This window comes from Crinia signifera, chromosome 3 (assembly GCF_055691185.1).
Source record: "Crinia signifera chromosome 3, ASM5569118v1, whole genome shotgun sequence".
Lineage (NCBI taxonomy): Eukaryota > Metazoa > Chordata > Amphibia > Anura > Myobatrachidae > Crinia > Crinia signifera.
In genome coordinates, this window is record NC_139219.1 from 103,404,444 (window position 1) to 103,476,532 (window position 72,089).

Sequence of the window (72,089 nt, forward strand, 5' to 3'; positions counted from 1 at the left end):
ATTTTACTGTTAAATGGCTCAATGGACCCGATTTGGCCATAGAAATCAATGTTAAATGGGCCACAGAGCCCATTAACCCTTAAATGTCCCCCCCAATTTTTAACGCCACCCCACGATCCACGCGAACCCGAAGCGTGGCGAGCGTAGCGAGCCCGCGAGGGGCGGCGGTACGCGTCCTCCGACCTTTTCATGCCCTACTATCCACTAGGGCGTGGAGTGAGAATATAATAGTGTGGCGAGCGCAGCGAGCTACCGAGCCCGAAGCGTGGCGAGCGCAGCGAGCCCCGCGAGGGAACGCGGATACCTTCACAGGTAGACGCGTCCCCTCGCGGGCTTCACAGGTGTCGGCGTCGCCACGGACACCTGTGAAGCCCGCGAGGGGACGCGTATAACTGTGAAGGTATCCGCGTCCCCTCGCGGGGCTCGCTGCGCTCGCCACGCTTCGGGCTCGGTGGCTCGCTGCGCTCGCCACACTATTATATTCTCACTCCACGCCCTAGTGGATAGTAGGGCATGAAAAGGTCGGAGGACGCGTACCGCCGCCCCACGCGGGCTCGCTGCGCTCGCCACGCTTCGGGTTCGCGTGGATCGTGGGGTGGCGTTAGAAATTGGGGGGGACATTTAAGGGTTAATTGTGCTTATTTGGGCTCTGTGGCCCATTTAACATTGATTCCTAGGGCCAAATCGGGTCCATTGAGGCATTTAACAGTCAAATCGCGGTCAATCAGACTTTTTAACATTGTTCCCTATGGGAAAATCGCGGTCATCGCGGTCATCGCGGGCATCGCGGCCATCCCGATTTATCCGCGATGACCGCGATGACCGCGATGACCGCGATTTTTACCCCCGACGACCGCGATTTCAATCGCTGGCGCCCTTCTAGGTAAAGAGTACCGAAGTTGTTTGATTTCCTACCAAGCCCATGTTAAGCCCATGAATTTATTTATATAACGAAGTGGGTTCTATCATATTCTATATCACAGGTCTCCTGACAAATAGAAATTGAGGACCCTTGAGGACATTATTGATCTTACTTACTCCCGTGAGAAACCAACCAGAATTATATTATTTAGCACCCTCTAGAAGATAGTAGACAGAATCTGATTGGTTGCCCATAGCAACATCACATGTGAAGTAGAATACACATCTTAGTAATTACCCCCAAAATGCGTTGGGTTCTTCTGTTTACTAACTTTGAAATCACATATGTACAAGCATTAAAGTGAAAGACCATATTGTTTGGATCATCTCAACAACTATTTCATCTGAAAAAAGACTTTTAATAAACATATATATTTTTTATGGATTTATTGGTCTCTTGGAATAAGTGTTTAAGGGCCAGATGTACTAAGCTTGAAAAATGATAAAACCACCAGCCAATCAACTCCTACCTGCCATGTCACAGACTGTGTTTGAAATATGACAGGTAGGAGCTGATTGGTAGGAGCTGATTGGATGGTTGTTTATCAGTCTCCATCTTATCACGTTCCAAGGCTTAGTACATCTGGCCATAAGGGTCTAATTGGGTACTTGTGTAATAGCACGGCGCCTGTTACGTAGTTAGCGTAGCGTCCCTGTCAGAATCAGCGTAGTGTTCGCGTGGCCAGTGTAGTCAGTCAGAAGTAGCGTAGTGTTTCCACGGCCAGTGTAGTCAGGGTCACTGTCAGATTCAGCGTAGTGTTCCCGTGGCCAGCGTAGTCAGTCAGCGTTACGCAGTTACCCTAGTCAGTCAGAGGTGAAGTGAATGCAATATTTCTGACGCTGTTAATTAGGAATTGCTGCAGAACCTCTCAGCATGTTTAACCTGCCGCAGACAGATTATTCTACTTTGTTAAGTTGCTTTATTATTATTATTATTATTATTATTATTATTATTAATAACTAAAATCCAGTTACCAGTTAACACATGTCGTCATTACTGTCTCAGATGTATGATATGGCAGGTGTGAATGTGTTCCTGAAACACCGCCACTATCCATGCCAGCCCGAAGCGTGGCAAGCAGATGCGTTATGCGTCCTCCTGACCTTTTCATACCAGTATGTAACATGGAACACAGGCAAATGCCTCCTTTATTGTGCATCAGACGCTCCTGTATCCGCATAACCCCCTTTGTGCAGGAGACGCACGTGCTACCGAAACCCCCTAACCCCGTCTCCCTGAAGCGGACATGGGCAGGGTTGCCGTTCCCTGCCACATTAATTGCTGAGAAGCAGGAGCGTCTGAGATGCACCTCAGACAGCTTGAGCGCCTCTCTGCCGGCGCCCGCATGATCCCCTCTCCGCCCGCATCCGCCAGCGTATGGGATCTGGCGGTTACCGGCGCTGTGTGAGAGGCACTCACTAGGCTTGTCATGGACAACGGGGACATAGCCATGGACGCCGGGGACAGAGCCATGGATGCCAGGGACAGAGCCGGACTGCCACGGAGTCACTATGCTAAGTACGCTAACTACGCTAGGCAGCCGGGTGCCGAGGGAGGGCTAGGGAAGCCTTTTTACTGCCGCAGTTAAGGGGGTAAGGTAGGGAGAAGTTGCGGCAGTGGTGCGGCAGTGGTGCGTTGCCTCGGATTGCCACTGTCAGTCTGTTGTAAAAAAAAAAAAAATTATTACAGTATCTACAGCAGCCCATCACTGCACAAATGCTGTGGGCGCCATGGGCCTATATTTTATGGTGGGCATGGGCTGCAGCTCCATCAATCCCATTATTAAGCCTGCCCTGCACGGCATGATTGTACAAAAACTCTCCTCTGATGATGCTGCTCACATCCTGCACAGAACAAAATGCAGCCAGGACATGGAGGAGTTGTTAGTGTCTTCAGAGGGACTGAGTTGACAACATCAGGCAGTCCTGACCGTTGATTGTTTTATATAGCACACACACTGAATTATATGGTAGACATAGTTAATGACATCCTCAGATTGAGCAGCATTTGGGCAAAGCAAAAGATATGAAATAGAACTCAAAGGAGCACGCAATAGCATGCACGAACACTGAATGATGTAGACAGATTATTATTACGGTTCAAGGCTTAATGAGAAATCATCCCAAAAAAGTCTACTGTGTAACCAGCTTTTGTAAATGCAAAATACGAGGATTACTTTGCTTTCCATATACTGTACTTTTTCATAATATACATACCACATGAGAGAGGTATTTCTGAACAATGATGTACTGTAAGCACAGCTGCATCTTAGAGCCAGGTTTAAAATGCTATGTTTAAACTACTCTCCTGATGTCAATAATCATAGCTTTTTCCATAACTGAAAGGATGAGGTTTTAGTACAATGTTTCATCTTCTTTACTAGAATGACTAATATTAAAGTCACATATATCGCCATCTAGTGTTGCATTTGGAAAAGTACATTTTCAAGTCAGTATTACGAATCGACAGAAAGGGTGAAATGTAATAGGATGAGAGATTCAGAAAGTGAGAGATTTGGTAATAAATCTCCAGTTTTTTTTAAAGCGGCAATCATTTACACTACAAACCAGTTTCATTTTGAAGTGTAAATGATTGCCGTTTCAAAAAAGTGGAGATTTCTTACCAAAGAAAATTGTGCATAATTAAGTAATTCATCCTGAAAATAAAATTACATTTTTTATTATTTTATAGAGAATAAAAAGATTTTCTTTACTGTTTATATTATCTATAGCTTGTATTTGGCACTGGAACGTAACTGCACGCGGATCGCATTGTATGCAAATCGCATACAATTTGCATGTGATGCAATTTAGCACACCCCCACTATCCACGTCAGCCCGAAGCGCGTCGAGCGCAGCTAGGCCCACGAGGGGAAGCGTTAGGCATCCTCCCGACCAGTTCATACCCCCACTATCCACGTCGGCGTGGAGTTGATTTTATAAAATGTGGCTAGCGCAATGAGCCGCCGTGCCCCGAAGTGTGGGGAGCACAGGGAGCCTCCCAAGGGGACCCCAGAAAACGAGGCTGAATCATGGCGAGTGCAGCGAGCCCCGCAAGGGGATGCAGATTACTTGACGTGTATTACATGTATTACTGGACGTGTATTCTGTGTCTGCTTGCCACACTTGTTTTCTGCGTCAGCTCACCATGCTTCGTGCTCGCCACACTTTATAAAATGAACTCCACGCCGACGTGAATAATCGGGGTATGAAAAGGTCAGGAGGACGCGTACCGCTGCACTCACCACGCTTCGGGTTCACGTGGATAGTGGGGGTGTGCTAAATCGCATTGCATGCAAATCATATGCAAATCATGATATAGTGCCGCTGTGAAACTACACAAGTACCTTGTATTTTTCTGAATCATAAAGGTTCACAATAAAAATTATTTTATTACAGATGTGCGACAACCCCCATGTTTTGGTTTTAGTTTCAATTTGTATGGTTTTGGTTGTGACAAAACCTACCTTACATGTTTGTTTGTTTGTTTGTTTATTTATTTAATTCTAAAAATCAGCTAAATTAACATATTGTGGACCTTTTTTGTTCATATGGTATTATTATCCTCAATTAAATTACATATATAATATATTTTTACCAATATTGGCCAAAGTCTTCAGCAAGATGGCTGATTGCTAAGCAACAGAACAGTGGCACAAAAACATGGCAATTTGTAGCATATTTATGAAACATTGCCACACAGCAGTGCCAGAAGAGAAAAGTGGTGCAAGATTGATTTGTCATTTGGATTACCCACTCACTGTTATGTTGGAAATTAAAAAGGACATGCACAGTTTAAGAAACCCATTACTTAAGCAACAAGGATTGCCACTTTGGGGAAGATTTACTAAGATGGGAGTTCTATTTCATTTGGGATGTTGCTATGGGCAACTCATGAGATACTGGGCCAGATGTAATAAGCTATCAAAAGTGATAAAATGGAGAGTCAGCTATTGCCTGACATTTTTCAAATGCAGTATGTGACATGGCAGGTAGGAGCTAATTGGTTGGTTGGGTATCACTCTCCATTGAAACACTTTCAAAGCTTAGTGCATCTGGCCCACAATAAATTATCTTCCAGAACAAGGGTGGCCAACCCGTGGCTCTTGAGTTGCATGCAGCTCTTTTCTAAGAAGAGATGTGGTCCCACACCCACAGCACTGCCGCTTGACTCCTCTAACTATGGCACAGTCAGAAGAAGCAAGTGGCAATGGTGTGTGAGCCGGCTCACACAATCATTGTGGTCTCTGTTAACAGTGGCTGTCAGCTCTTCCATTTGCCCACTGCAGCGCTGACACATCGCTGAGTTCTATAGTGACATTGCATGAAATTATAAAAGGAGATGCCAGAGTGGTGTGTTTATGCTGCTCTCTCCAGTACTTCATCCTAGTGGTCCAGCTTCGTTCCTAGGCTTGTAAGTTATTTTAGTCACTAAAAGTGGGGACTGGGGGCGTGGCTTGGCAAGGCTGGTGAGCGGACGCATGGTGAGTGAGCTCCGCTACTATCCGCTTGAATATCCTGCATGTGGGGCTCTGGGCACCTTAACTTCTACTCAGTGCTCTCCCTGACGCTGCCCGATACCTGATTGGGGCACCTGGCGTATATGAGGTCACTCTTCTGCATGCTGATCCTATCTCTGCTCGTGCGAGTGCCATCTTGAAATTCCTGTCTGGTGGAGCATCTGCACACCCACCAACCCACTGTACCAATTGTCCGCCAGAAGTCTGGGACCTCTCTGCGGCTCTTCGCAGACTACAGCTCTGCCTCAACTGCTGACAGCCTGCTGCTGGGGATCTGTGTGAGTACTCCAGGGAGGGGCTATCGGGTGCCGGATGGGGTCCCGACAATCATTTACCTAATGTCGGGATCCCAACTGTTAAAACACAGAGAGATGGATTCCCAAAGGCCTCTGGCTATACTCCCTCTTGGGGGTCCACGACCACCGTGCCCGCAGCATGGCGACCGGAGCAAGCCCACAAGGGGCTTTGTTGCGCTCGCCATGCTGTCTCAGTCCAGCCAGTGGGGATCCCGACGTTGGGCTAATGACTGTCGGGATCCCGACTGTCGGAAACCTATACCACAACTGCGCTATCTGCCCGGGCTGTATTATTCAGACTGCTGCACTGGTCGCCATCTTGGGGCTCTGATATGAATGATGACATTGCTGGGTGAAATACAACCTGCTACACCTTACATACTCCCCCCCGCTATACCTATATTGTTGGACTGTTTACTGGAGGGTGTAGACCTCTGGCTGCCCTGATTATTGGATAGGAGATCAGAAATCACATTCTACCCTTCTCTGTGAGGAGCACCCCAGGAGTGAGCAGGGACAGCACACCTAACTCTGCATAATTTGTATTTACCCAGAGGATTGTCGCCAAATTTGGATCTGTGGCCGCTGATAGATCGCATCCTCTCAATATGTCTTGTGCCGCATTGCCTGAATCCACAGATATCATCAACATACCCAGCTGGGATGAGATGTCATCTAGTGTCTCCGATGTTGGGTATACAATTCTTCTGATTTCACCTTACCGTGGAGAGTTGTCCCCTACTGTCATTACTGATGTTTTTTTTCACTATCCGAAGGTCCTACTTGGCTATTTGCTATGTACTTATACCGAAACATTCTACACTTTGGAACTACTTTACTGCCTGTATACGGAATTTACAATTTACTGTTAACCTAAATAATTACCTTATAAAGTTGTAGCATATTTCCAAGTATTATTATTCTATAACTGTGCTCCTTCTCCTGTTGTTTTAAATGTCTGGATGGTGCCTTCGGCTCCTATGTTTAACCTATATTGATAAAGGGAGTCAGTACTTTTACATTTACTATATATAACTTTATTACTTCATGTACATTCAAATTGTTGCTTGCCTCTACATGCTATGTGCTCATCTAGGGCCTTATTTTGGTTCATTCTTTCTGACAAAATCCTTCTTAGATGGACAAAACCATGTGCACTGCAGGGGGGGCAGATGTAACATGTGCAGAGAGAATTAGATTTGGGTGAGTAATTTTGTTTCTGTGCAGGGAAAATACTGACTGCTTTATTTTTACACTGCAATATAGATCTCACATTGAAGTAAAACCCCACCCAAATCTAATTCTCTCTGCACATGTTACATCTGCCCCACCTACAGTGCACATGGTTTTGCCCATCTAAGAAGGATTTTGTCAGAAAGAATGAACCAAAATAAGGCCCCTAGTCTCTGTCGGACCATAATGTTTGTTTTGAATTTATTTTCTTGAATGTCTGAAAATTTCAATAAAAAAATACTCAATTAAAAGTGGAGACTGATTCATCTTATCCTGCCATTGAGTGCTGCAAGAAAAATAAAGTAATATCTCATTTGATGTTTGGTAGTGTTTATATGGGATGCTAAGATGAAAACAAATGTGTCATAAGGGGTGAAATTTAATAGGATGAGAGATTCAGAAAGTGAGAGAATTGGTAAGAAATCTGCAGTTTTTATAAAGCGGCAATAATTTACACTGCAAAACCAGTTTGATTTTTGCAGTGTAAATGATTGCCGCTTTAAAAAACCTGGAGATTTCTTACCAAATCTCTCACTTAAGGTGTTATAAATACATTAAATGAATAAATGTACTGCTAGTTTGACGCATCACAAGATGGTTTTATAAACCATAAATGTGCTGCTTGTAGCTAGACCGTGGCCTTTCGGAAGCTAGGCCACACCCATTTTGTACATGATATCATCTCTTTGTTTTACCATAACACATTTGTCTTATCACTTTCATTTTACACCAATGTGATGCTGTGGGGTGGTTCTGCTGAGCTGGCGTCGAGGCTCCCATGCCCTGGTCTTGTCCCATAGTAGTGTTAGGGACATGCCTGATAGAGGTCACCTTAATAATGGCTATCATTATGCTAAAAAGCTAAGAAATGCAATATAGTAATATTATTAATAGGTTTAGCATTTGTATTTGGAGTGTGCACCTGCACTCTTCTCCTTCTGAGTGGGAAAGCATTGTCATCATTTTTATCCTCCCTGTAAACAGTGATTACATCATTTTCACACAATATGAATTCATCCCTGCTGGATTCCACTATTACATACGTCTCTGTCACTGTACTTTAACATAATTGCCAGTAAAGGTCTATTTTTGGTGGAATATGTCATTCATTTTGATGAACATTATCTTTTTAACATTTTTAGGAAGTAGTCTCCTACGCCAATGACTGATAAGCATTTTTAGCCGATCGCCGATCTGCTGAAAACGGTTTCTGAGTACACACTGGAGAGTGAGCAATTTACGTAATGTAAAACGAGTTTGTTTCCTTCCTAGTAATCCAAGGGCGGCGGGCCTGCTTGACATGCCTAGTTGAATATTGGTATTAAAATAATCCACCATTCTATGGAAGGTTACGGTAGAAGTGTCACAAATGTTAGGCACTTCGTTTAGACCTAGCTAGATATCAAAATGTTGTGTTAACTCTTGCATCACCAGTGAGACTTTTGGGAAAGCTCAGTTTTTTTTCCTAGCAACAACAGTTGCCTGAGAAACTAAAGGAGGAGATGATATTGTGTCAAGTGCCACTTAAGATGACAATTTACTCACCAGGAGCATCCCCTGCATGCAGAGACTTGGAGAACCACAAATGCCAGCATGCAGGGCATTGAAAGGCTACTGGGACTAGTAGTCCCACAGCATGACCAATGTGAAATAAAACACACACACCCAGAGTAGTAGAAATTTAATAACATACTTGCATACACACATTCACACATACTTACCTTTCCACTTGCTCCCCCACAGGTCGGTCCTTTTGTCCAGTAGTGCCCCAATGGGTTTAAAAAAAATGCTAACTGATCTGCGTATGGTTCTGTCAATCTCTCCTGCCAGAAGCAGGTCTATTTTGGTCATGTTTAGGGTGCAATTTGAAAAATTACATTTGCGATTTTGAGGTTTTCAATGTTTCCTATAGATTGTAAGCTTGCGAGCAGGGCCCTCAAACCTTTGACTTTCTGTAAATACGCAGTTTGTTTTATCATTGTCTCCTATTGTAAAGCGCAACGGAATATGCTGCGCTATATAATAAACTGTTTATAAATAAATGAGAAAACGTCTGGATGCCATTTTTTAAGTGATTTACCACAAATTGCAGCCTGATTTTCGATATGTGCGATTTTGGCCATTTTTTCCCTGCTCCAGCCTCCTGCCCGTCTACCCTGCAGCAAACGGCCCAGCGAGTGTGAAACTTGCCAAAGCCGTTTGCTTCAGGGGTTTGCGCAAAAGGGTGGATTCCACCTTCTCAGTAACTTTTGCTTTAATTGGTTGCAATACAAGTTTAATGTTTATTCCAGGTGCTTCAATCTTCTGCATGCAGCTGCTTAGTGCCAAAAAGCCAAGCCACAGACAACATCTTCTGCACACCCATTTTATAAAAAGACGCTGTATCATCAAGTTGATTGTGTGAGCAAAACATGGCGTGTTTGAATTCACATGTAATAATATTATATGCAAAATAGTTTTGGCATCATCAGAAATTACAAATCCTAAGGAGATCTAAACGGGTAAGCCATTTTGCTATGACTATCTCTTTTTGTCAATAGCATGCCTCTTATTGAAGCCGATGACATAGAGAGTAGCATGCCTATGAATGAGCTGGCATTTGATAGATACTGCTGATTTTACTTCTGCTCAATGTGGTTCACCCACCCAGTTTGCTGTCATTATCATGCAAACTATAGAATGCCCAGTTCTGCTTGTTCACATTTCTGTAGTTAATTGGACAGTGCTTACAATGACAATTTGTAGGCAAATAATTACAGTTTTTTTAACCTCCAGGTACAGATGAGGAATTGCTTTTTTGGGTAAAGTGGAACCAGGATGGAATTTGGTAGAGAGGACACAGGCCCTAAATTAACTAATGCAATCTAAAACCTATTGCATTATTAGCCGATATTGGACACAGATTAAATACTAGCATGGCAGTGATCTGTTGTGAGACTGGGTGACAGCTGGCATACTTCCTTTCTCCTGCACAGGATTATTTCACAGTCTATTGTTTTTAAATAACTAGTAATAGTCTTCTTAGTCCTAGAGACTAATTTACTATTGGCAACCTAGGCATCCACTTAGGGCCCAACAGATCCCAAGGTGCCCATGGTCAGGCCCCTGGAAATCTTGTCCTGATTGGTGGTCCCTGGGTTACTGTATGCAGTGGGGGATCTGTGATTCCCCTGCATACAGTCAGTGCATTTAACGCAGAGCATCTATGACAACTCACCACAAGCACTACACTCGATTAATTCAGACAGTTTCAGACTTTACAATCAATTTCAAATCTTTACAGCAGAATACAACACATGAACCGGCATACCTGTTACTACCCCCCGGACACCAGCAGTATATCCCTCCTACTGCCTGCCATTAAATGCTAGATCATCTATGCTGGCTGCTGCACATCAGGTCAGTCATAAGTATCTGCTTTACTCCCCATGATCCAGGGACATTACTGTGTGGTGCATAATGTGTAGTGGCTATTATGGTGTGTAGCATATTATGTAAGGGGCATTAGAGTGTGTGGTGTAATGTGTAAGGGGAATTATTATTATAAGGAAAAATTATGTAATAATGTAAGGGGCATGAGTCAGCAAGAACAATATATTGCCATGTGTCATCATGATCCGGGTATTAAAGCAGGCATATTTGTGTTCCAAGTGCCTAAGTGTTAGGTTTCGGGTGTGACCCCACCGCCGGGACTGCTGTTTAGGACAGCCACGGCCAAACCCTATACTACCTCTGTTGTACCACCCAGGCTGGGTGACCGACTCCTGCAGGTGTTACTAGGCTTCGCCTGTAGCCGCCACGTTTGAATGGGTAGGTTAAGCCCACCCAAGCTCCGGTGCAGCCAGGTGTTATGAGAGGACAAGGAGCCGGGGACCCCCCTAGGGTATGGTCAAGAGGAAAGCTGACTGAGGGGCCTAACTGAAATTAACAAACGGCGACTTGCCGGGCCCTGGCTAACGCAACTAAGCGCCCGCGACCTGGTCGCCACAACCCGCGACAACCGTCGCCCAGGGAACCATACAAAATATAAGACACAATACCAAAGTATACAAAGAGCAGGAGGGACTGGAAAACCCCAGAAAAACTGGGAGACAAGGGGAGAGAATGAGTGGGAAGCAATGGACCTTCCCAACATAAATGACCTGCCAATGCGGCAGACAGAGAACACAGGTAATGAGTGAGGTAATGACAATAAAGAAGGTGTGAATGAAACTACCCCAAAGGGGCAACTCACGACACAGGAGGAACCAATGGAAGAGGAGACCACGAAGGAGCCGCTGGGAACAGCAGGGAAACGGACCGGAGAGCAGCAGACAGATAGGTCCAAACAGGAGCTATCACCGGCGAGGACTGCAGGGCTGGCTTCCTAGATAAGAAGGCTAGGAGCCAATGAGAATGGAGGCATGAGTCCCGCCTGTCATAACGAGTCCTTTCCGACACCTGCGGCCTGTTGAATTTCGCGGCTTTTCCTCTCTGCCTAGCAGCGTCTGCCGTTGCTAAGCAACGGAGCTGCCGCGTCTCAGGCGCTGAGAGACGTGAGGAGGGAGGACGCTGCGTCCTCCGGCGTCCCTGGTTGCTAGGCAACCGGACGTCAGAGCCGGAAGGACAGGCGGCTAAGCGTACATGCCGCTCTGTCCTTCCAGAAGCGCACCCACGGCGCCTAACACTAAGAAGGTTCCAGATTATACTTCTATCAGCGTTGTGTGCACTCAGCCTGCAGTGCACAGATCTAGCAGTCTGCCAGCACCACTGTCCCTGTGGCTGTACATCACCATCTGTCTGTCATGTCTGATTACTTGGCTCCTGTCTTCCATGCTGCCACCATTGCCATATGCCTCAGACCATGTGCAATACAAACAAGCCTTCCTGCCTTTCCTAAACATGGGAGCAGCCATGTCTTCCTTGTCATCTGTCCATTTCCAGCCAATTCTGTGTGCTTCCAAGTCTGGCTAATAACCCAGCCAATCAGCTCCGACCCTATAAGGATGCTGGGTAAGTAAGGCCAGTTTCCAGTGCTACAGATCTGAATGTGTTACCTGTATGGTGCTCTCTGTTTGTAAGCTGCCTCCAGGTTCCCTGTTCCAGAGGACTCCACTCCTTCCAGGTCCTGTGACATCTACAGTGTGCAGCTTGCCTGGCTCCATTGGTGTTCCACCATCGATACTCACCTCCATCAGTATTCTTCCATCAATACTCAGCTCCATCGGTGTTTCACCATCAATACTCAACTCCATCGATATTCTGCCATTAATACTCCTGCTCCATCTGTGTTCCATCATCAATACCCTGCTCCATTGGTGTTCTGCAATTGATACTCATCACCATCAGTGTTTCACCAGCGATACTCCTCACAATCAGTGAATCCACCATCGATGTTCCTCGCCATTGGTGCTCCAACATTGTGACCCAGCTTCCTCGATTTCAGCCTGGTCCACAGGGGTCAGTATTCCATTACTGTCACCATCTAAGTCTGCATTACTGTGTACTTTTTCTGGACTCCATCTCTGATGGACTTATACTAGTAATGCCTGTGACTTACTCTGTGATAGCCTGCTATACCGATACATTTATCAAGTCTTCAGTTATCCATACCTGTCATTCTGTGGTCTCAATAAAGACTTGTTATATTTACTGCTGTGGTCAAGTTTCAAGCTAACTATCCGGGGTTCTCCCTGGTATGCACAATAACCTCAGCCCCTACGCCTGTGGTTACCACCAGCCAGGATTTGACCACAAGCATGATACCATGGATTGTGTGATGGAGGGGGCCCCCAAACCAGTATCTTGTCTAGGGCACATGAGGTCTAAATCTGACTTTGCTTGGTCCATTTCTGGATTGCGGATCCACCTCCAGCAGCAGGCCTAGGGCTAAGGATTCTTCTGAGGAAACATTAAATTCTGGGATCTAGCTGAGAGTAGGAAGCTAGCTAATGCTGGACTGCTTGTTCTTATTTTTTCAGATTTTCAAAAAACTTGTTCATGATCTTACTGCAAATAACATAACAGGGAGAAGGTTCCTAGATGGATTATGCCCCTGATATGATTACCGAACGTCGCATTTGTTTGCACGGGGGTTTAATGTCAAACCTCTGCACATGAGCCTATTCACTTATGGATATGTGCAGTGCTTCTGTGTGGGCGCCTTCGGAGACTTGCATAGTCTCTGGTGCCCGCAAAAGGGGGATGCAAGAAGGAGGTGGAAAGGGGGCATTCACATGTGAACACCCTATATTTCCTGGGTGTACCCACCAAAACGTTGGGTGTGACCAGGAAAACGCTGGGCATCCCCATGCAAACACGGGCGGCAACCTTTCTGCCTGGGGTGGGTGGCTGACTTAACAGGATGTCAGCCGCCCATCCAGTTCTTGGAGCAGGACAAGGCAAGTCCAAGTCAGCAGAGACTGACTTAGATTTTTGAGCACTAGAGAAATTATTCAATGGTTGGCAACTTAACGAGCCAAACAGAATCAGGCCCTATGGGGGTTATTCAGGTTGATTTGCAAGGCTGTGAATTCGCAGCCTTGCGAGTCCACCAAACCCCGCCCGGCGAACGCCCCCCCCCCCCCCCCCCCCCGCCGCCCCAGCAAAGTGCAGCTTCGCCCGCACAGAAGCGAATGGATGATTTGCATAAACATCCATTCGATTTGCTGGGGTGTCCGCCCACATCATTCGATGGTCACCGACCATCGAATGTTGTTTAGCATGCACGCATATATAAGTGACTTTTCAGTTGCGTATATATGCGTGCACGCTGGCATGATATGGGCGGGCAGCTGACATCCGGTGATGTCAGCCACCCGGCCCACACACCCGCGTCACTGCCTCATTACCATGAGAACGCCCAGCGTTCTCATGGAAACGCCCATGGAACGCTGGGCGTTCCCATATGGTAATGGGGCAGCCCGGCGCTCCCCGCCCATCTCCGCCCCCCCCTCGCTGCCATGGGTGCGTGCATCCGGCGACCCGAAAGGTCGCCGTGGGTGCACGCACCATGCGCCTGCACATGCGCAGAAACACGCCTGCGCATGCGCAGACGCACAACATCGGTACTGCGTGCAAATGCGCGCAGTACCTATGCAATCTGAATAAGGCCCTATGTCCCCAATTACTGCTTTTTGTGGCTTTGCAAACACTACAGAGAACCTAACAAATGTGGTCAAGATTTGAGAAAATTTTTCAAAACAGATTTTTTGGGTTTTATGCCCAGGCATGACAATGGCCTTCTTATAATTAGAGATGTGCAGGCTCTGATTTACTCTGATTTCAAAGCAGGATCTTATTGGCTATCAACTGTCAACAACTGTCATGTGATTTGGGATAGCCAATAAGATCCTGCTTTTAAATCAGAGTAAATCAGAGTATCAGAGCCTGCATATCTCTACTTATAATAGGAAATAAATGCTTCCACTAGGTCTTGTCTTACACAAAAACCTCCTCATCATCCACCTTCTCATTAGCACCAGCATTAGCTCCACAATTATCACCCGCACCTTGTTGCACTCCCATGATAGCAATTTCTATGTCAGCACATTGAGTTTTGCTGCTCATACTCACATTTGCAGAGGGTGCAGGCTCACACATAGCTGTCGTGGACACACTTTTACTATCCAAAAGAATTTGTGATTTATGAACACACAGTTTGTACTGACTTAGGCCCTTATTCTGGTTGGTGCGGTAATATCCGCGTGGGTACGTGCCGCCGATGTTTTGTGTCTGCGCATGTGCAGAGGCGTCTCTGCGCATGTGCGAGCGGGGCGTACGGCCATATCCCGCATGAAATGTGAACACTCCGAACAGGGGGTGGAGAGGGGCGTGAAGGGCTATTTGGGCTCATTACCATATGCGTACGCCCCGCGTTTCATGGGCGTTCCCATGCAAACGCTGGGCGTACGTATGGTAATGCGGCCGTGACGCACGTGTAGGGGGCGGACATATGACATCGCCGGATGTCAGCTGCCTGCCCAGATCCCTGCTTTTGCACGGAAAAATGTCTGTGTGGTCTGAGGTTGCGGGAGCTGGTGGACCACTCGGTCCTGCATTCGATGGTCTGCGACCATCGAATGATGGGGGAGGTTCCCTGAGATGGAGGGGGTGTATTCATGAAAAATACACGTGCGGTCCGTTCGGCCAGCTTCTTACCGCGTACGGACGGAGTTGACGATCCGTATGGAAGGCGGGGTTTCGCACGCACGGTCCTGGCCGCATATTCGGAACCGGCCGCACCGATCAGAATAAGGGCCTTAGTGGTTTATGTTAGGTGCATATTCTTAAATGCTCTATGCCCTTGAGCACTGGCTTTAGTACTGTAGATGTTGAACTACTTATCCCAAGATCATCATGACTACAGTAGGAGTACTTGGTTAATGTTCCTGCTTTACCATTGATTTGTCATGATCCATACTGCATCACAGCGCTTTGATTATTAAAGTGGTGGCATGACTTGACCATGAGCAGTGCACACAAGTCTTAGCATTTTTTTACTATTTTTGTTCTTTCTATTTACTGTATTTCTTTTAATAAATGAGAACAACTTCACATTGTGATTCACAGCACTTATATTATTAACACGGTGGCATAGCCTGGCTCTGAAAACAAGTATATCAAATGTTTACATGATTTTTGATGGTTTCCATTTATTGAGTTGATAATCTTTTGTTAATACTTTCTGACCAACATCAACGGTTTATCAAAGTGTTTGAAACTTTCTTTTTTTTTAATGTTAGTTATGGATTTATTTATGTAAATTAGTTTGCTTCAGTAAGCCAGAAAACAAATTAGGCTTCTGCTAAGAAATATCATTGCTGGAGTTTGCGCTATAGGTGTATGTTTAGCATTTCCAAAACTTAACAAATTGTTCATTTTTGGTTGTACATTTATTTGCTCCCAGATCATGGCCTTGAAAGCCTTCTTGAATGTTTAAAAGCATCTTCTAGCTAAATCATTATTAGCTGGAGGTTATAATTCTAAGTGTTTTATGGAATTACTTTTCAATAAGCACTGTAATTTTTTGGATGACCATTATTATGTTATGTTTGCTTGAGCTACTCATTTCTGGAGAATATAATTATCAAAACAGCAACATTTTTCTAACAAAGTAGTCTTTAAATTGTGTATTTCAGGCCACTCTCATGTGCGGCCACCACCAGCCCCCCCCCCCCCCCCCCCCCCCCTCAAACCACCGCAGGCATGTGAATGGATGATTTGTAGAGCGGGGCCCTGCTACCTCCATGTCGGTTTGTATCTACCCAGTTTATTTAATCACTGTTGTTTCCAATTGTAAAGCGCAATGGAATATGCTGCGCTATATAAGAAACTGTAAATAAATAAATAAATGATTTGCATAATCATTCATTCGCTGCCTTGGGTGTGGGGGAGAAATCGTTTGATAAAATTATTTATTCAGCGCTCGCAGATCTGTGACACCTCTATGGTGTCTCTGATCTGCTTGCGCCCGGTGCGAGGACAGGGTGGACAGCTGACATCCGTTGATGTCAGCTGCCTGCCCATCGCACCAACGTCATCAGGGAATTACCATGGGAGCACCCAGTATTCTCAAGGGAATGACGATGAACCGCTGGGTGTTCCTAAAGGCAAATTCCCCAGCCTGCCTCCCCATGCCCCTCCGCGCCCCCATATGGACTTCTGTGTGCGAGCGCACACAGCATCTGCACATGCTCATAAAAACCCATGCGCATGAGCAGTCGCGAACAATCAGTCCCCGGTGCAAATGCGCGGGGCACGATTGAATCGGAATAACCCCATAGTCCATGAAAGGTCCTGCGGATGAAGGCCATTTGTAATAATATTATAGAGCTGCTCTGAGGTTCATTTTGAGTTACTGATTCAATCTTATCTGAAAATTCAGTTAACTTTATTTTCATTGTGTGAAGGCGGCCTTCATGCATTATATCTAATATCCTCGTGCGTAGCTTGCTAGCCACTATTACCATAGAACCACACATTAACATATCATGACATACAGACTGCTGATAGTATTTCTAAAAATCTGCAGAATGACATAAATAACTATTTTTACTATGTTTTCAAACTGAAATAAATTATGAATGGAAAATATTATTAATCAGCAAATGAAAAGACAATTGATAGTAAATAATAATAATAATAATAATAATAATAATAACAATAATAATAATAAAAAATCTGGTTCACATCTCTACCTCACTATGGGGGTTATTCTAGTCCATTCTTTCTGACAAAATCCTTCTTAGATGGACAAAACCATGTGCACTGCGGGTGGGGCAGATGTAACTTGTGCAGAGAGAATTAGATTTGGGTGGGGTTTTTCTTCAAAGTGAGATCTATATTGAAGTGTAAAATCATGCAGTCAGTATTTTCCCTGCACAGAAACAAAATAACTCACCCAAATCTAATTCTCTCTGCACATGTTACATCTGCCCCCCTGCAGTGCACATGGTTTTGTCCATCTAAGAAGGATTTTGTCAGAAAGAATAAACTAGAATAAACCCCTATATTATCTCCTTCAGCTAAGGGCGTTTTAAGGTGCCATAGACACTGCAAATGCACAAGTCTCTGAAAACATGGTGCCTGCTGTGTTCCCAGAGACTATTTTCAAGTGCGCTTGTGCACAGATGAAAACATGGCACCTCTCATAATCCTGGAGCCAAATCTGTACTGCACATGTGTGAACCCGGGAAAATGGCCAAACACCATTAGCCAAGTGATTTCTCCTGCAGCAGCAGCACTGACATGGAGAGATACATTAAGTGATTAAACATGGGTGCAGGGTGTGCTGTGTGGACCCTCCTAGATGAAGGGACCTGTGTGCATCGCACACAGTGCACCTATTGTAGAAATACCTACTGTATGCATTTGGTGTGCAGTGCGGCCCCCCCTGGACTGCATGGCCTATTTCCACTGCACACCTTGCACCTATTATACATATGCTGTGACAAGGAATCACATACACTGGTTAGAAATAAAGTCTGGTTCTTTATTTGTAGCAGGTAAAGAGCATACAAGGTAACCGCTTGGCAAATCTTGAGTTACAGCATGGCAGGTCTTCCAGGGTAATCAATTTGACTGTCTTGAACATATGGAGATAGGACACTGTCCATTATGTGAGCAAGTTCCACTGAAAAGTCCTACAATGGCAGTATCCATACAGAAGAGCCTCGAAAAAAGCTACCCTCTTCCCCAAGAGGTTAAAACATAGGTGAACCAAAACCCTGTGAGGTAAAAATACCTGTCTCGTCAAGGCCTGTAAGGAAAGAATCTTGACCATGGGTAGAACAATATTCGGTTCTACCATTTCTAGAATTGATGCAGTTAACTGCAGTCTCTGAGACGGTAACAGTTGAAACTTTAGAAAATTTATGATCCAGCCATGCTGGATGAGATAGTGGTAAGTTTGTAATGCATTGATGAGAAGTTTTTCCTTTGATGGTGCTTTCAGGAGTAAATTGTCCAGATATGGGACAATGGTAATTCCTCTTAGTCTGAGGGAAGAAACCATTGTGGCCATAATCTTTGTAAAGACCCGAGGAGCCAAGGATATGCCGAAGGGTAGGGCCCTGAATTGGAATTGTGTTTCCTGAACTGCAAAACGAAAACAATGCTGATAATTCTTTCAGATGGGAAAGTGTAAATATGTGTCTTTTATATCTAAGGAGGTTACAAACTCTGCTAGCTCCAATTTGGCAATAACTGATCATATGGTTCCTATTTAATTAATTAATTGGTTCAGAGACTTGAAATATAGGGTGGTATCCACTAACGGCCATGAATTGTCGTGATCACGGCCGAATCTCGACAATCAATGGCCATTTAAGCGGACGTGCCCCCTTTTCGCAGACGGGACATTGAATCCTGCCTGGCGATATGCTGTCAAGCAAAATTAAATCGGGCCAGGGTCATGCTTTTGGGACAGATCAACAGCCCTGACCCAGGATTGAATACTCCCCTTAGAATTGGGCGAACCGAGCAGTCCGGCTTTGGTACTGCAAATTTGTTTTAATTAAATCTGTGATCTCCTGGTCTTCCGGAACCAGAACAATCACCCCAGACTGTAGAAGTATTTGAATTAACCCTAACAATGGCTCTCGTTTGGAGTCCAAAGCAGGAAGCCTCATTGTAAAGAAATGACTGTGAGAATGGAATGCAAATTCCAGCCTGTATCTGTGAGATACTATTTGCATAACCCAGTTGTCCCTGCAATCCAATCACCATTTGTCTCAGAAGTCAAGCAATCATGCTCCCACTTTGGAGTCCCCCATGTGGGCCGGAAGGCATTCCATGGGTTTGACCATTGGTTTGGTATCTTGGTGATGGGAAACTGCAATTGCTGAGAAGGAGGAGGAGGAGGAAGCTGTGCCTTTACCTCTACAGAATCTAGCTGTTGCAAAGGAGCATCTGGGCTTTCCCCTGAACAAGAAGGCACCCCGCCTCTTTGTAGTGGGTGCAGACAAAGGCAAAAAAAGGTGGCTTTACCCCTGTTGCCTGAGAATTAGTTGATCTAGCTCAGACTCAAAAAAGCATGTGACCTGTATAAGGAAGGGCTTTCAATGCCTTCTTTATTTCAGCTTCCACCTAGCATGAGCAGTGCCACAGTGTTTGTCTCACTGTAATAGCCGACACTGACATTTTTTAACCTAGTTCAGCAATATTACTTAAAGCTTCACCTAAATAAATCGCATATTTCCTAATATATTCTGGCTAAGGTAAGTAATTCAGACCTATGGAATTTTTCCTGTAACCCCCTGGAAAGCTTGTCTGCCCACTTTTCCATGGCCTTATTAACACAGAAGCCTACTAAGGCTGGGCAAAGAAGAACTCCCGCTGTAGTACAAATTGCATTTAAAGAAGTCTTAATCCTATGATTCGGGGCTTTGTGACCACCCCAGGACCGGGAGAGTGGTTCTTTTTGGACAGTTGGGACACCGAGGTGTCCGACAGAGGTGGCATCTCTCATTTAACTCTGGATTCCGGAGGAATGGGGTATAGCTGTTTAAATCACCTGGATATCTGAAACTTTTTATCAGGATTCTTCCAAGCCAATAATAAGGGTTCTTCCAATTCTGGAGAACTTGAGGGTTTATGTGATTTTCCAAAAATGGGCATCTGTGTAGGAGGGTCCAAATCTGTTACATTAAGGGATATATTGACTGCCCTAAAATGAGCCTCTATGCCCTGGGGACTATCCTCCTGTTCAACCTCCTGAGTGTGTTCTGTGTAACAAGCCACTAAGAACTCACTCTCCCCAGGGATAGACCCTTCATATTCAGAGATATCTGATTGAATTAAAGAGGGAACAGCCTTCCTCTTAGAAGGGAGTGGAGCTGTAGGACCAACCTGTGAGGGCATACTTATTGATCTGGCGAAAGTGTCTACAGACTTAATCAGGACTTTGGCTCATGCAGGCTCTGTTGTACCAGTTGTGGCAATATAAGCATGTAATGTCTCCCTGTCTCTGTGGGATGCAGCTAGCTCTGCAGCCAGAATCGTCCAAATGGTGCCTGTAGTCAGTGAGGACACCCGCAGTATAGGGAAATGGCAGGGAGCTGGCTCCACCCCTTCTAGGTTATGGCCAGCCTGCTCTCACTGTATACAGCAGCATCAAAAGGGATTACAGACTGTCGAGTTGTCTGCTTACAAGCTATGTGCAGTTGTGGCAGGTCCTCTGTGAGTGCACAGGTGGCTGGGAAAGCAAAGCATGCCGTATGTGGTGACATCTCTTCCTTCCAGGGGCATCCCATGTAGCAGGTAGACAGTGGCCTCCCCATCTGCCTGTCCTTTTGTAGTAATAAATAAAATATTAATTTATATTAAAATACTTAGTGCCCAAGGAGACCAAACCCAGGGATCCAACTCCTCAGGGCACTTTTATAAGACTGAAGGTCTGGGAGGGGATAGAGGTGTGAGGAGCCTGTCACACATTTTTTAAGTGCCTGCTCCTTATAACCACTGGCTATCTATCCCCATAGGAGGACTGTAGTGTCCACTGGTAAATGAAGGAGAAAAATTGAATGAGAGAGTGTGTCAGTGACACGGAGTGAGAGAAGGTGTCATGGAGATAAAGGGTGAGAGACAGAAAGTGAGAATGGATATAAGGGAGAAAAAGGGGGAGATACAGGGGAAAAGAGTGAAAGTGAGAGATAGAGGTAGAGACAACGTGTGAAAGAGGGTATCAGAGAAACAAAGGAGGAGAGTCAGGGAGTGAGAGAGTGTCAGAGAGATAAAGGGGTAAAGACAGGGAGTAAAAGAGGATGTAAGGGAGAGAAAGGGGGAGATACAGGGAGAGAGGGTGTCAGGGAGAGACAGGAAGTAAGGGGTGAACAAATTGGAAAGAAATTACCAGTTGTCCCCTTAGCGCTGGTTTGGAAATAGAATTCTTGTTTTCTTATTGGTTTACCCAAAAAGCAAAAACAGAAAAGAGGCACAATAGTGTAATACAGTTTTTTACAGTATTATTGACATATATGACACCGGTGATTAAACTGACTCGTACCCTTTTCTTATGTCTACTAACTTGTAGACATTAGCATTTTTGATAGGGGAGCGGTCACGTCACCGATGGCTCAAATAGAATCTGTATCTCTTGCTCGTAGAAAAGAGAAAGTACTGGATAGTGTATTACAGTTTTATTTTCTAAGACATGGATACATTGATAAAAAGGTAGCAAGGTGGACTCTCACCAAAACGTGTGGTCCACACACGTAGATGCAGACAATTGCACAGATGTTACAAGTGTTTGTGGGGGGTCCCAGGCGTCCCTGACAGTCTCCCAGCAATGCAGTCCCACCAAGCTTCCTCACTCCAGCCGCCAACGTGTTTCGAAACACACCGGTTTCTTTGTCAGGGACGCCTGGGACCCCCCACAAACACTTGTAACATCTGTGCAATTGTCTGCATCTACGTGTGTGGACCACACGTTTTGGTGAGAGTCCACCTTGCTACCTTTTTATCAATGTATCCATGTCTTAGAAAATAAAACTGTAATACACTATCCAGTACTTTCTCTTTTCTACGAGCAAGAGATACAGATTCTATTTGAGCCATCGGTGACGTGACCGCTCCCCTATCAAAAATGCTAATGTCTACAAGTTAGTAGACATAAGAAAAGGGTACGAGTCAGTTTAATCACCGGTGTCATATATGTCAATAATACTGTAAAAAACTGTATTACACTATTGTGCCTCTTTTCTGTTTTTGCTTTTTGGGTAAACCAATAAGAAAACAAGAATTCTATTTCCAAACCAGCGCTAAGGGGACAACTGGTAATTTCTTTCCAATTTGTTCACTTTTTTGGTGTGAGTAGGTGACCCACACTTTCCAGTATATCCCCCAGCGAAGGTTTAGCGCAATATTTCCTTCCCACTACCCCTATTTCCAGGAAGAAAGGGGTGTCAGGGAGATAAAGGGGATGATAGAGGATGTCAGGGAGATAAATGAGTGAGACAGGGAGTGAGAGTGGAGTTAAGGAAAATAAAGGGGGAGATACAGGGTGAGAGGGTTTCAGGGAGAAAGGAGGACAGAAGGATTGAGAGGGGGTGTCAGGGAGAAAAAGGGGGAGAGAAAGAGGAGAGTGAGGGTGGGATGTACTAAAGGGAAAATGCGGTAAAGGGGGGGTTTTACCGCATTTTCCTATGTACTGTACCATTACCCATCCGACCCGTCTCCGCCGGGCAGGGTATCGTCACCTCTGGGTGGCGATAATGTATAGAAGCCTATGTGCTTCTATTGCCACCCACTGCCCGCCGTCCGCGCGACCCCCCCCTCCCGTCCTCCATCGATCTCCTCCTCCCCCATCAGGTGTCACAGCCGGGAGGACATCTGGCTGCAGGAAGGAGGAGGAGACGCCGGGGACACTGACAGCCGCCGAGATGTGACGGAGACCCCCGCACACCACATTACAGGTATCACGGGGGTCTCTGTCACCAAACCCTGATGCTAGCCGCATATGTTAGCACATATGTGGTAGCATCGCGGTGGATGGGCGGCGATGCATATTAATACATCCCGCCCTGAGTGAGAGAGAGAGAGAGAGGTGGTGTCAGGAACAGTCAGGGAGTGAGATAAGATGTCAAGGAGGAAAAGGGGAGAGAGTAAGATAGGGGGTGTCAGGGAGACAGAGTGGGGAGCATCATGTAGAAACTGTTAGAGGAGGAAAGTGTGGGGACATTGGTGGGAAGAAGAAAGATGGTGGAGAAAGAGGGGAGACAGGGGAAAGAGAGCAGAGGAGACAAGAAGTGGAAAGGCAGAAGGTAAGAGGGGGGAGAGTTAGAAAGGGAGAGAGTAGGGGGAGAGATTGGTAGGGAGAGAGATTGGTAGGGAGAGAGGAGGGGTAGAAAGAGAGGAGGGAGAGCAGGGGCTTGAAAGCGTTTGTGACAGCAGGCATTAGTACTGGAGGAGGGAGATAAAGAGAGAGGAGAGAGGAGGCAACAGACATCAGTGTCAGTCTTCAGCCCCCTGTCAATGAGACAGACAGCGCCCAATCTACCTGCTCCCTGGTGCCGGGTCACCTCTTTCTGCTGCCTGGCGCAGGCACTTCTGCCACTGACTGGCGGAATTATTTTTTGGTTACAAAAATGGAGCAGGGGATTGCCTGCAGTGCTTTTGGTCCCCCAAGCCCCATAGCAGTGGCATACCCTGCACCCTCTATTGTTATGCCACTGCCTGTCTGTATGCTCCTCCTCATCAGAATGCTCACACAAGTACAGACCTTGCTCCGGTCCCGGTTTTTATCTAGTCCCCTATTTATATGTCCAGTCCCCTGTTGCAGCAATGCTTATATACAATGTACTTGTCCTACATTGTCTTATACTAAAAACCATTGGTTTCTTGTCTTCCTCATCTGTTAATGTACTTTGATAGGCACCATGGAGCCCTTGTGGCGCCATACAAAATGAAAGATAATTTTTCTAATGTTTGCTGTATTTACAGCACTGCGAACCACTTGTGGCACTTTATAAATAAAATGTAATAATAATATTGTCAGTAAAACTTACTGCAAACTTGTCATTTATTTATAAACGTTGTACATATCTTAACTGCTAAATAAGTGTATGTTTTGTAGCCTGAAACATACAGCATGCTAATGGACTGCAGATTACATCTCACTCATGTTGAAACCAAAACAAAATAGCTTTGCCAATCCTTTTGTGGTTCCTGTTTTTTGCTTTCTTGTGTAGGGTGTGTAATGATTGTGAATACAGCACATTTTATGAGGGTTCTGTCTCCTCTGAAAATCTGTGTTTTTCTCCCAGGCTTTCCTATGCAGTCTCCTAGTTTCACATTGATTTTTTTCTCTGCTATTCAAATGCTTCCTCTGCCCCCTCTACTGATCGAATTTCAGATCAGCCAGAATTTGCAACTAACCTTCAGGGCAGCTACAACTGAACCTCACTGACTCACAGAGATCAAAAGGCTCTCATGCATTCATTAAAAGCCTCTTTTTTGTTTTCCAAACTGTAGCAGGATCTCACAGATATAGTCACCCCTCTACCATTTCCTTATTTTCTTTTCTATTTGTTGTGTCAGATAGATAGATAGATAGATAGATAGATAGATAGATAGATAGATAGATAGATAGATACACACACGCATACATACATACATACATACATACATACATACATACATACATACATACATACTGCATATGCCCTTCTGTGTGTTTTTTTTCTACACTACACTACAATCCTATGAAACATCCTGTTTTCACGACCAGAATGGAGGACAAGAGGGTTTTTTTTTAAGCAGTGACGTCAAGCTCATTAACCCCATCCTCTGCTGCATATGTCCATTTAAAAGCAGGGAAAAAAACTTTTTTTTTTGTTTTAAATAAACTCTAAACTTTAAACCACTTTAGTAAGAAGTCTATGTATATGGTGCGCAATACTAAAGGACAAAGGGAAAACTTGTGCTTATTATATCCTTTTTCTTGGTCTCTTTTTTTATTATCAGTGTGGGAAGAAAAAACAAGCAGGGGGGTTGGATGGCGCCTAGAACAGCTCCTCGTCAGAGCAGGGAGAGGACATGCTCAAAGCACAAGAATGCTGAGGCATTACCAGAGAAGGTCACATTCACTGCATATAGTCCCTCACATTGCCTGTTGTGTCTAACTACATCTGTGTATGAAAACAGTTTGCTTTAACGACTCACGTATCTAATAAGTTTTCTGTGTAAGTGAGAGAAATCATTACGTTTTTTATCTGCATTTGTAAATCTCACATTGCAGTAAACTGATGGGCGGAAGGATATTTTTAGTTTGCTTTATAAATCATTGCGCTACTGCTCTATGAAAAGAAGCGAGCAGAATGTAAAACCCGGAGTGGATCTTTATCAATGTGACAGGGTATGGTGAGTTTACGGCCACATGTAACAACAACCAGCAGCCTCTGGCTGTTGTTACCAATCTCTCATGAAATGCCGATCCATGTCCTACGTTTCCTGATTAACTTGGCTCCCCAGCACTGATACGGAAGTCACTTAGTTTTGTTTTTAAAATCCAGAATGTTGCCTCTGATTTTCACTTCCTTGCAAAATGTTTTAATTAAAATATAAACATTAATTTAAAATAATTGTTCTCTGTTTGCTCCATAATATGGTGTTTAATGTTTATATTTAAGTATGAATATGATTTTGGTAACATTATTTTGCATGAAAGAAAAATTGTAAAAATGAACTACTGCAGAATTTTGCTCAACTGATTTCAAATTGACAACTGAAAAATCAAAAGTGTAAAATACCTAGTTAGTATTTTTACACAAACGATATACACGTAATACTTAGGGGCCTCATTATTAACCAGTTAGTGGGAGTATATTTTTTCCAAGAACGCTCAGAAATTGGGTATGGGTAAAAACCGGACCAGGAGAAAACCCCCGGACTGGGGGGTGTCCTGTTCGGGGGGGGGGGGGGGGGGGGCTGACTGTGAGGAGGAGTAAAATAAAGTCTCCCTGTATTGTCCGGGCATGTAGCAAAAACCGTATGGGTGGATCATGACTAGGGTTACCACCTAGTCCCTTTAATTCCAGACACATGTTAATTACACAGGTTCTGTGGCAGTTTAAAATCAGGTGAAGTGGAGTCTTGAAGTCAGCCAGCCACAGAACCTGTGTAATTAATATGTGTCCGGAATTAAAGGGACTAGGTGGTAACCCTAAGCATGACACCCCCCCAAAATGGGGCGCTGTGTAAAATTCTGCTACCAACTATAGTCTCCCTGAAACCAGTTTTCAAAAGTAGGCAAGTAGGCAGTATCGGAGCCTGCCTGCTGCATTCTACAGCCTCTTTGGGTCCAAAAGAAAGGTAAAGGGCTGCTTTTTGAAAGTTTCCCAGCAGCTGTCTGCGCGCATCTCCTGGCGGGGTGGGCCACAGTGACATGGATGGAATGAGACTGAGAGACATGATGATGGAGACTGGCAGGCTGTGTCAGCTGGGCTCATCAGACTGACATCAAGTTCAACACCATCAGCAAGACGGCGGCGGTGAGCCAAGTAGGGATGGCAATCCTGGGGCATTTTTTCAATCCTGGAATTTGGGATTGAAAAATGCCCAATCCCGGGATTCACAGGATTGGCTTCCCTAATAAAAAAAAAACAGCATACAGTATTTACTTACATGTGCTGTGTGGCTGGGAGGGTGGGTGGTGAAGCCGGGCGGGCTGATGAGGATGGGAGGGTGGGCTGATGAAACGGAAGGGCAGTTTGCCCAGGACAGGACTGTGTGGCCTGCACAGTGTGGCCTCTGACCTCATCACGCTGTACAGAGCCACAGTTCCAGGAACTGGAGAAGCCGGGCAGCGTCTGAGCACCCACTCAGATGCTGCCCGGCATTAGAATGCGCATGCACAGTCTAATACCAAAATCCCGGGTTTGGAATCTCCAATCCTGGGATTGAGATCCCGGTGTTTCAGGGGCCAAAACCCGGGATCCCGATCCCAGAATTGGCCACCCTAAAGCCAAGGTTGGAGAGACAGACGGGGAGGGGGGCAGGGTCCGGGCGTGTAGTTTTATGGATACAGCGATGCACGTGGTGAGCAATGCACACACCCCGATACCGTAGGCTGCCTGCCACAGCGTTGGCCAAAGCTGCAAAATACACACAGTGAGTAAACTACATCATTTATTACTGCATATATAAGAGATTGACGCAGTGCAGTGGTAGGCAGCAGAGACGGGACACGGGTACTGGCAGGGGTGTCCATCGATGGCAGAAAACTATTCGAACTTCCCCTATTAATGCCCAAAACTTCAAACACGATGGGGGTTATTTTGGTTCACTCCTTCTGGCAAATTCCTTCTTAGGTGGACAAAACCCTGTGCACTGCAGGGGGGCAGATGTAAAATGTGCAGAGAGAATTAGATTTGGGTGAGTTATTTTGTATCTGTGCAGGGAAAATACTGACTGCTTTATTTTTACACTGCAATATAGATCTCACTTTGAAGTAAAACCCCACCCAAATCTAACTCTCTCTGCACAAGTAACAACTACCCCACCTGCAGTGCACATGGTTTTGGGAGCATTGATAGTCAATGGCCATCCCTAGCAATCGTCAGCAAGTCATTTAGTAATACCCATATGTTGCATGTGAAATCGATGGGTAAAGCCAGAATGATAACCACTGTCTATGCTAGTTTATTCTTCTGAATTTTGGAGGAGTTTTTCACATTTGTGGACCCGATACACGTTCCCGTGCGCATTGGGTTTAACCAAGAGACTGTTCCTCCTAAACAAATGATAAATCTCAAGTAAGTCAGGTCCAGACAAGTTGGACAAGTGTAAGGGGGCTTAGGGCCAGATAAACAATGGGGCAGATGGAGCTGCAGCTCCAGGTCTCCACATAAAAATAGGCCCAATCATGGCATTATGATGCTCACCAGCATAGGCGTGCACAGCACATTTTCTTAGGGGTGCACTATTGGAGGGGCGTGTCCATCACCACCTGCTGGTAGTCAATGCAAACTAAATAGGTGACACACACACACACACACACACACACACACACACACACACTAGAAACAGGGACAGTGCAAAACATTTACACAGTAATGCCCATTACATATAATGTCACACACTGTAATACCCACTACACATAATGCCACACACTATAATGCCCTTTAAACATAATGCCACATATCGTAATGCCCATTAAACATAATGCCATCCACCGTAATGCCCATGTAACATAATGCCACACACCATAATGCCCATGTAACATAATGCCACACACCATAATGCCCATTACAAATAATGCCACCCACCTTAATGCCCATTACAAATTATACCACACAATATAGTGCCTATTACACATTATACTACACATCATAATGCCTATTACATATTATGCCACACAATACAATGCCTATTACACAATATATTGCACATCATAATGCCTATTACATATTATGCCACATAACTGAATCTTACCTACATTAATTTTATTGTTTATTTATATGGCACTACAAGGGTTCCACAGCGCCTGACAATACATAGATGAGCAACCCCCCCGAAAAAAAAGATGGAGATCCTAACAGAATGCCGTGCTCCTCTGACCACCACATCTGGCCTCCAACCCACAGTGGCCTCCACCATGGAAGAGACAGACACTAGAGGTTCATCAGCACCTCTAGTGTCTGTCTTCTCCAAGGCGGCAGTCATTTTTGGTGCTGCTGACAGAATGTGCATGTGGCCCGGTGTGGGTTGGAGGCCAGATGCAACTGTCAGTAAAATGCAACTGTCAGTAAAACGCAACGGCAGCGAGGGTGTGTGGGTGTGTTGGGCATTAGGGGATGCCTGGGCACCCCCGGCACACCCCCTGCGCATGCCTATGATCACCAGACAGACAACAGTTGGCCACACGGTTGGCCAAAAATTTGAATTATTAATATTTAATTCCTATTTTACAAATGCATGCAATTTTTGTACTTTTATATAACTAGGGAGATACTGGGCCATATAGTGTATGGATACATGCCTACATGGCATTAGCTTCACCTCCTCCACTTTTCATAATTTCCAATTTTCAGCTCCAGTCCCGATAACCCTTAATCCATCCCTACTGCTGATGCCTAATTCCCCACTCAGCAACTGCAGATGCCCCCTCACCACCCTACTGTGTAGCTGGTGGCTGCTCACATAAATGATGGTCATGATGCTACCAATGTCACTGATGGTCTGATTGTGGTTTTCCGATGTTTTGCCAAATAATATTTTACATACGTTAATGAGTTTGTTGTTTTTTAAGAAAATTATTTGGAATAAGTTTCTTGAACTAATTCAATCATAAAAAAACACTATTTCTGAAAAAAAAAGATAGTTAAGTAAATTTATACATTTTTAATAAAAAATGTTTTAACTTTTTTTTATTTTTATGTTTCTAATTGTATATGGCCAAGTAACATAAATGAGCCACTGTCAAGGATAGTAGAGACTTGAAGAGACACCTAATAAATCGGTTAGCTCCTCCCAATGCAGAGTCCACCTATGTTTGCATACACACACCATCACGTTTCTACAAGCAAACAAATGCAAATAAGTGTAATAGATGCTATAGGACCCACCCTCCTGCATCCCTTACAAGAATGTCTCATCATGCTCCTATGCAGTCCACAAGCATGGTCAGGCAGCTTATGCAACAGTTGTGATTGATCCCAATGCTCCTCTTGTGATTGATCCCAATTACCCTGTCCAACAGAGGAATCTCCAACTCCAGTGCCCTGCACTATGGTGGTATCTATTCATGATGAGAATCCAGGATCAATCTAATTGGGCACTCCTGAGCCATGTAGCCACATTTCAGTATGAAGGCACTTGATATCCTTGTGACACATGCCATAAAGACTATACAGCACTTCAAAGTAATTGCTAGCTTCAGTGAGAGAACTGAGGACAATGCCAAGGCACCCATAATCCAAAGGTATAAGTTAAAAAATGGTAAGACTTGCTAAAAATACATATTCTTTGCAGAAATGTCTGTTGATAGATTATTTCACCAGGCTGCCCCATCCCCAGCCAGGCACCAAGAAAACCAAGGCGGCAGTATATACTCATCCATCAAAGTATGCTCTGTGAAAATCCTTTTTTCATATCCTCTTAGGTTTTTGTTTATTTATTCTATTTTAAATAATACATTTGTTATGTTAATAACTTATATATTTGTTTTTTAACAACTCTTGGCTATATCTTACTTGCCGTCATGTCCAATGCATGCCCACTTTCCACCTTACAATGCTGTATTGTGTGCAAGCTTCAAAGGGCGCTGAGTTTTGTGTGGTGAGCAGCAAGGATATTTTGTGCATGTGCATTTCATTTAGTTTCTAAATGGCGCATACACACTAGGGGTTATTCTGATTCACTCGGAAAGGCACAATCACTCTCTAATGGACAAAACCCTATGCACTGCAGGTGGGGCTGATGTAACATGTGCAGAGAGAATTAGATTTGGGTACTTGATGACCTCCCGACAGTCAGGATTCCGACAGTCAGTACACTGACATCAGAATCTCAACTATTAAAAGTCTGGCTTTCGGGATCCTGACTTACAGGGGCTATTCTTTCGTGTGGGGGTCCACGACCCACATAGAGGGAGAATAGAACCTGTGTGAAAGTGCAGTGAGCCACCGAGCCCATAGCTTGGTGAGCGCAGTGAGTCCGCAAGGGGATTCTAGGCACTCACCACGCTGTTGGAGAACTGGCAGTCGGGATGTCGACATCAGTCTAATGACTCAGACCACCCATACCACACAGGCCAAAATGGGTTTACATTGCCCCCCTTCCCCCTCAAAAAGCGGTGTAATCTATTAATTAATTAATTTGATGTAATCTATTCCTGTCCTGAGCAGATGTCGAGCCAAACCAGACTATTATGGATGAACAGATTACAGATTGGATGATTGCGGGATAGAAGAGCAACAGTAGTTCCTGCGGCAGTTTGAACTTCCTAAATTGGTGTGGGAAGAACAGTCTCTACTGGAATTTTCCCACGATTCCGTCAATGTTGGCCTTCCATTTCAGGTCCTTCATGATCATGGTGCCTAGGAATCTGTAGGATTCCACTACCGCCACCGCACTGCCATAGATTCTAGATGGGGGAGAGTAGGGCGGTTCTTCCTGAAGTCAGTGATCATTTCCACTGTCTTTGACACATTCAGCTGCAGGTTATTAGTTTTGCAATAGTTCTGCACCACGTGCACCACGTGACCTGCCTCTCACCCTCCCCCCTCTAAGCAGACTCAGTACCCTCCGGGATGAGGCCAATTAGAGTGGTGTCATCTGCCATTTTAAGGAGTATCACCGACATGTCCTTGGAGACACAGGGAGAAGAGGAAAGGGGAGAGGACACACTCTTGTGGTGCTCCTGTGCTTGTGAGCCTTGCTCCCAAGGTGAATTTCCATTACCTGACTCTCTGCTCCCGTTCAGTGAGAAAATTCAGTACCCAGGTGCAAAGACCTTCCAGGACACCTAGCTGTAGCATCTTCAGTTCTAGCTGGCCAGGTAAGATGGTCTTAAATGCCGAACTGAAGTCTACAAACAGGATCCTTGCATTACAGCCCGGTGTATCCACATGCCTCAAGACGTGGTGCAGACTCAGGTTCACTACATCCTCTACCGATCTATTGGCCTTGTATGCAAACTGTAGAGGCAAAAAAGTATTTGGACAGCCAACGATTGTGTAAGTTGACCCACTTAAAAAGTTGAGAGAGTTCTGTCATTCCATCATAGGTACACTTCAACTGTGGGAGACAGGATGTGGGATAAAAACTGTAAATCACATTGTATGATCTTTAAACAATTTATATGTATATTCTTGAGGAAATTAAAGATTTGGACAAACAAAAGTTAAACTCACAACTTTGTAATATAACCTCGGTTGGCAATTACAGAGGTCAAATGTTTCCTGTAGTTCTTGACCAGGTTTGCACACACTGTAGTAGATATTTTGGCCTACTCCATGCAAATCTTCTCTAGATGTTTTGGGGCTGTTGTCGGGCAACATGAACTTTCAAATCCCTCCACAGATTTTCGATTGGGTTGAGGTCTGGAGACTGGCTAGGCCACTCAAGGACCATGAAATGCTTCTTATGGAGCCACTCCTTAGTTGCCAGGGCAGTGTGTTTGTGGTCATTGTCATGCTGGAAGACCCAGCCATGTTCCATCTTCAATGCTCTTACTGAGGGAAGGTGGTTTTTGGACAAAATCTCCCAATATATGGCCCCATTCCTCCTCTCCTTTATACGGATCAGTCGTCCTGTTCCCTTTGCAGGAAAGTAGCCCCAAAGCATGATGTTGCCACCCCCATGCTTCACAGTGGGTATAGTGTTTTTGGGATGTTACTCATCATTCTTCTCCCTCCAAACATGGTGAGTGTAGTTTATACCAAAAAGTCCAATTTTGCTCTCATCTGACCAAATAACATTCTCCCAATCCTCCTCCGGATCATCCAGATGGTCTGTGGCAAACGTTAGATGGGCCTGGCCATGTGCTGGCTTAAGCAGAGGGACCTTTCAGGTACTGCACATCGATGTAGTGTGTTAGTAATGGCAACCTTTGTGACTTTGGTCCCAGCTCTTTTGAGCTGGGGCCAAATATTTATTTTCCGCAAGAATATACAAATAAATTGTTTCAAAATCATACACTATGATTTCCTGCCCCCCCCCCCCACACACACACACACACACACATTCTGTCTCTCACAGTTGAAGTGTAGTTACTGTATGACGGAATTTAAAGACCTCTCTCATCTTTGTAAGTGGGTCAACTTGCACAGTCGGTGGCTGTCCAAATACTTTTTGCCCCACTGTATATAATATTGTGACAAGCAATCACATATACAGGATAATATGAAGTTTTGATCTTTATTTTGTAGCAGGTAAACAGCATACAAGGTAAACAGCATACTCAAGGATATTTACAGCATTGCAGCATACAGATGTCACAGCATAGTACAAACTCCTCAGTATGTTCTAGTGGTCCCTACTGTAGCCAACACACCTGGCCTATCACCTGGGTAGCTGTTCCACCATCAGAGCCTGACCCTCTTCCCTGGAAACACAGTTTTCCTGCTGCTGCTCTAAAACCTGTACCAGATCCCCCATAATTCATATAGAAGTATACATATCCTGCCACCCCCCCCCCCCCTAATATGCTTTAAACACCCCGATGAAGCTCTCCACCTCGCCCACCTCTAGTTGTGTCATGGATTTGGATCAGTGTGTGTTTTATATTGCAGGCATATTGTATATTTTTGAAAACTGAATATGCAGATGGAGCAGGCCTCATGTTTGCGTGGGATGGCGATGAAAATGCCAGCCCCCACCAGCCACCAGGGCCCTCCATTCGTCGGAAGGGGGCGCGTGCGCACCAGATGCTCAAGCGCCCCATTCTGATGGACTGCCCGCCGGTCACTGCCGTCGGTCTCCATTGGTCGACGCTTCCCCCCACACCACCCCCTAACCCTGCCCATCTCCCTGAAGCGGAGACAGGCAGTGTCCCACCGCAGCGACATTCTGGTGATTGCTGGCATTGAATGAGAGGGGCTCCATCTGTACATTCATTTTAGCTTCACAGATGTCTTTATTGGGTGTCTTGAATGAATAATCCTCGCAAATTCTGAGCTGTTCCGCCTAGTAGAGGACAAGCAAGGTAGCTGGCAGTTTCCAAGAGAGGTAAGAAAATGTACTCATTTATCATATTGTGGGGGGAGGTGCACAAACATCAACTCCCCATTGCTAAAAAATATACACACAGCACTCCCTGGACCCCTTGCCACCCCCCCCCCCCCCCCCCCATTGCTAAAAAATACACACACAGCACTCCCTGGTCTCTCCCCCCCCACCCCCACTCGATGTATAGTATGATTGCTATTTTTGTTACTTTCTTTATCAGACCGGGTCGGCTGTGCTGCATGTCACTGAGCCTGTCAATGTGCAGCAGCTCCTCTCTCCAGTGAGCTTAGGTAGGCTCGTGATTGTATGACACAGGCCAGCCGCACCGCCAGCTCCTCGTCTGTCTCACTGGAAGCCCCTGCCGCCCCCCCCCCCCCCACCATGCGGCATGACATAATGATGTCATGTCGCACAGTGGTGGGCGGGGGCTTCCTGTGTGGAGGGCTCCTACAGGAGTCTGTGCTGCAAAAATAAGAAACTCTGAGCTGCCACGCTCTGGCTACCTCTGAGACTAATTGAGAGGAGTTGGTGTGGAGCACACAGATGATTTTATTGTTAGCAGTTGGGATAGTGATATGGCAGCCAGCCAAGCACTTTATAATGCATTGGAATTAAAGCAGGTGGATTTCAGAGATACCTTGAGCTTCAGCAAAGTGGAAGCTGATTCCATTTTATTAAAACAGAGGTTGGAAGATGATTTACCCTGCTCCCCACCTGAAATTTTATATAAACAATAAGCCTTAAATAGAAGGAATGTGATTATATGTAACATAATGTCATGTTATCAGACTTTTATCGCCTCAAACAGGTACCTCAAATATTCCTACAATAGGCAGGTACCACATTAACTTCTGCCATCGTTGCCATATTGAAAACAATGTTCTATGGATCTTCTACTATTGGTTATAGAGGAAGTAACCTAACAACAGTCAGAATATCAAGAAAAAATATTGGAGTTTAAAAAATTACATAAGACTGTGTTTCTCCAAGATACAGAGAGAAACTGGCATGAGTAAATATAAACCCAAATTAACAAATATATGCGTGAATGAATCACATTTAAAAAGTGGAAAGTCTAACAAGACTATGACCATAGGCAAGTATACAGTTGGCTCTCTAAGAGCAAGCAGCAGGATGTGCCAAATACTTTTTTCAAAACTTAAACCATGCAAGTTTCATCATTTAAACCAAGGCTGTAGTACATCACAGACCAAAAGTGACTCAGTTCAATAAGACAGTAACTCTGTGACTGGCCCTTTAGGGTAACATGGGATATGACTGCATTCACAGCTAAAGGAGCACGCGGAGGACAGGGCAAAACAGGAGGCAGAGTAAATCACTGTCTGCCCCGCAAAGTAAAGAATACTTTTCAACCTACTACACCTCTAAAACAGTGTGAAAAGGAAATACTCGCCAAGGGTCTTTTATTCATTCCCCACATGTAAATTGAAATATTTTCAATGAAAGTTATGTGGGGTACACACCAGGAAGACCCACTCACGATGCACATTGTGAGCGGGTCGTCAGCGTTTCTTCTGACCCGCTCACGATGATGCGGGGGGCACGACCCGCTCATGATGTGCATCATGAGTGGGTCCGATCCGATGGCGACCCGCACCCGGGAGTATGGTCGTTTCCAGATCCTACCTGCTGCAGGTAGGATCTGAATAACGAAAGACCGACCTGCGGGACCGTGAGTCTGATCGGTATCGATCACACCAGGATAGAAAAGGGCCCAATCACCACACAATCTATATTCAATCGGTCGGAATTGGATCTAGATTGATGGGATCAGACCCATGTCGTCCTGGTGTGTACCCACCATTAGTCACCTTCAAATTCCATCGAGCATTGCGCCTTAAGGGATCACTTTTGGGAAATTGGGATTGGGAAATTGTTGACAACAGAGAGAAGTAATGCAGATGCAGCACCTAATAACATGCCCTACCAACTTAATAAGTTTGACCCTGTATCATCCAGCTCATCTATGAAAACATTTGTGCGCCTTTTGGACCAAATTGACGAAAATTCCAATCAGCCTAAAATGTGGCATAATAATCTTTCAGTTGAACTACGATTGGCTTTAAAAAATGTATCCAAAAGGAGAGATATTGTCATGAGGGGCGCTGACAAGGGTGGTGCGGTAATTTTTTAAAGGTACAACGGATTATATAAAAGAATGTCATCGACAATTGAGTGATGGATTTACATATGCTTTATTAACCAGAGATCTACAGCTGAATATAAACATGAATTGGACAATTTGTTACAGGAGACAGTGTTTGAGGGTAGCTTGAGTCATGATAAGGCACTGCTTGTGGAGAATCCAGTTATACCATTGTACTACAAAATTACTAAGATCCATAAAGATGCAACATTCCCGCCAGGCCACCTTATAATCTCAGTGCGTGGGTCTTTGTTCCATCCTTTATCGGTCTATATAGATAGTGTGCTAAATCCGTGTGTACAGCAGATGTCATTTTACTTGAAAGACACGACTGCAATTGTTGGTTATGTTACAGCATCTTCAAATTGGGGATGCAATGCATGACTTTCAGTGCATCTGCACAGCAGATGTTACTAGCCTCTATACCTGCATCCCACATGGTAGTAAGAGAATTTATTATTGACAACCCATGTTACAAAGATTCTCCAATATATTTATTTTTTAGATATCTTACCATTCATTTTGACTAAAAACTATTTTTTGTTTGAAAGTAATTTTTTTTACAGGTGGCAGGTTGTGCCATTAGGTTGACAGTGGCCTCGGCATATGCAAATATTTTTATGCATCACATATAACAACAACTATTTTTCATCAATGGCTAATTTAGGTCAGAGAACCTAGGTTATCATAGGTTTATCAATGATCTATTATTAATATGGAGAGAAGTAGAATGCCTTGGTGACCTTTTGGAAATGCATAATCTTTCCACGAATGTAGTGACATTTACCTATGTGGTTGATCCCGGGAAGGTTCAGTTTCTTGATGTTAATATTGAGGTACAGGATAGTGCTTTTTTTTTTCCAAAATATATTTTATTGATCCTCACCAATCATAATGTTTACAAATAAAGAAAAACATGAAATAGTTGTAGTAGATGATTTTTCCAAAACAAATAACAATAAATTGCAATCAAACATTTTAGGGATATGACACATAACATGGTGGCCCCTGTGTCTAGATAGTAACGTTAATTAGATTGTTATAGAATCGACGATGACAGCCGCGAAGATGTCACAAATCAATCCCTAATAGGGCACCACATCATATCAACAACATGAATCAAAGGGGTAACACAAACAATAGAACAAAACAAACTATAATATTCGCCCGTTCTTAAAACCGAGCCATCGACCCATCAACCCATCCATGGACCGATCCAGCCATCCAGCAGGAGATGGAAGAAGGAGAGATAAGGGGGAGGAGGGGTATAAAATGAAGGGGAGAAGGATAAGATAGGGGTGGTGTGGGATGTAACAGTTAGATTGTAATAGGGGTTTTGCTTTGAAGGAGTTGCAGATTACACCATGAGGTGGACTGGAAACATGCCCTGATTGCCATTTTAGTCCTGAGAGGTAGAGTCTGAATGTATCTGTCCCAGCATTTAAATAGGACTGGGGTCATAGATTCTTTATGAAGCGATGTCTCCAGCCAGTCCATGGTAAATAGGAAAAGTAGTCTAGAGGTTGCCATTTCTAGAGAGGGGGCTGAAGTGTGTATCCACTGTTGTAGGATGGCTTTCCTGCCTACCGCTGAGAGAATCACTAGGAGTTTCTTATCATGTTTAGGGACAGAAAGTTGGTCTGTGACATAACCAAATAATGCCCAAGATTCATTAAGTTGAAAGGGCAAGTTCAGGGAATAGGTAGCGTAAGTGTGTATGGAGCTCCAAAAAGTCTGGATGTGAGGGCAGGTCCAAAAGCAGTGGTATATATCTGCATCATCGGAATGGCATTTTGGACAAGCGGGGGTAGTAGCTGTTCCCATTAGGTGGCAACGTTTAGGTGAGAAGTATGCTCTATGGAAAATTTTATAAGACATCTCTTGGTATGAGCTAGCAGGAATAAGTTTGAGATGGGTTAAAAATGTTGATAGAATTGTCTTCGGGTCTAAAGTCGAAGTTTGTGAGGCCCATTTGTGAAGTCCAGAGAGATCTTTATCAGTGTCTAGCTCAGGATGTATGCGGGCGTATATTGTAGAAATAGAATGTGTAGAGGTGCGAATAATGGAATCAAGGGAGTTTGTGATATCTTGGGGTTGCAACTTGGATAAAACAGAGTATGGATAGTGTGTAGCTTGGTAGTAAGCAAATTTGTGTTGTGGGGCTAAGTGAAAACGTGTCACAGCTTCATCAAAAGTTAATGGCGTGTGAGAGGTGTTCAATAAATGTCGCAAAACCAGAATGCCAGAGGCGTGCCAACCCGTAAAGGGAGATAATGCTTTGCTGTTCTGGAATTCAGGATTCCCAACAAGGGGGAGGGATAAAGAATAATAACACTGTAAATGTAGGGATTTTCTAGCTCGCCTCCATGCAAAAACAGTGGAGGATAGGAGGAGGTTATCATATTGAGTTCATTTCAATTGAGAGGGTTTAGCGTGTAAAAGAAAGCTAGGTGATAGGGCAGAACAGAGCTGAGAGTCAAGCAACACATCTGTGTAAATGCTGGAATTAGCAATCCAGTCCACTGCATATCGGAGAAGGCAGGCCAAGTTATAATATTTTATATTCGGTAAGTTAACTCCCCCTCTTTGAGTGGTCTGCATCAATTTATAGAGACTAATCCTGGGTTTCTTTGAGTTCCATACAAAGTTGGTGATTGCAGCATTAAGGGACGATAGGTCGAATTTAGTGAGTAAGATAGGGGTCATTTGTAGAATATATAATAGTTTCGGGAAGCTGGCCATTTTAAAAAGGTTACATCGACCAAGGAAATTGAGAGGGAGATTTTGCCATAGATTAAGTTCTTGTTTAATCTTTTGAATAACAGGGGTGATATTATATGCATACAGATTATGAGGATGTGGAGTTAGGACTATGCCTAAGTAGGTAATGGAAGAGGAAGCCCATTTGAAGGGGAAGGGGATAGGCCAACCTAGACGTGCCTGACTATATATGGCGAGAGCCTTTAGATTTATTAAAATTTATAGAGAACCCAGCAAAAGAAGAGAAATAGTGAATTGTATCGATAAGAAAAGGGACAGAATGTTTAGGGTCGGATAAAAAGAGAAGAATATCATCTGCGAATGCTACCACACGCATTTCCCTAGAACCTATGGATATACCTTTGAAGTGAGGAGATGATGAGATGTAGCGGAGAAGTGGTTCCAGTGCTAAATTGAAAAGTAAAGGGGAAAGGGGGCAGCCCTGACGAGTGCCTCTTTCAAGATAGAAAGGGGGAGAAGTAACATTATTAACCATCACTTGGGCCATAGGATTAGTATAAAGGGACTTAATAAGAGTACGAAAAGGCCCACCAAAGAGCTGGTGTTCAAGGACTCTATGTAGGTGGGGCCAAGCAATCTGGTCAAATGCCTTTTCAGCGTCTAGATTGAGAAGAATATTTTCATGGGTTTGGTGAAGACGTGTATGGGTAATTGCTGCAACAGCAGCTCGGATGCCCATCACTGATTGTCTACCATTAACAAAACCTAGCTGGGCAGGTGAAATTAAACGGGGTAAACATTTTTGTAGGCGATTGGCCATTAGTTTAGTTAGAATCTTAAAGTCCTGATTCAAAAGAGAAATCGGACGATATGAGCCCACCAAGGTGGAATCTTTGCCCGGCTTTGGGAGAACTATAATCTTAGCTTCGTTGAAATTATGGGGTAGCGCCTGAGAAGTCATAATATGGTTAAAAAGGAGGGTTAGAGTTGGGGTAATCTCAGTGCGGAGCAGTTTGTAAAATTCTGCTCCGAAACCATCAGGGCCCGGGCTTTTGCCGTTAGGTAAGGATTTAATGGTATTACATACTTCTTCCTCTGTGATAGGGCTATCAAGCATGTCGCTCTCTTCCTTTGTCAGTGTGGGCAGGTTGGAAGTTTGTAAAAAGGATTCATTACTAGCTGCATTGTCAGGGCCTGCAGAGTAGAGGGACCTATAGAAGGACATAAAGTCAGCACAAATAGTATTGGGGTCAGTATGAAACACTCCAGAATCATTGATTGTATTAACCCATGTCCGAGCATGAGGTCCCTTAATTAGGTTGGCCAGAAGCTTGCTAGACTTATTACCAAATCGATGTAATTTGTTTCTAAAATAATTATGCTGAGTCTGGGCCTATTCGGTAAGGAAAGTGTCCTATATCAGTTTGGATGAAAGATATGCCTCTTTGTTAGTCAGGGTGTCAGATTGTTTATAAAGTCTATATGCGTTAGTAAGGGTCGTACTTAGTTCCTTGAGACGAAGGGTAAAATGTTTACGGATAGAGTGGATATAAGACATAATGTGGCCCCTAAGAACTGCCTTGGAAGCAGTCCAAAACAGTGAAGGGTCATAAGTGTGCACTGAGTTATCAGTAGTGTAATTAAGCCACGATTGTCGTAGGTGTAGTAAAAAGTCATTAGAGTGCAGTAGATAAGATGGGAAGCGCCAGCATTTAGTGAAGGATTGAGGAAGAGAGAGCCTAATAGATAGTAGTATGGGGGCATGATCAGAGATAATGATGTCGTGGATAGAAGTATGAGTCACTTTAGAGAGAAGATGGTCTGCTATGAAAAGATAATCAATACGGGAATGTGTGGAGTGAGGGTGAGAATAGAAGGAGTAATCCCTCTGCAGGGGGTGAAAGATACGCCAAGGGTCTATTAGGGTAAGTTGAGAGCATAGAGAGGAGAGAAGGTTAGGAAGGGCTGGAGACCTGGGGGTACTTACTCCGGACCTGTCCACGGATGGGTCAACGACAGCATTGAGGTCCCCACCAAAGATAAGGTTGGTATAGCCCCATGTAAGCAATTTCTGAAAAAGCATAGCAAAGAAAGAGTTATCAGGATTTGTTGGAGCATATACATTAAACATAGTATATGTAACGTTGTCAATAATTACATCCATTAGAATAAACCTACCATTAGGATCTAAGAATTTCCTCACTATAGTATATTGTAGGTCTTTGCTAAAAAGGATAGCAATTCCCCTAGTCTTATTGGTGTAGGAGGCCGAAACATAATCTCCAAGCCAAGGAGATTTAAGCATGGGTTGTGAACCGTCTAGCCAGTGTGTTTCCTGTAAATAGACTATGTGTGGAGACATACGGGACAGATGTGAAAGGACCTTTCGTCGTTTAACTGGGTGATTAAGGCCCTCCACATTCCATGATACAATGTTAAATGATAGAAGAGGGATATCTCTCATGTGAGGTGTGGATGAAGAAGCCTGGTCAGTCATATCAACCAACTCCTGTGGGCGGGATCAGTAAGTAGTAAGAAATATAAAGTAAAGGGACCCTCCCTCCGTCCCAGTGAGCAGAGGGGGGGAATCCCATAGAGGGGACGGGTCTGAGGTCCGGACAGGCGAAAACTACTATAAAAACTAACAGAAAAAACACTAGTAATAGAAATGCAAATGGACCCTACGGTCACCTAACTAGCAACAGCTTGGGTACTTCTTTACTTTCACGGCGCCAGCATGGCGCCAGCATGGCGCCGCGCGTCAGAGTCCCCTTGCGGGCTCGGTGGCTCGCTACGCTCGCCACGCTAATTAAAATCAACTCCATGCCAACATGGATAGTGGAGGTATGAACTATCCATGTTGGCATGGCGTTAACTTCGTTTATTTTACTTAGTTTGTGGCGAACGTAACCCGGAAGTACGCGCGGCGCCATGCTGGCGCCGTGAAAGTAAAGAAGTACCACAGCTTGTGATAAATATTCACACATATCATAGCCAACATTAGTGGAGAGTAACTAGAGTATCAGCAGACATTGTTAATAGTAAACCTGGAAGAAAAGTTCTCAAGTGTCCGGGATAGAAAAGTGGGCCTTTGCATCCTCCAGATTGTCGAAAAAGAGTGGTTTCCCATCCACGAATACACGGAGACGAGCCGGATATAGCAAGGAGAATTTGATGTTGGAATCAATTAGGTGTTTACAGACAGGTGAGAAGTATTTTCGTTTAGCAGCCACCAGGTTGGAGAAGTCCTGAAAGATGAGTAGTCGTTCTCCTCGGTATGAGAGGGTGTCAGTCTTCCTATAGTGCTCCAATACTTTTATTTTGTCTGCGTAGTTGAGAATCCGCATGATAACTGGACGTGGACGCCCTCCACGATTAGGTCTATCAGGGCCAACACGGTGTGCTCTTTCTATGTTTAGTGGGAGTCCCTTCAGGTCAAGGGCCAGCTGTTCTGGAATCCAGGTGGATAGGAGGTGGAGCAACTCATGTCACTTCACCGACTCTGGGATGCCCACCACGCGTAAATTATTACCCCGGCTCCTATTTTCCAGGTCGTCAATTTAATCTTGAAGGGCCATAATATCTTTAGACTGGAAAGCAATGGTGTTTTGGGCTGTATAAAGGTCATCTTCTAATGTAGAGACCCTTTGTTCCACCGTATCTAGGCGCTGAGAATGTTGTGTCAATTGGGTGAGAGTGGAGTCAATGGATTCCTTGAGCCCCGCTAGTTTCTCGTCCAGTAGGGGGCCAATGACCGCAGCAATATCGGCTGGCTTCATTTTGGAACGGGACGGTTTGGGGGTAGATTTGCGTTTATTTCTTGAGGAAGATCTAATAGAAGAGCGATCAGAATCAGTGGAATGTCCATATGTGGATTCGTCAGGGAGGTCAACTGCCTGGTCCATACAGGACATTTGAAGAGGAATTAGGAATTTCCTCATAAACCAAGGGCCCACTGTGCTGCAGGAGATAGGTGCAGGGGGGTACAAAAGGTGATTTGGAGGCTACGTGTGTGAGAGTAGGTTGTCAAATATTGTGAGAAGGTGATCACATCATAAGGAAGAGTGGAGGAGCAATAACGTTAGGTCCGTCAGGGCACACGGGAAGGACAGGTTACATTACAGTGCAACAGCCAGCCATAGTCTTTCTGAATGTTACATTCAATACATGACGGTATAGAAGCAGAGAGCAGTCACATAGTGTAAAGATGGTTAGTACACAGCGCTTTCTCCCTCAACAGGGGAAACAGGTGGATCAGATAGGCTGTGCACATCGAGGGGGGCAGCCACATGCTAGGTACACACCAGGACGACTAGGGCCCGATTCTGTCAATTTAGATCCAATTCCGACCGGTTGTATGCAGATTGTATGTACTATCGTGTGTTTTTGACATTTATTTGATCCGATTCCGATCCAATGCGCGTACACGCCACTCGTTTGGTCGCATCTTTGGTCCTACGTGCTGCAGGTAGGATCCGGCAATCCCAGGCCGACCGACCGTCAATCGTATGCAGATCGTGAGTGTTTTTTGCCGCCTCCGTCATCCGTCCGTCGGTGCGTCCGTCGTTTGATCCAGCCTATTTGAGTGGCATTTCCTAAACACTCCCCCGGCGCCATGTTTTTCCACATAGCAAACAGTGCTGGCGCAGCAGTTGGACTCTCCTTCTTGTCTCATCTCCCAGAACAACAACCTGGTATGTTTGCACTCCCAATGCTCTCCTATGCATGCCCACTGTTGCCACCAATGTATATAGTGTGTATAGAGCACTGTTTTGGCAACCGTGCACCCGACCATGTCACTGTTTGCTCGGGTGGGCCCCATGTGTGTATATATACATATAACCATTGTCCACCATTGCAGTATTCCATGCACTCCTCTCTGCTAGGCCCCATTCACCTGTGTGTGTGTGTGTGTTTAGTTTGTGTATATATACATATAACCATTGTCCACCATTGCAGTATTCCATGCACTCCTCTCTGCTAGGCCCCATTCACCTGTGTTTGTGTATATATAGATATATACATATAACCATTGTCCACCATTGCAGTATTCCATGCACTCCTCTCTGCTAGGCCCCATTCACCTGTGTGTGTGAATGGCAATCTGCACAATAAAATGTATAGTGGTTTTCATAAAAGTTTATTAACATTTTAAATACTTAAAACATAAGAACTAGGTAAACTGGTAACTATAACTATAACAATTTAAATAGGAAACAAAACATGGATATAACTATAACTATAAAAATTTAAATATGAAACAAAACATGGATATAACTATAACTATAAAAATTTAAATATGAAACAAAACATGGATATAACTATAACAACTAAAATGGTTTTATCTTTCTACAGTCCCAATGTCCAACGCAAAGGAACAAGAGTTTTTGGAAGGGTTTATTGAAAAATATCGTTCACACGAATGCCTGTGGCGAACAAAATCCAAAGAGTATTCGAACAAAATGAAAAGAAACCAAGCCTTGGAGGACTTGGCACGCTACAGTCTTCCATTTCACCCAGAGGCCAATGTTGAATGGGTGAGGAAACGCATCCAGAATCTGCGCACGGTGTTCTTAAAGGAACACAAGAAGGTGGAGGCTGCAAAGAAGTCTGGTGGTGGAGTCGACGAGATGTATCAAACATCGCTCTGGTACTATGATAGGTTGACATTCACCCTCAGCCAGGAGTCGATGAGGACAGGAGTAGTCCTGATGGTCGAACATGAAAACCAAGAAGTCACGGCGCAGGAGGAGGAGAATTCGCAGTCTTAGTCTATTTATTTGGCTATCTAATTGATTCCTCCTGCCAATCCACAGCGCCCTCCCCATTAAAGTAGGCCATGTACTCTTCCCTCACCTGTTTGGCTCGTGCACTCCCTGTGTAGTGTTGTGTTGGGGTTTGCAAGGAGGATATCTGCACTACCTCCTCTGGCAGTTCTTGGTCTTCTTGGAGTGCTGTGCCTGTAGCCCTTTGCTGTGTGGCTTTTCTGCGGAGCAAATTGTGCAGGACAAAGCACGCCGTGACAACCCAGTCAATTTTGTCCACCCTCAGGTTAATGGCAGTGTGGAAAATGCGAAACCGGTTAGCCAGGATGCCAAAAGCATTTTCCACAACACGCCGTGCCCTGGATAGTCTGTAGTTAAAGATCCTTTTGTCATGGTTCAGGCCCCTTTGCGCATATGGCTTCATGACATGCTCGTGCAGGCCAAAAGCCTCGTCAGCCACAAAAACAAAGTTAAGCCCCTGTTTAGTTTCCTGGACAGACGGCAAGTGAAGGGTGTTCGCTATGAGCCTTTCGTAGAACTTTGTGTCCTTGAAAGTGCCACCATCCGATGCACGGCCATTCCTTCCTACATTCAGGAAGATAAACTCATAGTTCGCATTAACAACAGCCATTAGTACAATGCTAAAATAGCCCTTGTAATTAAAATAGTAGGAACCACTATTGATAGGCTGGGCTATGCGGACATGTTTGCCATCAATGGCTCCACCGCAATTTGGAAAGTTCCATCGCTGTTCAAACTCCTCTGCGATGACTTTCCATTCATTCACGCTGGTAGGGAACTGAAATTAGAAGTAAATAGAATTGATTAGTAAACATGTTCAATTTCTTTACAGCTTGGTGACTACCCACCTGCAACCCCAGACCTATCTGTCCTATCTGATAATGCATGCACATCGAGCGAAGTTCCTACTCCGGCACGCACTCCACCACCCACCCTGGAACCCACTCCACCACTCCCCCGTGCCAAAAAAATGCGTGGCAAAGGAAAAAAAGGAGAAGCATCAGCACATGAAGAATTTATGATGCGGGCACAGCAAGTCCTGCAAAGAAACCCGGACAAACATGACAACTACTTCACTTATGTGGCAGAGTGTGTTCGCAACATGGCTCCGGACCAGCAACTTACTTTTGAAAAGTTATGCATGGAGTTGGTGTATAATGGCAGTTTAGGGTATCTCAACAGTGGCACTAAAATAGTTGGCATGGGTAGTGCACCAGCCACACCACTGTCATTAGAATCACCAGTGCCTACTCCGCCTGCCACCGTAGCAGGCCAGTCGAGCACAATTCCAACACATACCCAGTCAACACCTACACAGCCTTCTCAACCCCTCCAGTACCGTCAATTCTACAGTTCTTTACTGATAGAAGATCCAGAGTCTCCTGTTTTTGAGGATCTGTCTTAAAAAATAGGCTATTTTATCATTTACCATCGACATGGTCGCAGCTGCAGGTATGTGATGGCCACTGCTCACATGGCGTATGGCGCACATCAATGGGGCCGGGACGATTGCATCTGCGCCATGCACCATGTGGGCCGCAGCCTTTACATATCTGCAGCAGACATCCTCTGCCACACAAGGGCCACAGTGTGTTTTTTTGTTTTTTTATATGCTGCTACCTGTACCTGCATTACCAGAGGGAGAACAGGATTCTCCTCAATCTGGATAGCAAACTCCATTTATTGCCCTTTTGTCTTTGCCAATAGTATGGGGTACTGTGCGGCAGACATGGTCTCAGCTGCAGGTATGTGATGGCCACTGCTCACATGGCGTATGGCGCACATCAATGGGGCCGGGACCATTGCATCTGCGCCATGCGCCATGTGGGCCGCAGCCTTTACATATCTGCAGCAGACATCCTCTGCCACACAAGGGCCACAGTGTGCTTTTTTGTTTTTTTATATGCTGCTACCTGTACCTGCATTACCAGAGGGAGAACAGGATTCTCCTCAATCTGGATAGCAAACTCCATTTATTGCCCTTTTGTCTTTGCCAATAGTATGGGGTACTGTGCGACAGACATGGTCTCAGCTGCAGGTATGTGATGGCCACTGCTCACATGGCGTATGGCGCACATCAATGGGGCCGGGACGATTGCATCTGCGCCATGCGCCATGTGGGCCGCAGCCTTTACATATCTGCAGCAGACATCCTCTGCCACACAAGGGCCACAGTGTGTTTTTTTGTTTTTTTATATGCTGCTACCTGTACCTGCATTACCAGAGGGAGAACAGGATTCTCCTCAATCTGGATAGCAAACTCCATTTATTGCCCTTTTGTCTTTGCCAATAGTATGGGGTACTGTGCGGCAGACATGGTCTCAGCTGCAGGTATGTGATGGCCACTGCTCACATGGCGTATGGCGCACATCAATGGGGCCGGGGCCATTGCATCTGCGCCATGCGCCATGTGGGCCGCAGCCTTTACATATCTGCAGCAGACATCATCTGCCACACAGTACCTTATTCCTACTGTTGTAAGGGCCTGTTCCAGAAGTTACCAGAGTGTGTTTTTTTGTTTTTTTATATGCTGCTACCTGTACCTGCATTACCAGAGGGAGAACAGGATTCTCCTCAATCTGGATAGCAAACTCCATTTATTGCCCTTTTGTCTTTACCAATAGTATGGGGTACTGTGCGGCAGACATGGTCTCAGCTGCAGGTATGTGATGGCCACTGCTCACATGGCGTATGGCCCACATCAATGGGGCCGGGGCCATTGCATCTGCGCCATGCGCCATGTGGGCCGCAGCCTTTACATATCTGCAGCAGACATCATCTGCCACACAGTACCTTATTCCTACTGTTGTAAGGGCCTGTTCCAGAAGTTACCAGAGTGTGTTTTTTTGTTTTTTTATATGCTGCTACCTGTACCTGCATTACCAGAGGGAGAACAGGATTCTCCTCAATCTGGATAGCAAACTCCATTTATTGCCCTTTTGTCTTTGCCAATAGTATGGGGTACTGTGCGGCAGACATGGTTTCAGCTGCAGGTATGTGATGGCCACTGCTCACATGGCGTATGGCGCACATCAATGGGGCCGGGACCATTGCATCTGCACCATGCGCCATGTGGGCCGCAGTCTTTACATATCTGCAGCAGACATCCTCTGCCACACAGTAGCCCGTACTTATTGGGAAAGTTTAAACTGGGTCATACATACTTAAATCTTTATATATAGTGTGTGTTTTTGTACAATATCTTTTATATATTGTATTATAATATATTTGTGTTGACATAATCTATTTACTATTTTACATGTTTTACCTATGAAAGGCCTAAAAAACCTGTTTCTGTCCTAGGCCTAAATTATAAATAAAAATATTTTGTTTGCACAATAAAGTGTACGGTGTATATTTCATCCTTACCTTGCAATACTGGTACTGCAGCACCTTCACAATGGCTTTGCAGGTCTCCGGGATGATGAGGCCCAAAGCTTGCGGAGAGATGAGGGATCCAAACTTTAGGTCAGCAAGAGACCGTCCTGTCGCCAGAAACCTCAGGGTCACCACCAGCCGTTCCTCAGCAGGGATAGCCATGCGATACTTGGTATCCTGCGTCTCGATGTGGGGAGTCACCAGACGCAGCAATTCCTGGAATGTGGCATCAACCATCCTCAAGAAGTTACGAAAATCGTCTGGGTTATTTTCCCTGATGTCCCTGAGCAGTGGCATGTGCGAACGAGTCTGACGCTGAAGTAGCCACTGCTTTGTCCAGCATGATCTTTCTCTCCTGCGCTGGGCTCTCTGACGCCTGAGCTTCAACACTGCATAATAGAGCAGGTACTGTTGCTGGTGACTACCCATCACTGCATTCTCCATAGTGCAGGGTTAAAAGACACTTTGTAATGGCAGGCAAAACAAAGTAATGTGTAAATAGCTATGTCCAGCGTTCAGCAGGTATAAACCAAGCCTCACTAGTAACAAAGCAGAAATACACTGGTTTAAAATGGCTGCTGCTATTCCTATCCCCCTCTGCTAGTCCTCCCCCTCTGCTAGTCCAACCCCTTCATTCAAATTTCAAAGGCCAATCTGACGACGGTAGCATGTGTTCTTGCAAAAAAACAAAAACCAGCGATCCGACCGTCTTAACGACCATCGCGGGCGCATCGGGATCGGATCTAGATCGTTCCGCCAAAAAACCACAATTTTTGCTAATCGTTTGCTGGGGACTGCCTGGGAGCTCCCGGGAAGTCCAAGGGAAATCGTTCCATGGTCGTCTATCGGTCATGGACGACGGTGGTCGTCCTGGTGTGTACCCTACAACAGAGCGGGGTACTGCAGGGGGTTCTGAGACGTGTGGGTGTGGACCAGGACTAGTATCAAATCACAGCAAGCAAGACCACTCTAAGCAGCACATACATAGTACCTGGTATTAGTAGAACCCCAGTAGCAGATAGTGCAGTGTAACAGTGAGTAACAGAGTCTGAGTATACCAGGCACAGCAGGGATGGAGGTCCAGGCCTCTTCAGTGAACTGGCCCCAGCTTGTCTAAGCAGACCAGAAGCCCTGTAATCAGGGCCACAGATAGTGTTGCTGAGTACCTTGGTGTAGGGGCAGTCAGCCAGACGTGGAGACAATGAAGGCTTAATCCTGGTGACTGGAGGTGAGGACCTGCGATGTGCTAAAGCCTCCCTCCTGTAGCCGAGACTGGAGCTGGTTCAGATCTGGGTCAGCCCTGGTGGTGTGGTGAGGCCAGGAGGAAGGGATGTTATGGCCGTGGGGTTTTCTGGGTGGGCAGGTGCCCCCGGAGCATCTGCTGCTGCGGATGCGGCCGAAATTTAGTCCCCGGCTGTGGCCTACCCCTCAGAGCCCAGACGGTGCCAATATCACAGTGGGAGGGAGGCCGGGAGTTGCGGGCCGAAGTCCGCTGTCCACACTGCGTGGCAGAGGCGGCCGGGAGCACCCGGAGCACACTTGCGTGCGTCCGCGGCCGAAATTGAGTCCCCGGCTTTGCCCGACGCGCAAGGCTGCAACCTGCAGGCGGGCTTGGAAGCTGTCCCCGACTCCGCGGTCAGCGCTGTCCGGGTCCCGGGGATGTTAGCAGACCAGCGATGGGGCACTTAAGCGGGCAGGTACGGGGGGGACAGGGGATTTATGTTGGGGAAGTGGGAGCTGGGGAGAGTTGCTGCCGTCCTAAATGGCTGCCAAGCCACGCCCCAGGATAGTGCTTTTAAAACTTCCCTGCATAACAAAAAACTGAAATAGAAATACCATGTTACGGAATGAGAGCTTTCTCCCAGCACCATTGCCCAAGGGTTTGCCCTATACCCAATTTTTGAGTGTGAGAAGAATTACTTTGGATCCTGAAAAAGTGGGTCCAGCATTAGACCCAATGGTGACTGAGGGGACGTTCAGACCCATTCGCTCAGTGTGGAATTTGTCCCCTTTCTCGATGTTTGGGGTCTGTGCATGTACATGCGTGAATATGCAAATGTGCAAATTCCATGAGGGAACGGCTTCGGTGAGTATCATACATCCAAATAAAAATGCTGCCCGTTCCCCTGGGAATGCATGAATGTCAATGCCTGCATGGGGTGGGTGGCGGATGTCACATAACACCAGCACCTGCCCACGTTCGTTTATCTCCATTAGAAATAAAGGTTAGTCTAGACTGACTTTTATTTCAAGAACAAGATTTAACCACAATCAACACTTCGGGGGAAATTTACTAATTATACAAATATGATATATCGTATTCTTAATACAAACGAATACGACTGCATGCGGCTGTTTCAGCCGTATGCAAATCCGTGTTCCAGAGGGTTATTTACAAAGCAGTGAAATATGACTGCTTTGTAAACCTCCCATGTCGTACTGATTTGTAAAATATGACTGCTTTGTAAACCTCCCATGTCGTATTGATTTGGCCATATATACGGCCGCTAATACGAATTTGTCTAGCCATTCTGCATGGATCAGTCAGATCCGTGCAGGCTGCAATGTGTACAAAAAAAAAAAATAGAAAAAAAAACAGCGTGGGGTCCCCCCCCCACAGCCGTAACCAGCACCAGGCTGAAAGAACCAGGGCTGGTAATAAAAAATCAGGAAACCTGGCAAATAGGGGTTCCCCAATTTTTTAAAACCAGCCCCAGGGCCGGGGCTGGTTTACAAAATATGGGGGACAAAATGAGTCCCCCGTATTTTAAGAACCAGCGCGAGGCCCAACCAGCCAGAAGGGTAAAGTCACAGCCGGGGGACACTTATTACACTGCGGCCAAAACATTCTCCCTACCGACCAGTCAGCCTGGCAGCATCGGTCCAGATAATACGGACTGAGACCCAATAGTACAGTCCGGGAGACAACAACACAGTGATAACACACATGTGATAACATACACATCAGCTCCCTGATAAGCAGTATTGGTGGATAGTTATCATCTCTGCATACAATAAATCCACCCAATTGCACTAATAGATCTATATGCAAACAACTGCCCATTGTTCATACAAATCACTACCTGTCCACAGGACATATACTCCAGCGAAATAGGAGTGTGATCTGTGATAAAACATCTAGCAGAAACTGGGCACTGAGACTGAGCTAGCCTCAATAACTACACAGTATCTAATCAAAGTAAAGGGGTGTACACACGGAGCAAATTTGTGCTATTTTCTAAGCAATCTGACTAGATTGCTTAGAAAGTAAGCACAGATCTCTCCGTGTGTATGCTCTGAGAGATTAAATATCTCTTGCTAACTAAGTCAGGGCATGCAGTCAAAATCTAGTTAGATTGCTTAGCAAGTGACTGCAAATCTCTCTGTGTGTACAGAATGAGAGATACTGATCGCAATCTCTCATTCTGAACAACTTATTGGCCTTTTTTTGCTTAAGCAAAATTGCTTAGCAAAATAGCTTAGCAAAATAGCTTAGCAAAAATCTCTGCATGTGTATGTGCTCTCCATGGGAGATCTTGACACCAGCAAAATTGCTTAGCAAAATTGCTTAGCACAGATCTCTACGTGTGTATGCCCCTTTAATATATACTACAATTATTCAGATACACACCAAATCCCATTTTTTTTTGTGATTAAATAAGAAAAGAATAATAAAGACAAAGACACACACACCCAGCCGACTTGCACATTTTCTCTTCACACTTTATCTACGAATGGTTTTGAAAAAATTTCGCTGTGGCTATAGAATACATTTTACTACGAACTAATAAAAGTTACATTTTAAATAATTACTATTACTTCCAGTGTGCCACCAACAGACTCTCACCTTGCTCTCTCCTATCTTATATGTAGCCTGGCCAGGGGCCCTGGGAAAGTGGGGACCCCCCTCAATAAAGGGGTCATTTTGGTAACCCTGCTTACATATATATATATATATATATATATATATATATATATATATATATATACCCCCCATTGGGACGTGATTGTCCAACAGGGTCTTTTTTAGGCCCGGACGTCAGGCCCAAAGTTGGGGGAAGAGCAGGCGGCAGAGACCGCACCCGAGGGAGGGGGTACAGGAGGCAGAGGTCGAGGAAGGTAGACCAGTTGATTTTTTATTTGTCGGACCATATACTGTCCTCGGCTGAGGAAACATTGTTGATGAAGGGATTAAAATGTATTCCTACCTGTAAATTTAATAAAACTGAATGGAAGATCAATCAGTATAAAATGGGCTGCAAACTACGTTTAAAAGAGTTCTTCTGTGAAAATAAGAGTGTACAAAACAGTGGTGGATCAGTGGTTTTTAAAAAACCAAGCACTTTTGACCCCCCATCATCCAATGCTAGCTTAAAAACATTATTGCGTATGGTGGACCATGATATAAGCGCTGGATTGCATCATCAGCGCAAGTTTGATAATCTATCAGCTGATGAAAGAGGCATTGGGAGGATTGAAAAACAATATGTCAGTGGTAGTCAGAAGTGCTGACAAAGGGGGAGCGATAGTGCTTCAGAATGCCACTGATTATGATAGGGAGATTAGGAGGCAGTTGGGGGGCAGTTGGGGGACTCCAACACCTATTTGAAGGTAGAGTACAATCCTATGCCCCGCATAAAAAAAGAGGTTGACAGCCTCTTAACATCAGCACTTGCTATGGGGTGGATTGATGAGCAACTGTACACATTTTTGGTAGTGGAGCACCCGAAATGCCCCCTGATATACACCCTAGCAAAAATTCATAAAACATTGACAGACCCCCCGAGGAGGCCGATTATCTCGGCGTGTGGCTCCATTTTACAGCCGCTGGCTCAGCTGGTAGATTACTATCTGCAGCCGTGCGTGCAGGTGGTGGGAAGCTATATCCATGACACCGGTGACTTCCTTGGGGGTCTGCGCGATGTGGTTAGTTTATCAGAAGAATGTTTACTGGCCACGCTGGATGTTTCGTGTCTGTATACAATAATAAGCCATGATATGGGTATACAGGCTGTACGATGAGCATTGGTGTGTGGCCCATATGAGGGACCGCCCATTGAGTTCATTTGTAACATGATTAACAAAGTACTTAGGCTTAACCATTTTCAGTACCAGGGGGAGTATTTCATACAGACCTCTGGTACTGCGATGGGTTCTAATTTAGCGCCAGGGTTTGCCAACCTTTTTATGGCCGAATATGAAGAAGTCCATAAAAGTAATTTGGAGGGGGACAAAGGAGTCTTTTTTTGAGATGGTGAATTCGCTGGAGAGTCTGGTTAGGTTCACCGCCAATGCCGATTTTTGTAAAATAGACTTTCTGGACGTTACTGTGATTAACAGACATTCACATCTGGAATATACCCTCTTTAGAAAGCCAACCGATAGGAATGCCCTGCTATGGGCGAGCAGTCACCATCCAGAGAAACTAAAATCAAATTTGCCAGTCTCTCTGTTCCTTAGGGTACTTTGTAATAATTCGGACCCTGCCCAAGCGGAGATACAACTAGAATGCAAGGACCGCTTCAAGGAGAGGGGTTACAAGAATGGAGACATCAGTCGTAGCCTGGTGAAAGCCAGAGGAATCTACGCAAACCCAGATGCCTCCAGGAAAACCAGCGCGAATAAAGATCGTTTGACGCTGGTAATGAAGTGCGATAGTGGGTACAATAAGGTCACCAGTTCTATTAAGAGACATTGGCCAGTATTGGCAACTGACCCTGCCTTTAAAGCGATAGCCGGTGCCCCCCCCCTGATAGGGGCGAAAAGGGGCCAAAACCTTAAGGACATTCTCATGCGTGGAGGAGTAAACTGGCTAAAGAAGAAGACAGGTTGCTTCAGATGTTTGAAATGCACGACCTGCAGGGCTCTGATTATGGGTAGTACGTTTTGCCACCCACATTCTGGAATGAAGATTAAAATTGAACATCATATGGTCTGCACTATGGACCATATTGTTTATATCCTAAAATGTCCATGTGGGCTCGTATACTTGGGCAAAACTATACGGACTTTCAGAGAGAGGATGAATCAACACCGGTCTTCAATCCGACTTGTCTATGCCATGTCCACCACGGATAAGCCGGTGGCAGCTCCCTTTCTCAAATTGAGACATCAAGTGTCGGCCATGACATACATGCTCATTGACTGGGTGCCCCCTCTGGAGAGAGGGGGTGATCGGGGTCTTTTGTTCCTGAGAAAGGAGGCAAAATTGATTATGAGACTGGACACTATTGCGCCTAAAGGGCTTAATGAGGTTAACCCTTTAAGTGTCTTTTTGTGATCAAGCGCTATTCTGTTGTGTTGGTACTTGTGATATGCAAAATGTGATTATTGCCTCTGGTATACACACTATGTAATATTTTTAATGTATATGTTATATGTTTGTTTGTGTTTGGTGGTGCCTATAATGTGGACCTGGTTATAGTATACAGTAAACTATAGTGCCAAAGGCTAATTAGCCCTGACATAATCTAGGTGTAAAGACAGTAATATTGTTCTATAATTCATGTATATGTATAATATAGATAGAGGCGAAGTAGCCTAGTGTGGGCACATCTAGATATAATGATATTGATATTATTCAGTGGCTCATATATAACCTGAATGGAACGCAAAAACAATGGCCGTGCATTCCAGCAAACTGACACATGTGAACTGATAAGATTGATATGAGTAGTCTGCTTTTGTATCTCCCCGCACTATGAAATGCGGAAATAATATCTATGCGTTCCAAGGCATAAGTATATGTGCCGTAGTAAAGAGTAGTGTGAGTTAGCTATGTGGTAGATACAGCGCCTGCACTGTGGAACGCATGGGAAGATGGATGTGCGTTCCACAGAGTCTAGCAGGGCAGAGGAAACCGGAAGTGACGCAAGTATGGGCAGTTGCGCCTGAGCACTTCCGCCCTGTGGAACGCACGCGGGGGGATACGCTGTTGCTGTACAGACTACGATATTAGGTAACACATTTATGGTTGTTCCTTTCTCTATTCAATTTTAATATTGATATTTATCAGTGTAGCCTGTAGATGGTATATGTGGCTCAAGGGATGTTACATAATCCCACACACTACACATGTTACCCTAATTATGTGGGGAGTGGCCAACAGGTGTCACTGGCTGCTATATAAGGTCCATAATAGGCTTGGGGTAGTTACACACTGGAGAGAGCAGGAAGGGGGTCTTGAAAAAGGTCCTGCACTGGACCGAAACGTCGACCTGTACCCACTGTAATGCACTAAAGTACTGGTGAGATTAAAATAAGCTTCAAGCAAGTCCGGTGAGTGTCTCCATTTTTTCTCTGCATATGTATATATATATATATATATATATATATATATATATATATATAAGCAGGGTAACCAAAACGGCACTCAAAACGTGGGTAACAACAGTGGTGCAGGGTCCAATGTAATTTAATAGATGTAGCACTTACCCAACCTTGCAGCGGGGAAGAAGATTCAGCCAATCAGCTCCGGTCTTTACGGGTCAGTCTATCTAGCTTGAAAAGCCGGGCACTGGTATTATCAGTCTATTCTTACAAATGGCACATTATCAAAAATCAAAATATAAAACTTAAGAACTTATTTTTTAAAACACATAGCAGTGAAAATAGGATATGAACAGTACTGAGTTAGGAGTTTGTCAGATTGGACTTTGAGCTACACTGCGGGACACTCCCAAACCTTATCTTGCCCAGCCATCAGTTTTGGACCTATCTCCACCCGTTCCTCATCCACTGGAAGAGAGCTTTGGGATACCACCACCAGCATACTCATTGGGAAGCCTACCACCAACCTGTGCCTCTGTCTACCAAACATCCAGACAGCAACATCCAACACAGTGGCATCTAATTCCCAGCATGGTATATGGACACCCAATTTCCACAATCTCCAGTTAAAAATTACAGGACGGACTGGCTCAGGACATTCGGCAAGTGGGAGAACGCATAAGTATTTTGCTCAATCCAATCATTTCTTAATTGATTTTATATACCCTGATTTTATGCATTTACATGTATCTATATCTATGCTCTATTAATTGATTTTTACTTATATATCAGTGTTTAATAAATTTTTCTTATTGTGATACCCAACTGACCATACGTATTTAGGAATTTTTCTTTAAAGATTTACCTAGCGCTCCACTACCCTTTATTAATTTATCAATCCATCCATACTATCCCAAAAGGAGGATAAATACTCTGGATGTCACTGATGACATATATTCTTCCCCAATAGAGAAGGACCGATCTTCGTTCAAAGCTATACTAGTAGCTGCGCTCCTCTGGTAGAAGATCCAATCAAGTACCAAAACCCCTGTTTGGCTTGATTGTGCACTCTTCCTCATGTTCAGCCAAGGAGCAGTGGGCGTTTCGTGCAGCACTTATTTAGTCTGCAAGGTAGTATCTGATTAGATCAGTTTAATATCTAACAAGTCCCCTATCTGGCGTGAGGTCACGTGGTTTCTGAACACTGGGAGCATTACCAGTTGCCTCCTCATCCATCACCTAATGGGTGGAGGGGGTGGGGTAATTGGTGGCAGGGGTGGGGTAATTGGTGGCCTCCACCTCTCTAGGACCCCAGGTTAGGAGATCCCTATATAGTCTACCCTTATAGACCGCTATCTATGTAGTAGGGTCAATTAGTCTGCGACATCTGTCACCCAATTCACCGCTAAGGTTAATTTGTTTGAGCTGGCTGGCTAGGTGTGTTTTCCCTTACCTCCCTCACCACTTCACCAAATCACGTGTGTTCCTCCCGAAGCCACGCACTCGGTCTAGGAATGAATAAGACCATGGATGTCCCTGAGGACATGTTTTCATCCATTATGGATGGGGTGGAGAGCGAATCACCCATCTCCCCACCATTCATCCATCAAAGATTTAAAAATTTATGACGCTACAAAGAGCCAACAAATGACGCAGAAAGAGGTGCAAGAAAAACATTTGCTGGGGTCCTGCCACCCAGCCATCCATCCGGGACATCCCATACAAAAAGAAGTACGATAGGAAGGGATAAGACCATGGATGTCCATGAGGACATATTTTCATCCATAATGGATGATGTGGAGAGAGAAACCACCCATCTCCCCACCATTCATCCATCAAAGAGGTAAAAAATCAGGACGCTATAAACAGCCAACAAATGATGCAGAAAGAGGTGCAAGTAAAAGAATTGCTGGGGCCCTGCCACCCAGCCATCCATCTTGGACATCCCATCCAAAAAAGAAGTACGATCGGAATGGATAAGACCATGGATGTCCATGAGGACATATTTTTCATCCATAATGGATGATGTGGAGAAAGAAATCACCCATCTCCCCACCATTCATCCATCAAAGAGGTAAAAAATCAGGACGCTACAAACAGCCAACAAATGATGCAGAAAGACGTGCAAGTAAAAGAATTGCTGGGGCCCTGCCACCCAGCCATCCATCCTGGACATCCCATCCAAAAAAGAAGTACAATAGGAATGGATAAGACCATGGATGTCCATGAGGACATATTTTTCATCCATAATGGATGATGTGGAGAAAGAAATCACCCATCTCCCCACCATTCATCCATCAAAGAGGTAAAAAATTAGGACGCTATAAACAGCCAACAAATGATGCAGAAAGAGGTGCAAGTAAAAGAATTGCTGGGGCCCTGCCACCCAGCCATCCATCTTGGACATCCCATCCAAAAAAGAAGTACGATAGGAATGGATAAGACCATGGATGTCCATGAGGACATATTTTTCATCCATAATGGATGATGTGGAGAAAGAAATCACCCATCTCCCCACCATTCATCCATCAAAGAGGTAAAAAATCAGGACGCTACAAACAGCCAACAAATGATGCAGAAAGACGTGCAAGTAAAAGAATTGCTGGGGCCCTGCCACCCAGCCATCCATCCTGGACATCCCATCCAAAAAAGAAGTACAATAGGAATGGATAAGACCATGGATGTCCATGAGGACATATTTTTCATCCATAATGGATGATGTGGAGAAAGAAATCACCCATCTCCCCACCATTCATCCATCAAAGAGGTAAAAAATTAGGACGCTACAAACAGCCAACAAATGATGCAGAAAGAGGTGCAAGTAAAAGAATTGCTGGGGCCCTGCCACCCAGCCATCCAAAAGAAAGATGCCTCCACAGGGGGAGGGGGTGGTGGGTGGCGCTGCGACGTGAGTTGTGGCACTAGCAGCTGCTGGTATGTCGGGTTAGTTAGGCCCGAACTTGATATAAAAAGACAACTGGGGTGTAGCAGCGCGTGGGTTGATAATCAATAAAAAATAAGAATAGAAGTAAATAAAAATAAAAATAAGGATTGGACTGATTGTACAATTTAAAAAACAATATACATTTATTAATAAAGTGACCAAATGCTGGTATATAAAATGGGGGGGGAAGAAGATAAAATCAAAATTGCAGAACTGTCCATTCCTATTGTGCCGAAGACAACGTATTGTGCAATTGCATAAATAATGGATAGGGGTTACCGTCCACCTGCAGACACACCGGGGTGTAGCTTGTGCTCCCTGGGACTCAAGGCCCAAGTTGTTGGTAGGGCCGAGTCACCGTCCAGAGTGGGGGAGACTCCCGGAAATGGTACTCCCAAAAGATGGTACTGGGGTCCTTTTTGATGTTTGAGTGTCCACGGTAAGGTAAATCCAACAGGGTCCACGGCTGGTCTGGAACAGTTCAAGAATAAATGAAAAACACCTGACGCGTTTCGCCGGCTCTGCGGCTTTATCAAAGGTGATGAGGTAGTGTGACTGAAGGGTTTTTATACCAGACTATAACAGGAAGTAGGTATGGTCACATGATGCACAGTAAAAACACATAATCGGTCCAATCCATATAAAACATAAATAAAAGGTATGTGGAGGAGGCAGAAAAAACATATAAATAAACGACATATAATGATAATTAGTTATGAGCATTTATACTGTTGCAATAACATAATTTCGTAATTGAATAAACATAAGTATTTTATTATTGGTTAATAGTAGTCATGTGCTACTGCAATAGGGTGAATGGTGATAGGTTGGATATAAGGCCTGAATCACTGTCATGTCCCTGTATTGGTCAGGATCCGGAGGACAGAAGAGAGGGCGGAAGTGCGACAACAGTGAGGGCGGAAGTGTGGTGTGTCCCCCCGCGGCTCGTATGCAACGAGTATATATACTATTAGTTGTATTAAGTTGGCATGTTTTAAATGGGACACAACACACTTGTGTGTATGTTCCCATAGTTTAACCGCGCTTTCAACAAAACTGCGGCGTCTTTACAGTATGTTACAGCGCGTCCGGTCACGTGATAGCCGGGGGCGCTGACGTAGGGGCGATGCGCACCAATGTGCGTCTGGTTGGCAGCTCCATGTAGAGGTTGGCAGGGAGTTTATTCGCGGACTATAGCGCGTGCATATGTAAACGTTCCCGGACAGGAGCATTAGCGTGGAGATGTCATACACCACGTGGGGGTAGTACGTCCTCGTATGTGTATGGTTGACAAAATCCCAAGGGGGAGGGTGGAGGGATTTGACAATTGAATCACGATCTGGTCACGTGGCTTTGGAATGAAAAACGTAGTAAAAGTAAACGTGCAAGTAAAAGAATTGCTGGGGCCCTGCCACCCAGCCATCCATCCTGGACATCCCATCCAAAAAAGAAGTACAATAGGAATGGATAAGACCATGGATGTCCATGAGGACATATTTTTCATCCATAATGGATGATGTGGAGAAAGAAATCACCCATCTCCCCACCATTCGTCCATCAAAGAGGTAAAAAATTAGGACGCTACAAACAGCCAACAAATGATGCAGAAAGAGGTGCAAGTAAAATAATTGCTGGGGCCCTGCCACCCAGCCATCCATCCTGGACATCGCATCCAAAAAAGAAGTACGATAGGAATGGATGAGACCATGGATGTCCATGAGGACATATTTTCATCCATAATAGATGATGTGGAGAAAGAAATCACCCATCTCCCCACCATTCATCCATCAAAGAGGTAAAAAATCAGGACGCTACAAACAGCCAACAAATGACGCAGAAATAGGTGCAAGTAAAAGAATTGCTGGGGCCCTGCCACCCAGCCATCCATCCGGGACATCCCATCCAAAAAAGAAGTACGATAGGAATGGATGAGACCAGGGATGTCCATGAGGACATATTTTTCATCCATAATGGATGATGTGGAGAAAGAAATCACCCATCTCCCCACCATTCATCCATCAAAGAGGTAAAAAATCAGGACGCTACAAACAGCCAACAAATGACGCAGAAATAGGTGCAAGTAAAAGATTTGCTGGGGCCCTCCCACCCAGCCATCCATCCGGGACATCCCATCCAAAAAAGAAGTACGATAGGAATGGATGAGACCATGGATGTCCATGAGGACATATTTTCATCCATAATGGATGATGTGGAGAAAGAAACCACCCATCTCCCCAACATTCATCCATCAAAGAGGTAAAAAAATTAGGACGCTACAACAGCCAACAAAACGATGCAGAAAGAGGTGCAAGATGACATTGTCCTTGGGCCCTCCCACCCACCCTTATGTAGTATACAGGACATGCACAGTTTAACAAACCAATCATTTCAGCGACAGGGACTTCAGCGGCAGGGACTGTCAACTGTGGCTGAAATGATTGGTTTGTTTGGGCCCCCACGAAAAATAAATGGCAATGGGCATTGCACAAACTGGCTTTACAAGATGTCATCCTCAGCATCAGATTCCTCAGCCTCATCCTCTTCTTCACACACAATTAATTTGTCGTAGCTGGAATCAACCAATACAGGAGGACTGTGTGTATTAGGAGGACGGAAGTGCTGGTGAAGGAGGTCAAGTTCGTGGAATTTGAAATTCATTTTTATGAACATCATCTTCTCCACGTTTTGTGGAAGTAACCTCCTACGCCGATCACTTACAAGGTTCCCAGCTGCGCTAAAGACTCTCTCAGAATATACACTGGAGGGTGGACAACTTAAGTAAAGCAAAGCCAGTTTGTGCAAAGGACGCCACATTGCCTTTTTTTCTTGCCCATAATGGAATGGACAATCTGACATACCTATATCGATGCTATCGGCAAAGTAGTCATCCACCATTCTTTCAATTGTGATAGCATCATAGTCAGTAGCAGTCGACATGTCCATTATGCTAGGAAGCTCCTTCAGTCCGGACCAGATGTCAAATATATTTCCGGACTGAATAGCAGTGGGTCTCCTAGGAAAATTTAGCTTTTTCCTCGCAACCCCAGTGGTAGAATTTGAAGGAGAAGTTGTGTGCCTGCCACTTTCCGCTTCAGCTGACAAATTTTGGAGCAAGAGGTCTTTGCACCTCTGCAGATTTGTTCCCATTGGTAACAAAGACACAATGTAAGACTTAAACCTAGGATCCAGTATTGTCGCCAAAATATAATGATCTAATTGTAAGATATCGACGACCCTTGGATCCTTGCTAAGTGAACTAATAGCGTGATCCACTAGTCCTACATATTTAGCAGATTCACTGTGCTTCAACCCCTCCTTCAATTTCGCCAACTGGTTTTGCAAAAGGCCTATCAAGGGAATGACCTGGCTCAAGCTGGCAGTGTCAGAACTAACTTCGCGTGTAGCAGCCTCAAAGGGCTGCAGGATCTTGCACACCACGGAAATTATTCTCCACTGAGCTTGACTCAGGTGCATTCCCGTTCCTCTCCCTATGTCATAGGTCGAGGTGTAGGTTTGGATGGCCTTTTGCTGCTCCTCCATCCGCTGAAGCATATAGAGGGTGGAATTCCACCTCGTGACCACCTCTTGCTTCAGCTGATGGCAGGGCAAATTTAGCTCTTCTTGCAAGTCTTGCAATCTCCTGCACGCACTTGCAGAATGGCGAAAATGTCCACAAATTTTCCAAACAACTGACAACATCTCTTGAACACCCCTGTCCTTTTTCAAGAAATGGTGCACCACCTAATTTACTGTGTGAGCAAAACATGGGACATGTTGGAATTCGGCCACATGTAATGCACTCACAATATCGGTGGCATTGTCGGATACCACAAATCCCGAGGAGAGTCCAAGTGGGGTAAGCCATTGCGCAATGACTTCCCGTAGTTTTTCTAGGAGGTTTTCCGCTGTGTGCCTTTTACTGAAACCGGTGATACACAGTGTAGCCTGCCTCTGAATAGCAATGGTAGATGATGTTGCTGCTGCTGCTGCTGTTGGTGCTGCTGCTGAAGGCAATACATCCACCCAGTGAGCAGTCACAGACATGTAGTCTTTTGTTTGCCCTGTTCCGCTTGTCCACATATCCGTGGTTAAGTGGACAGTGGGTACAGAGGCATTTTTAAGGACAGTAACAACGCTTTTTTTAATGTCCGTGTACAGTCTGGGTATTGCCTTTCTGGAGAAGTGGAACCTAGATGGAATTTGGTAACGGGGACACAGGATCTCTAGCAACTGGGTAAAACCCACAGAATTAATTGCGGATACTGGACGCACGTCTATTACCAACATAGTTGTTATGGCGTCAGTAATACGCTGTGCAACGGGGTGACTGCTGGCATACTTCATCCCCCTTTCAAAGGATTGACTTACAGTCAGTTGCTTGGCTAAGTGATCAGGACTAGCATTCCTGGTCCCCTTCCTGGAAGCAGCAGCAGCACCAGCAGCAGCAGCAGCAGAAGCAACAACAGGTGTACCTGATAAGGATGCTTCTGAGGAATCCAGGATAGGAGAGGATTCAGTCAGGATCATGACATTGGGTGCAGGACTACTTCCCAATCCCATAATCTCTGAGGATGGGGATGATGCAGTTGTTTGAGGAGATTGCAGGACCTTGGATTTAACAGAGAAAGGGGAGCAGGACGGTGACGCTGGGCGGGCTGCTTCTGATGGATGCGCTGCAAATGACGTAACAGTGAGGAGGTCCCAAGGTGCTGCACGTCCTTACCTCTACTTACAATAGCTTTGCAAACGCTACACACGGCTTGACAGTTGTTGTCCGGATTTGGGTAGAAATAATTCCATACATACGAGGTGGATTTTTTGGTCTTTTGCCCTGGCATGACAATGGGCTTTTCCACACCCCGGACAACAACTGTCTCCGTCGGTGCCTTAAAACAAACAACATCATCCTCAACATCGTCATCATCCGCATCCCTCTGTGTGCCAGCTTCACCAACAGAATCCACATCCAATTCCTCAGAAGCATCCTCAATAACCAGGTCAAAATCTTGACTGGGGATGCTCTTGCACACACTTGCAGAGGGCATGCAAATGGTGGAATGAACCTCCTCTTCACAAACAGTACTTGAAAGGTCCGGCTCACATATGGCATCCGCGGACACACTTAGACTCCTCTGGGATTTGTGACATTTGTGAACTCGCCTTTGTCTTAAAAACTTTCATTCTTTTTTTTGTAGTAGCAGAAGGGCTACAATTATTCTTCTGAGACGCTGTACCATCAGTCAGAAACAAAGGCCAAGGCTGTAGCCTTTCCTTCCCACTGCGTGTGGTGAACGGCATATTGCCAATTTTATTTTTCTCCGCACGTGACTTAATTTTTTTTTTATGGACCATTGTAAAATGAGATTTCTGCTTTGCTTTTACATGGCCTCTAGGCCTTTGACCATCGGCCTTGCCATCATGAATCTGACTGGTGGTAGCAGCTTCAGAAGTTCTATCAGGTTGCTGATCTCCCACTATTTCCTCCTCCATCATCCTCCAAAAATTAGTTTTTTTTTTTTAATACTTATATTTATTTTACTGATTTTTTATACTGGACACAGCCTGTGACACTGGACACTGCCCCTGGTCACTGGACACTGCCCCTGGACACAGCCCGTTAGACTGGATATATGTCGTCACACTGGACACTGGATATATGTCGTCACACAGGACACAGGATATATGTCGTCACACTGGACACAGGATATATGTCGTCACACTGGACACAGGATATATGTCGTCACACAGGACACAGGATATATGTCGTCACACAGGACACAGGATATATGTCGTCACAGTGGACACAGGATATATGTCGTCACACAGGACACAGGATATATGTCGTCACACTGGACACAGGATATATGTCGTCACACAGGACACAGGATATATGTCGTCACACTGGACACAGGATATATGTTGTCACACTGGACACTGGATATATGTCGTCACACTGGAGACTGGATATATGTCGTCACACTGGACACTGGATATATGTCGTCACACTGGACACTGGATATATGTCATCACAGTGGACACAGGATATATGTCGTCACACTGGACAATGGATATATGTCACGCTGGACACAGGATATATGCCGGCACACATTACATGTCACACTGGACACAGGATATATGTTGTGACTTGTGACACTGGACACAGGATATATTGTCGTCACACTGGCCACTGGATATATGTCGTCACACTGGACACAGGATATATGTCGTCACACTGGACACGATATATGTCGTCACACTGGACACAGGATATATGTCGTCACACTGGACACAGGATATATGTCGTCACACTGGACACTGGATATATGTCACGCTGGACACAGGATATATGTCGTCACACTGGAGACAGGATATATGTCGTCACACTGGACACAGGATATATGTCGTCACACTGGACACAGGATATATGTCGTCACACTGGACACTGGATATATGTCGTCACAGTGGACACAGGATATATGTCGTCACACTGGACACTGGATATATGTCGTCACACTGGACAATGTATATATGTCGTCACACTGGACAATGGATATATGTCACGCTGGACACAGGATATATGCCGGCACAAATTACATGTCACACTGGACACAGGATATATGTTGTGACTTGTGACACTGGACACAGGATATATTGTCGTCACACTGGCCACTGGATATATGTCGTCACACTGGACACAGGATATATGTCGTCACACTGGACACAGGATATATGTCGTCACACTGGACACAGGATATATGTCGTCACACTGGACACAGGATATACAGTATGTCGTCACACTGGAGACTGGATATATGTCGTCACACTGGACACAGGATATATGTCGTCACACTGGACACAGGATATATGTCGTCACACTGGACACAGGATATATGCCGTCACACTGGACACTGGATATATGTCGTCACACTGGACACTGGATATATGTCGTCACACTGGACACTGGTTATATGTCGTCACACTGGACACAGGATATATGTCGTCACACTGGACACTGGATATATGTCGTCACACTGGACAATGGATATATGTCGTCACAGTGGACACAGGATATATGTTGTCACACTGGACACAGGATATATGTCGTCACACTGGACACAGGATATATGTCGTCACACTGGACACAGGATATGTCGTCAGTCGTCACACAGGACAGGACACAGGATATATGTCGTGAGTGACTCGTGACACTGGACAATGGATAAGATATAGGCCGTCACACTGGACACAGCCCCTTGTATTACTGCAGCCCCTGTACACAGTGTACTACTCAGCAGCACTGCAGCCCCTGCGTGTGAGCACTGCAGCACTGAGTTAGTTAGTTAAATCTAGAGATGAGCGGGTCCGGATTCCCGAGATCCGACAGATCCGAATATCGGGGATCCAGGCCAGATCCGAGCCGGCTCAGGAGTTCCCGCCTGAATTCCGGACCAATAACGAGGCCGAACGTCATCATCGCGCTGTCGGATTCTCGCGGGAGCGGGATCTTATAAAAGACGCACGCGCGCCCGCCATCTTCACTCCAATCTTGGAGAGGGAAGAGGGTGGTTGGGAAGCTCCGTGTGCTCCGTGCTGTGCTCTGTGCCATGTGCTCCGTGACCTGACCTGTGCCCTCATTGCCTTGTGCTGTGCTCCGTGCCATGTGCTCCGTGCTGTGCTGTGCTCCGTGACCTGCCCTGTGCCCTCACTGCCCTGTGTTGTAGACTTGAGAGTCAGTGACTGTTTATAGACCTGAGCCCTGTAGTGTGATTTAACTAACTAGGTGCTGCAGTGCTCACACGCAGGGGCTGCAGTGTCCACTGTCCAGGGGCTGTCCTGTGGCCCGTGCCCTGTTGTGATTTATTTAGCCCTAAGCCCTGTGTTGTGATTTATTTAGCCCTGAACCCTGTGTTTTTTGTGATTTAACTAGAGATGTGCGGCGGCCACTTTTTCGGGTTTTTGTTTTTGTTTTGGATCTGGATCTCCCTTCGTGTTTTGGATCTGGATTGGTTTTGGCAAAACCACCTTTGCGGGTTTTGGTTTTGGTTTTGGATCTGGATTTTTTTGGAAAAATGCTAAAAATTGCTAATAATTTTCGGGCCTGTTTTTGCCCCTAAAGTGTTATTAAGCTCAATAACATTAGTTTCCACTCATTTCTAGACAATTTTGATCACTTCACAGCTCACAAAATCGTTTTCATATACTGTAGTAGGGCCATAAGGTTATCCCGAGGTAGCTGGATGACTAAGCTAGGCGACAGCAGAGGGCATCACATACATGTGGACCTTACACTTCCAACCTGGCACATGTTGGAAGCAGAGCAGCACTACAGGGGCAGACAGGGTGGCAGTTTAATAACCCCCCCCCCCTTGTAGCTGCGCTCCTCTGTTAGAACCTCCACACAAGTACCAAGAGCCCAATGTGGATTGATTTTGCAGTTTGGCATGTGCAGCCAAGGAGCAGTGGGTGTTTGGTGCAGCATTGACTGTGTCTGCAAGGTAGTATCTGATTGGATCAGTTTAATATCTAACAAGACCCCTATCTGGCGTGAGGTCACGTGGTTTTGTGAAGTTACCTCCTTATCAAACTTGATCAGACTGGCTATGCGTGCGTTCCATTTCCTCCCTCACCACTTCACCACATTACATGTGTTCCTCCCGAAGCCACGCACTTGGTCTAGTACGCTGACCATCAGCAGCTGTTGGGACTTCTTCTTCCCAAACATTTATCAATCCATCCATACTATCCCAAAAGGAGGATAAATACTCTGGATGTCACTGATGACATATATTTTTCCCCAATAGAGAAGGACCGATCTTCGTTCAAAGCTATACTAGTAGCTGCGCTCCTCTGGTAGAAGATCCAATCAAGTACCAAAACCCCTGTTTGGCTTGATTGTGCACTCTTCCTCATGTTCAGCCAAGGAGCAGTGGGTGTTTCGTGCAGCACTTATTTAGTCTGCAAGGTAGTATCTGATTAGATCAGTTTAATATCTAACAAGACCCCTATCTGGCGTGAGGTCACGTGGTTTCTGAACGCTGGGAGCATTACCAGTTGCCTCCTCATCCATCACCTAATGGGTGGAGGGGGGTGGGGTAATTGGTGGCAGGGGTGGGGTAATTGGTGGCCTCCACCTCTCTAGGGCCCCAGGTTAGGAGATCCCTATATAGTCTACCCTTATAGACCGCTATCTATATAGTAGGGTCAATTAGTCTGCGACATCTGTCACCCAATTCACCGCTAAGGTTAATTTGTTTGAGCTGGCTGGCTAGGTGTGTTTTCCCTTACCTCCGTGACCACTTCACCAAATCACGTGTGTTCCTCCCGAAGCCACGCACTCGGTCTAGGAATGAATAAGACCATGGATGTCCCTGAGGACATGTTTTCATCCATTATGGATGGGGTGGAGAGCGAATCACCCATCTCCCCACCATTCATCCATCAAAGATTTAAAAACTTATGACGCTACAAAGAGCCAACAAATGACGCAGAAAGAGGTGCAAGAAAAAGATTTGCTGGGGCCCTGCCACCCAGCCATCCATCCGGGACATCCCATCCAAAAAGAAGTACGATAGGAAGGGATAAGACCATGGATGTCCATGAGGACATATTTTCATCCATATTGGATGATGTGGAGAGAGAAACCACCCATCTCCCCACCATTCATCCATCAAAGGGGTAAAAAATCAGGACGCTACAAACAGCCAACAAATGATGCAGAAAGAGGTGCAAGTAAAAGAATTGCTGGGGCCCTGCCACCCAGCCATCCATCCTGGACATCCCATCCAAAAAAGAAGTACGATAGGAATGGATGAGACCATGGATGTCCATGAGGACATATTTTCATCCATAATAGATGATGTGGAGAAAGAAATCACCCATCTCCCCACTATTCATCCATCAAAGAGGTAAAAAATCTGGACGCTACAAACAGCCAACAAATGACGCAGAAATAGGTGCAAGTAAAATAATTGCTGGGGCCCTGCCACCCAGCCATCCATCCAGGACATCCCATCCAAAAAAGAAGTACGATAGGAATGGATGAGACCATGGATGTCCATGAGGACATAGTTTTCATCCATAATGGATGATGTGGAGAAAGAAATCACCCATCTCCCCACCATTCATCCATCAAAGAGGTAAAAAATCAGGACGCTACAAACAGCCAACAAATGATGCAGAAAGAGGTGCAAGTAAAAGAATTGCTGGGGCCCTGCCACCCAGCCATCCATCCTGGACATCCCATCCAAAAAAGAAGTACGATAGGAATGGATGAGACCATGGATGTCCATGAGGACATATTTTCATCCATAATAGATGATGTGGAGAAAGAAATCACCCATCTCCCCACCATTCATCCATCAAAGAGGTAAAAAATCAGGACGCTACAAACAGCCAACAAATGACGCAGAAATAGGTGCAAGTAAAAGAATTGCTGGGGCCCTGCCACCCAGCCATCCATCCAGGACATCCCATCCAAAAAAGAAGTACGATAGGAATGGATGAGACCATGGATGTCCATGAGGACATATTTTTCATCCATAATGGATGATGTGGAGAAAGAAATCACCCATCTCCCCACCATTCATCCATCAAAGAGGTAAAAAATCAGGACGCTACAAACAGCCAACAAATGACGCAGAAATAGGTGCAAGTAAAAGATTTGCTGGGGCCCTCCCACCCAGCCATCCATCCGGGACATCCCATCCAAAAAAGAAGTACGATAGGAATGGATGAGACCATGGATGTCCATGAGGACATATTTTCATCCATAATAGATGATGTGGAGAAAGAAATCACCCATCTCCCCACCATTCATCCATCAAAGAGGTAAAAAATCAGGACGCTACAAACAGCCAACAAATGATGCAGAAATAGGTGCAAGTAAAAGAATTGCTGGGGCCCTGCCACCCAGCCATCCATCCGGGACATCCCATCCAAAAAAGAAGTACGATAGGAATGGATGAGACCAGGGATGTCCATGAGGACATATTTTCATCCATAATAGATGATGTGGAGAATGAAATCACCCATCTCCCCACCATTCATCCATCAAAGAGGTAAAAAATCAGGACGCTACAAACAGCCAACAAATGACGCAGAAATAGGTGCAAGTAAAAGATTTGCTGGGGCCCTCCCACCCAGCCATCCATCCGGGACATCCCATCCAAAAAAGAAGTACGATAGGAATGGATGAAACCATGGATGTCCATGAGGACATATTTTCATCCATAATGGATGATGTGGAGAAAGAAACCACCCATCTCCCCAACATTCATCCATCAAAGAGGTAAAAAAATTAGGACGCTACAACAGCCAACAAAACGACGCAGAAAGAGGTGCAAGATGACATTGTCCTTGGGCCCTCCCACCCACCCTTATGTAGTATAGAGGACATGCACTGTTTAACAAACCAATCATTTCAGCGACAGGGACTTCAGCGGCAGGGACTGTCAACTGTGGCTGAAATGATTGGTTTGTTTGGGCCCCCACGAAAAATAAATGGCAATGGGCATTGCACAAACTGGCTTTACAAGATGTCATCCTCAGCATCAGATTCCTCAGCCTCATCCTCTTCTTCACACACAATTAATTCGTCGTCGCTGGAATCAACCAATACAGGAGGACTGTGTGTATTAGGAGGACGTAAGTGCTGGTGAAGGAGGTCAAGTTCGTGGAATTTGAAATTCATTTTTATGAACAACATCTTCTCCACGTTTTGTGGAAGTAACCTCCTACGCCGATTGCTTACAAGGTTCCCAGCTGCGCTCAGTGTTCCCTCTAAGCTGTGCGCACGTACACAACTTGAGGAGCGTGCGCACATACATTACAACTCAGCGCACAAAGCATCATTTTTGCAATTGTGGACTCAATTAATGTGTGTTTCACCCATTAAATACATTGTGTGCTGTGTTTTGAATGTTTAAATATTTAATATCATTTTGAAGTAAAGTTAACACAAATGCTGAACGTCATTTTCCAGTTATATATCAGTGACGCACAAAAATGTAAATTTCCTTCCAAAATTGCACAGCCAAAATCTTTTGCCGCACACAGCCTTCGTAAAATTAGAGGGAACATTGGCTGCGCTGAAGACTCTCTCAGAATATACACTGGAGGGTGGACAACTTAAGTAAAGCAAAGCCAGTTTGTGCAAAGGACGCCACATTGCCTTTTTTTTTGCCAATAATGGAATGGACAATCTGACATACCTATATCGATGCTATCGGCAAAGTAGTCATCCACCATTCTTTCAATTGTGATAGCATCATAGTCAGTAGCAGTCGACATGTCCATTATGCTAGGAAGCTCCTTCAGTCCGGACCAGATGTCAAATATATTTCCGGACTGAATAGTAGTGGGTCTCCTAGGAAAATTTAGCTTTTTCCTCGCAATCCCAGTGGTAGAAATTGAAGGAGAAGTTGTGTGCCTGCCACTTTCCGCTTCAGCTGACAAATTTTGGAGCAAAAGGTCTTTGCACCTCTGCAGATTTGTTCCCATTGGTAACAAAGACACAATGTAAGACTTAAACCTAGGATCCAGTATTGTCGCCAAAATATAATGATCTAATTGTAAGATATCGACGACCCTTGGATCCTTGCTAAGTGAACTAATAGCGTGATCCACTAGTCCTACATATTTAGCAGATTCACTGTGCTTCAACTCCTTCAATTTCGCCAACTGGTTTTGCAAAAGGCCTATCAAGGGAATGACCTGGCTCAAGCTGGCAGTGTCAGAACTAACTTCGCGTGTAGCAGCCTCAAAGGGCTGCAGGATCTTGCACACCACGGAAATTATTCTCCACTGAGCTTGACTCAGGTGCATTCCCGTTCCTCTCCCTATGTCATAGGTCGAGGTGTAGGTTTGGATGGCCTTTTGCTGCTCCTCCATCCGCTGAAGCATATAGAGGGTGGAATTCCACCTCGTGACCACCTCTTGCTTCAGCTGATGGCAGGGCAAATTTAGCTTTTCTTGCAAGTCTTGCAATCTCCTGCACGCACTTGCAGAATGGCGAAAATGTCCACAAATTTTCCGAACAACTGACAACATCTCTTGAACACCCCTGTCCTTTTTCAAGAAATGGTGCACCACCAAATTTACTGTGTGAGCAAAACATGGGACATGTTGGAATTCGCCCACATGTAATGCACTCACAATATTGGTGGCATTGTCGGATACCACAAATCCCAAGGAGAGTCCAAGTGGGGTAAGCTATTGCGCAATGACTTCCCGTAGTTTTTCTAGGAGGTTTGCCGCTGTGTGCCTTTTACTGAAACCGGTGGTACACAGTGTAGCCTGCCTCTGAATAGCAATGGTAGATGATGTTGCTGCTGCTGTTGGTGCTGCTGCTGAAGGCAATACATCCACCCAGTGAGCAGTCACAGACATGTAGTCTTTTGTTTGCCCTGTTCCGCTTGTCCACATATCCGTGGTTAAGTGGACAGTGGGTACAGAGGCATTTTTAAGGACAGTAACAACGCTTTTTTTAATGTCCGTGTACAGTCTGGGTATTGCCTTTCTGGAGAAGTGGAACCTAGATGGAATTTGGTAACGGGGACACAGGATCTCTAGCAACTGGGTAAAACCCACAGAATTAATTGCGGATACTGGACGCACGTCTATTACCAACATAGTAGTTATGGCGTCAGTAATACGCTGTGCAACGGGGTGACTGCTGGCATACTTCATCCCCCTTTCAAAGGATTGACTTACAGTCAGTTGCTTGGCTAAGTGATCAGGACTAGCATTCCTGGTCCCCTTCCTGGAAGCAGCAGCAGCACCAGCAGCAGCAGCAGAAGCAACAGGTGTACCTGATAAGGATGCTTCTGAGGAATCCAGGATAGGAGAGGTTTCAGTCAGGATCATGACATTGGGTGCAGGACTACTTCCCAATCCCATAATCTCTGAGGATGGGGATGATGCAGTTGTTTGAGGAGATTCCAGGACCTTGGATTTAACAGAGAAAGGGGAGCAGGACAGTGACGCTGGGCGGGCTGCTACATGTTTGTTCACAGTTTCTTTTGACAAAAACTTCTGATGGATGCGCTGCAAATGACGTAACAGTGAGGAGGTCCCAAGGTGCTGCACGTCCTTACCTCTACTTACAATAGCTTTGCAAACACTACACACGGCTTGACAGTTGTTGTCCGGATTTGGGTAGAAATAATTCCATACATACGAGGTGGATTTTTTGGTCTTTTGCCCTGG